The sequence below is a fragment of the Canis lupus genome, chromosome 14 (genome assembly GCF_011100685.1).
Source record: "Canis lupus familiaris isolate Mischka breed German Shepherd chromosome 14, alternate assembly UU_Cfam_GSD_1.0, whole genome shotgun sequence".
Classification (NCBI taxonomy): domain Eukaryota; kingdom Metazoa; phylum Chordata; class Mammalia; order Carnivora; family Canidae; genus Canis; species Canis lupus.
Window position 1 is genome coordinate 52,822,516 of NC_049235.1, and position 69,646 is coordinate 52,892,161.

A 69,646-nucleotide genomic window follows, 5' to 3' on the forward strand; every position below is an offset into this window, starting at 1 on the left:
TGGAGAAAATCATCAGCAGTTATTGTAATGATTCTAATAGTTTTAAGTTTTAACTTTACCAGATACAAACTTTATTCAAATTTGGGCCAATCTTGTACAACTCAGTGAGTTATTCAGGGCACTGTTTGGCTATTAGTGGAAATCATCACAGACAGACCCATAGATAAGTGGATGAAATCAGTGGAGAACACATTGTGCTGCGGGTTTATATTACAGCAATTAATCTAGCATCTGGGAGGAACACAGACTAAGGCCTTAACATCATTCCTCCATCAGAATCATTCCTCATTTAGCTCATTTGGGAGGCCTCGCCAAAGCTTGAAAATAAAGGATCGTAGATGAAAGTTGCCACATCCTGTTGAGAATGGGCAATTATCCTTTATTCGATTTCCAACTTTCCTTGTAAACATGCCAACAGATAAAATGTTGGTTTGAGAGTAGGGCTGTTAGAATTAACGTTTTCTCACCACATAAGTAAAGCATGTGTCCTTAGGCCTCATTTCCTGGAGATGGCTATGGGCCTACCAAGCAATATCTTTCAGTGCCTACTTCTCCATGACAGCAAGTAGCCATTATAAAAGGGAATAACATGTCAAGTCTGGACCACTAGCCTATTTTTGTGATCACACCATACTGATCACTTGAAGATAGTTTTAATGTTTTCCCTTGGAACATTGGGTTCCAAGCATGGGAAGATAGGGCTTTTGCTTTCTCAGGTTTTGTCTACAAGGGCCTGTGCTCATTACTGATTGTCCTACACAGGAATGCTGATGCATGGTTGCCACAGGTTGCAGCCATATGGGCTATGTAGTCAGCCATACAGAGATATTGGGGGAATAGGTTGGCACACGGGAATCCAGGGGTATTCTTTAGAATAGATTTTGAAAATTTTGAATCACAATCCTAAGTCTTGACTGCCAGTTACTAACTAGTTTTGTGTATCTTCAAGATTGCATTTATTTGTATTGTGATAAAAAACACATAAAATTTACCACCTTGACCATTTTTAAAATGACAACAGTTATTGCTGTTACCTAGAATCATGTTGTTTTAGGACAAATATCCAGAACTTTTTCATCTTGCAAATCTGAAACTCTATACCAGTTATACAATAGCTCCTCATTTCTCCATCTCTTCAGCCCCTACTAATAACCATTCTACTTCTTGTTTGTATAAATTTGACTATTTTTGATACTTCATTTAAGTGGAATCATCCAGTATTTGGCTTTTTTTTTGATTGGCTTATTAACGTGATGTCTTAAAAATTCACCATGTTGTAGTATGTGGCAAGATTCTTTCCTTTTTAAGGCTACATGATGAACAATGTTCCAGTGTATATATATACCACATTTTATTTATCCATTCATTTTGTTATCTGTAAAATGGGAAACAATCAATTATTTTTACCTCAGAATTATTTTTTATTATATTTTTTGTATATTTTTTATTGGAGTTCGATTTGCCAACATATAGCATAACATCCAGTGCTCATCCCATCAAGTGCCCCCCTCAGTGCCTGTCACCCAGTCACTCCAACCCCCCCCCCCCACCTCCCCTTCCACTAACCCTTGTTCGTTTCCCAGAGTTAGGAGTCTCTCCTGTCCTGTCACCCTCTCTGATATTTCCCACTCATTTCTCTCCTTTCCCCTTTATTCCCTTTCACTACTTTTTATTATTCCCCAAATGGTTGAGACCATATAATGTTTGTCCTTCTATTGACTTACTTCACTCAGCATAATACCCTCCAGTTCCATCCACATCGAAGCAAATGGTGTGTATTCATCGTTTCTAATGGCTGAGTAATATTCTATTGTGTATATAGACCACATCTTCTTTATCCATTCATCTTTCGATGGACACCGAAGCTCCTTCCACAGTTTGGCTGTTGTGGACATCGCTGCTGTAAACACTGGGGTGCAGGTGTCTCGGCGTTTCATTGCATCTGTATCTTTGGGGTAAATCCCCAGCAGTGTAATTGCTGGGTCGTAGGGTAGCTCTATTTTTAACTCTTTGAGGAATCTCCACAGTTTTCCAGTGTGGCTGTACCAGTTCACATTCCCACCAACAGTGCAAGAGGGCTCCCCTTTCTCCACCTCCTCTCCAACATTTGTGGATTCCTGCTGTGTTAATTTTCCCCATTCTCACTGGTGTGAGGTGGTATCTCATTGTGGTTTTGATTTGTATTTCCATGATGGCAAGTGATGCAGAGCATTTTCTCATGTGCTTGTTAGCCATGTCTATGTCTTCTTTGGTGAAATTTCTGTTCATGTCTTTTGCCCATTTCATGATTGGATTGTTTGCTTCTTTGCTGTTGAGTTTAATAAGTTCTTTATGGATCTTGGATACTACCCTTTATTTGATATGTCATTTGCAAATATCTTCTCCCATTCTGTAGGTTGTCTTTTAGTTTTGTTGACTGTTTCTTTTGCTGTGCGGAAGCTTTTTATCTTGATGAAGTCCCAATAGTTCATTTTTGCTTTTGTTTCCCTTGCTGTCATAGATGTATCTTGCAAGAAGTTGCTGTGGCCAAGTTCAAAAAAGGGTGTTGCCTGTACTCTCCTATAGGATTTTGGTGGATTCTTGTCCACATTTAGATCTTTCATCCATTTTGAGTTTATCTTTGTGTCGGTGTAAGAGAATGGTCTAGTTTCATTCTTCTGCACGTGGCTGTCCAGTTTTCCCAGCACCATATATTGAAGAGACTGTCCTTTTTCCAGTGGATAGTCTTTCCTGCTTTGTCGAGTATTAGTTGACCATAGAGTTGAGGGTCCATTTCTGGGTTCTCTGTTCTGTTCCATTGATCTATGTGTCTGTTTTTGTGCCAGTACCACACTGTCTTGATGACCACAGCTTTGTAGTACAACCTGAAATCTGGCATTGTGATGCCCCCACCTCTGGTTTTCTTTTTCAGTATTTCCTTGGCTATTCAGGGTCTTTTCTGATTCCACACAAATCTTAAGATTATGTGTTCCAACTCTCTGAAGAAAGTCCATGGTATTTTGATAGGGATTGCATTAAATGTGTAAATTGCCCTGGGTAGCATTGACATTTTCACAATATCAATTCTTCCAATCCATGAACATGGAATATTTTTCCATCTCTTTGTGTCTTCCTCAATTTCTTTCAGAAGTGTTCTGTAGTTTTTAGGGTATAGATCCTTTACCTCTTTGGTTAGATTTATTCCTAGGTATCTTATACTTTTGGGTGAAATTAATTTCTCTTTCTTCAGTCTCATTGTTAGTGTATAGAAATGCCACTGATTTTTGGGCATTGATTTTATATCCTGCCACACTGCTGAATTGCTGTATGAGTTCTAGCAATCTTGGGGTGAAGTCTTTTGGGTTTTCTATGTACAGTATCATGTCATCTGCAAAGAGGGAGAGTTTGATTTCTTCTTTGCCAATTTGAATGCCTTTTATTTCTTTTTGTTTGATTGCTGAGGCTGGACTTCTAGTATTATGTTCAATAGCAGTGGTGAGGGTGGACCTCCCCATAGTGTTCCTGATCTTAAGGGAAAGGCTCTCAGTGTTTCCCCATTGAGAATGATATTTGCTGTGGGCTGTGATGCTGAGGAATGTTCCCTCTGTCCCTACACTCTGAAGAGTTTTGATCAGGAATGGATGCTGTATTTTATCAAATGCTTTCTCTGCATCTATTGAGAGGATCATATGGTTCTTGTTTTTTTCTCTTGTCTATCACATTGATTGCTTTCTGAGTGTTGAGCCAGCCTTGCATCCTGGGGATAAATCCCACTTGGTAATGGTGAATAATCTTCTTAATGTATTGTTAGATCCTATTGGCTAGTATCTTGTTGAGAATTTTTGCATCTGTGTTCATCAGGGATATTGGTCTATAATTCTTTTCTGTTGGGGTCTTTGTCTGGTTTTGGAATAAAGGTGATGCTGGCCTCATAAAACGCCTTTGGAAGTATTCCATTCCTTTCTATCTTTCAGAACAGCTTTAGTAGAATAGGTATTGTTTTTTTTTAAACGTTTGATAGAATTCCCCTGGGAAGCCATCTGGTCCTGGACTTTTGTGCCTTGGGAGGTTTTTGATGACTGCTTCAATTTCCTCCCTGGTTATTTGTGGCTTTCCAGAAATGCATCCATTTCTTCTAGATTGTCTAATTTATTGACATATAGCTGCTCATAGTATGTTTTTAAAATTGTTTGTATTTCCTTGGTATTGGTTGTGATGTCTCCTTTTTCATTCTTGATTTTAATAATTTGAGTATTTTTTTCATTTTAATAAGGCTGGATAATGGTTTATCCATCTTATTAATTCTTTCAAAGAACCAACTCCTGGTTTTATTGATCTGTTCCACAGTTCTTCTGGTCTCTATTTCATTGAGTTCTACTCAAATCTTTATTAACTCTCTTCTTCTACTTGGTGTAGATTTTATTTGCTGTTTTTTCTCCAGTTCCTTTAGGTGCGAGGTTAGCTTGTGTATTGAGTTTTTTCTAATTTTTTCAGGGATGCTTGTATTGCTATTTATTTCCCTCTTAGGACTGTTTTTGCTGTATCCCAAAGATTTTGAGTGGTTTTATCTTCATTTTCATTAGTTTCTATGAATATTTTTCCCCTAAAGATTGTATTTATTTATTCATGAGACACACAGAGAGGCAGAGACACAGGTAGAGGGAGAAGCAAGCTCCCCACAGGAAGCCCGATGTGAGACTTGATCCCAGGAGCCCGGGATCACGCCATGAGCCAAAGGCAGACACTCAACCACTGAACCACCAGGCACCCCTCCATGAATCTTTTTAATTCTTCTCTAATTTCCTGGTTGACCCTTTCATCTTTTAGCAGGATGCTCTTTAACCTTTAACCTTTAAACTTTATTTTGAGTTTCTTCCAAATTTCTTCTTGTGATTGAGTTCTAGTTTCAAAGCATTATGGTCTGAAAATATGCAGGGGACAATCCCAGTCTTTTGGTATCAGTTCAGACCTGATTTGTGACCCAGGATGTGGTCTATTTTGGAGGAAATTCCATGTGCACTTGAGAAGAACGTGTATTCTGTTGTGTTTGGATGGAAAGTTCTGTGAAATCCATCTGGTCTAGTATATCATTTAAAGCTCTTGTTTCTCTGCAATGTTGTGCTTAGAAGATTTGTCATTTGTAGAAAGTGCCGTGTTTAAGTCTCCTACTTAAATGTCTTTACTTTGGTTATTAATTGATTGATATGCTTGGCAGCTCCCACGTTAGGGGCATAAATATTCATGATTGTTAGGTCTTCTTGTTGAATAGACCCTTTAAGTATGATATAGTATCCCTCTTCATCTCTTACTACAGTCTTTGGGACAAACTTTAGTCTATCTCATATGAGGATTGCTACCCCAGCTTTATTTTAAGGACCATTTGAATGGTAAATGGTTCTCCAACCTTTCATTTTCAGGCTGGACGTGTCCTTAGGTCTAAAATGAGTCTCTGGTAGACAGCAAATATATGGGTCTTGCTTTTTTATCCAGTCTGAAACCCTGCCTCTTTTGATGGGATAATTTAGCCCATTTAGGTTCAGAGTTACTATTGAAAAATAGGAATTTAGTGTCATCATAACACCTATTCAGTTCCTGTTTTTGTGGATTATTTCTTTGGGCTTCCTCTTTCTTTTACAGGGTCCCCCTTAATATTTCTTGAAGAACGGGTTTGGTGGTCACATATTTATCCAGCGTTGCTGGATAAAGTATTCTTGGCTGCATGTTCTTCTCATTTAGTGCCATGAATATATCCTGACAGCCCTTTCTGGCCTGACAGGGCTCTGTGAAAAGGTTTGATGTTAATCTAATATTTCTCCCCATATAAGTTAGGGATCTCTTGTCTCTCTTTGTTTTAAGGATTTTCTCTTTATCTTTGGAATTTGCAAGTTTTACTATTAAATATTGAGGTATTGAATGGTTTTTATTGATTTGGGGGGAGACCTCTCTGTCTCCTGGCTCTGAATGCCTGTTTCCCTCCCCAAGTTAGGGAAGTTGTCAGCTATGATTTGTTCAAATATGCTTTCTGGCCCTCTGGCCCTCTTGGCACTCTCTGAAATCCCAATTATATGTAGATTTTTCCTTTTGAGGCTGTCATTTATTTCTCTTAACCTTTCCTCATGATTTTTCAATGTTTTTCTCTTTTTTTCCTCAGCTTCCTTCCTTGCCATCATCTTGTCTTCTGTGTTGCTCACTCTTTCTTCTACCTCATTAACGCTCATCGTTAGGACCTCCGTTTGGATTGCATCTTATTTAATTGGTTTTTAATTTTGGCCTGATTAGATCTAAATTCTGCAGTCATGAAGTCTCTTGAATCCTTTATGCTTTTTTCCAGAGCCACTAGTAGCTTTATAATTGTGCTTCTGAACTGGCTTTCTGACATCAAATTATAATCCAAACTCTGTAACTCTGTGGCAGAGAGTGCTGTTTCTGAATCTTTCTTTTGTCGTGAGTTCTTCCTTCTAGTCATTTTGCTTAGTGCAGAGTGGCCTCTAGTTGTATATACTATAAATCCCTCTGACTTCCCCCTGGAGCTTTCAAATGCTGATTGGGTCAAGAACTTGCTCTTCCCCTATTCTTCCAGCTGGTCTTCTGGGGTAGGGTCCACTGTGCTGATTCTCAGGTGTGTGTACCTTGTGAAAAGCAAAAGCCTTTCTCTCTGTAGTGTTCCAGCTATTCTCTCTTTAAATCTCAAGTTGGATTTGTAGGTGTTCAGGATGGTTTGAAAGTTATCTAGGTAAGTTGGTGGGACCATGTGAGGTGAGGACCCATACCCCTCTGCCATCTTGCCCCACCTTCTACCTCAAAGAATTAGTATCATCTTTTAGTATAAATGCTGAAGCAGTGCATGCTTTTTACTCTTACTTTGAAAAATTATGTTATAGCACAAAGTATTGGTCAAAGGTTTATGAAATCTGCATTTGAAGTTTGGCTCTGCTTCCAGTTTTTGCAACACACCAATAGTCTGTATATGGCTCTTATATCACTTAGGAGGGGTAGGATCTTAGCTGAATCTCAGTCTCTTCATCTATAAAAATTATTGAGTCTAAACCAGGTGACTGAAATAACTGAACTTTAAAATCAATTTAAAAAACTCTGTCAATAAACAGACATCTTATGCCTTACTTTGGTATTTTTTTGGTATTTAAAAAAATGTTATGTGACTAAAAATAAGGTACTTTGTAGTTTTAAAATCTACTTTTCCAAAACTGTATGTTCCAACCACTCCCTTCTTTTCCTTGTCAAAGTTTAATAACAGACACTGTCCACTACATGCCCTCAAAATATCCTATAGAATTGTATTAAACTTTAAGGCATATTGGAGAATTCTATGACTTGTACTTTTGAACTTTAGGTAGTTTCCCACTGCATCAGTTCTTCTGGCATTTTCAGGATCTGTGCCAAAAGTGCGATTGGCCTGCCACTAAGGACTTCTCTTAACTATCAAAATGATGAGCTTATCATATATAGAGAGAGGTCTATATTTTGAAGAACTGTGGATACTAAATATGTAACATTAATAAACATTACATTCATTTTTGTTTAAATTGAAAAAAATAGAACAATGTTAGCAAGTTTGAAAATACCAAACTAAGAAATATGCTGCCTGGCTAAACGTCTGATGATTAAATGATTGAACAAAAGGAGACAAGAACTAGGAAGATACAGAAGTTTACTGATCCCTCTCCCTTCCCTGTTCCAGGGTGCCAGGTAGCTTCATCACCTTGTCATGAAGTTATTTAAGAGCAAGATTTATGGTAGAGATGGAGCAGGCCACGGTCATCAAAGGAGTGTGAAGTAAGAAACATATCAGAATAGATGGAGCTTTCTGATTACAGTTAGATTTTTATTAAGGTTGATTATCAACACTTCAGATTAAATTAAATTAGAAAAACTCTGATTTCTCAAAGACAATGTTAAGATCTAGCAATCTTAGAATAACTTCATTTCCAATTTTATGCCATTGGAATTTTATACTGACAAATTCTTCAATAAAAACCTAAACTCTTAACAATTTATAAAGGATGAAATGTGTTTTTTTTTGTGAATATCTAAATGTTTGGCCATCAAGAATCTTAAAAATAATGATGTATATAGTTTTTTACATATTTAAAATTAAGGCTGTGTATCCTATCAATAATAAATTATTTACATTCTTTGCTGTTATTATCTGGATATGCAACTATTAAAAACATAGACTCACTAGAGAGTATTTTGATGAAACAGAATGAAAATCACAACAAAAACTTTAATAAGATATTTTAGACAAGGCTTTTTATTGTATCTATATGTAATCTCTATCCTTAGTGAATATGATGCCTAATGCCGTTCAATTATAAGTGATGAGAATGCTAAATAAAAATTCCCATTCCATATGAGTTAAAATTATAGGTTCATATGACATAAATCTTTATTTTGAACAGAAAGGCATACCCAATTTTTATTAATGCAAAATTATTTTCTTCCTGTTACTTTAAAATAAATATTAAATAATAGGAGTTTGAGGGAGTATCAGATTATTTGTTGGTGCTGATAGTAAACATGTTGCAGTCTGGTTACAAGGACATTTTATAGATTCCTGTGGTTTCTGTCCATACATGAGAAGAAGACTGATCAGGTAGTTACAAAGAAACATAGATGAAGAAACAATTAATTTTAGCTGATAGTGAATATAGTAATTTAGGAAACCTTCATAAAAGACATAATGCTTGAGCTTGCTTTGAATTGTGACAGTGTTCACTGGGCAAAGGGGAGATGTCCATCACAGAGGATGCAGTATAAGTGCAAGGCACACAAGTGTGGAGCACTGTGGTTTGTGTGCACACAGAAATGAGGCAGGGAAGAGATCAAGAAGAAAACCAGATGATTGATGAATAATTAGAAGTGGAGGAAGGAGAAAATGCGATTAAAGATAATGCTAAGATTTTAAGTCATTCATTTGTCCTTAACAACATTTTTGATTGCTGTACACATGTGTACTACAGTGTTTTGATCAAAATCTTATAAAGGCATATACAAACAGGAAATCTCTTGTCATCAAACATTAGGAAAGAAAATATTTATAACACTGATAATAATCATGTTAAATAAAATCTCTTCCTGAAAGAAAAGCACAAATCAATTTTAAATATAAGGGGTAAGCAAACCTTGTGGCCTTTATGCATTGTTAGAGATGCTGTCTAAACTATGGCAATCAACAAATTCTGCTCTAATCCAGGAAATGTAAAATCAATCTTAAGCCTTTTAATGCTTTATTCAAGTGTGTGTGTGGAAAGTCGTAGAGGAGGGAAAGACAGGAGGGAAGGAGGGAGAAATGGGAGAGAGATTTTAGACATATTCTTTTAAGAAGGACACGTCAGGTAGATACAACATGCATAATCTGCACAGAGATGAGCTTCATTGTACGTGAAAATGCAGGAATTATTTAATTGGTTAAACTGTAAATAGAAGAAGTATATAAGCAATTGAATTTATTTAGAGGTTTTTTTTTTATAGAAGTAAGCATCCATGATAGATAGTTGAAGAGAAATAGAGCAGAGTCCATTATAACATTGCTGTTTCTTCAATAATAATATCAGATATAACAAGGGTTTCTTGCTCCCTCCCTATTTCTGGTAAGGGAGTATAAACTTCACCACCACTCCATATGTACACTAAAATGTCTTCAGCTATTTTTGCAAGTCCCCAGAGAGGATGAGTGTTCCTGAATAGATGCTCTCAATTACTATGTGTTTCTTTTTCTTTTGGTCCATGTTTCTTTTGGAGATGTCACCAAAAATTTATGAAGGTGTATTACTCTCTTCCTGCTTCTTGATTTGTTTCCTGTTACTCCTTGTTAATACACTTCTGTACCAAGATCTCACTGGTTTGAAGTTGTTCTTTTAAAGAGATTCCCCCCAACACACATCTGTGTGTTTTACCCTATCACAGAGGTCCCAAATATGTATCAGTTTTATTCTCTAAAACTCACATCATGCATGAAGAATTATTTCAGCATCAAGATGCTTGAACATCTTTTCCTTGTACATAAACAGGAGTTCAGGAAGGTTGGCCTGAAAGCTAGGACTCTACCTGAAACAAGGCTTGCTTTTTTTTTTTTTTAATTTTTTTTTTTTTTTTAATTTATGATAGTCACACAGAGAGAGAGAGAGAGAGAGGCAAAGACACAGACAGAGGGAGAAGCAGGCTCCATGCACCGGGAGCCCAACGTGGGATTCGATCCCGGGTCTCCAAGATCGCGCCCTGGGCCAAAGGCAGGCGCTAAACCGCTGCGCCACCCAGGGATCCCAAGGCTTGCTTTTTATGCTAAATCTTTTCTTGTCTTTGAATTAAGGTTTAGAATTTATAAGTAATTATTTGACATTAAACTTTTTAACAATCCTATATAGATAGGTAGGACAGATAATTATCATCACCATTTAATAGACCAGAAACCTGAAACTTGGAAAACTGTATTTACTCAGCAAGTAATTGCATAGCTGAAACTCAAATCCAAGTTGTCAGAGTCTAGATCTGGTCCACGATTCTCAACTGTCTCCACAGTGATGAAGATATGCTGTGTGTCAAATGCCATCCATTAATGTGTAACAACTGCAATCACAGAATGAAATTACATCCTTAGCTGAAAGTAGATTCCCCTTACTGCTTAGGGGTACCTTATCAAAACCACAATTTCTCTCCCAACAAAAATACACATTAGTGGGCAGCCCTGTGCAAATATACACATCACATTCTTTTTTTTAAAATTTTTATTTATTTATGATAGTCACACAGAGAGAGAGAGAGAGAGAGAGAGAGGCAGAGACACAGGCAGAGGGAGAAGCAGGTTCCATGCACCGGGAGCCCGACGTGGGATTCGATCCCGGGTCTCCAGGATCGCGCCCTGGGCCAAAGGCAGGCGCTAAACCGCTGTGCCACCCAGGGATCCTACACATCACATTCTTTTGCAACTAGATCCAAAGATTTTAGGGATGTCCTTAACCACAGAGCTATATTTATTTTATTTTATTTTTTAAAGATTTCATTTATTCATGAGAGAGAGAGAGAGGTAGAGACATAGGCAGGGGGAGAAGCAGGTTCCCTATGGGGAGCCTTATGCGGGTCTCAATCCCAGGACCCCAGGATCATGACCTGAGCCAAAGTCAGGTGCTCAACCACTGAGCCACCCATGTATGGGACAGAGCTATATTTAAAGGAATGTCTGCATGTTGCATACTGATCCTGTTCTCTAAGGCAGGTTTTATCAAAGAGGTTTTACTGTGTGTATTTCAGTGCTAGTGTATATATTTCTTTTGATATCAAAATCGTTTATCCAAGGCATATGTCCTTATTAAAAAATATTAAAAATGCATAAAAGTGAGTCTACATGGTGAAGGAGAAATTTAATTGAAAAACCCAAAGTTCTATTTTCTTGAAAGTTGTATTAACAAGTTATGGTTTCTTATCATGTTTACAGTAATGAATTGAACTGTTGAATAATATGTGTATATTTGAATTAAATTATATATATAATCTATATATATTATATATGTACATGTATATATACAAACATATATTTAGTTGCTTCTTCAGATTACTTAGAGCAAATTTGAGCAAACATTTCTTGCACAGACATTTAACAAAGTATTTTTAATAACTAAAAGATTTATGTCTGCACGACCTGTCTAGTCAATTGAATGATTGATCAATATCTGATTGATTTCAGTAACCTGTGTGAATCTTATGAAGGATGGTAGTAGAGGTAAAGGCTCAACCTCTGTGGTTTTCAACCTTGGTTGCCCTTTTGAATCACCTGAGGATGAACTCCAATTTTAGGAATTTTGACTTGACTGTGTAAAGTGTGGCCTGAACAATGGGATTTTTAAAAAGCTTCTCTAGTGGTTCTAGTTTACAATCACTGCCCTAATGCCTTTGTTTTCCCTTAAATGGGAGAACTCTTAAACAGCACAAGAAAGAGTATATTATTTATAATCTGTCAAGCTAGGACAAATTGAGATTATTTTTGAGGAGAGGAGCTGTATTTAACAAGAATATGGGTGACCAAAGTAATAAATTCAGCCCACTCTTTTATAAATCTTTTTTCCTTCTTATAAATTACATACAACAGATAAAATCTGAATTGATAAACATCAACTATATGCTGATTATGTAGTCTATGCAATTAACCTTTCTGCCTTGCCTGATGAGTTATAACCATGATTATATTTAATCAGAATTATGGAATGTAGTTTCTGAAAGTCTCACCTGAGCCTTTTGATGCATCTCCTTATTCTTAACATGTCACAAAATATCTTGTATGTGAGGTTACATTTTTGAATCATAGTTTAATAAACACAATCAAAAGTCTTTTTTAAAAAAAACCCTCAAGGCCTAATTCCTCACCAGAGTAAGTTTCAGCTTTTTGAACCATGTCTAGAGTGGTTTAGGGAGCTGGAATAAGAGGGGAGGAAGAGGAAGAGCTTTAGAGAGCCCAAGGAATGTGGATCTAGTTTAATTTCTTAACTCATATTTATAATGATGTCTTTCCTGGATATTTCTTCTTCCTGCACCCCCATTTCAGGAAATATAAAATTAGCAATTGAAGATATGTGCAGTTACCTGAGGAGTAAGAAGAGTAGATTTAGAAGGATGATCTCGGGGCTGATTTCTGCTAAATGATGTTGTGCCTCTCTCCACTCCTGCAGTTAGCCTATGCAATAACTAGCAGAATTGTACCTGGAAAGACTGGGAGCAAAGGGCTATCTCTGGAGAAGCTTTCAATTTTAAATGTAGATCATTAGATCAGAAATGGAGTGAAAGTGAATAAAATCCAAATACATTTTTATCATTTACATATGCCTCCAATTCTTTTTTCTTCCTGTCCCTATACTACACTGTAATGCTAGTTTGTTTGTTTATTTTTTTGATTATAGGCAACACACAATGTTACATTAGATTCAGGTGTACAACTTAGTGATTTGACAAGTTTATGCATTATACTATGTTCACCACAGGTAGGTTGCCATCTGTGCCATTATATCTCTACTACAGTGTCATTGGTTGTATTCTTTATGGTCTGCTTTCTATGTCCATGGTTTACCCATTCCATACCTGGAGGCCTGTGTCTCCCATTGCCCTCACCCATTTTGCTCAAGCCCCCTCGCTCTCTGGCAACCATCAGTTTGTACTCAGTATTTACACATCTGATTTTGCTCTTTTCTTTGTTTATGCATTTTTTTAGATTCCATTTATGCATGGAATCTTAACGGTATTTTGTTTTCCACAGTCTGCCTTATTTTACTTAGCATAATACTCTCTAGTTCTGTCCGTATTGTCACAAATGGCACAGTCTCATCCTTTTTTTATGGCTGTGTCATATTCCCTTAGAACTATAATGCTAGTTTAGCCATTAAATCTTTTTCTTAAAACCTGGAATTTCATTTTAAGAATGTTGGGCAATAGGGGCACCTGGATGGCTCACTCGGTTAAGCATCCAACACTCGATTTCAGCTCATGATTTCAGGATCATCAGATTAAGCCCAGCATCAGGTTCTATGCTCAGCAGGCAGTCCGTTTATCTCTCTCTGTTCCTCTTACAATCAAAAGAAAAGAAAAGAAAAGAAAAGAAAAGAAAAGAAAAGAAAAGAAAAGAAGAAAAGAAAAGAAAAGAAAGAAAAAAGAAAAGAAAAGAAAAGAAAAGAAAAGAAAGACGAAAGAAAGAAAAAGAAAAATGGACAACAGATACCCTCCCTCAAATGATGGTATAAATCCAGGTTTTTTAAAAAAAAAAAATCCAGGTTTACAAAACTGATGGAAATGATTAAAAGATAATTAACATATCAAAGACTATACAATCATCAGTGTAATAATTATGGAAATATGTCAGCATTCAACCCTAAATGTTAATAACTATGCTTAATAATAATGAGAACATTTATTGAACTTAAAGGGCTAAGCACATTTTTAATTTATGTGCATTACTTTATTTAAACCTCATTATAAACCTATATTCTGTAGGACTTGTTGTCACTCCCATTTAACAAATGTAGAGATTGAGGCATAGAGAGAGAGAGAGAATCTGCCCAAGGTCCAGGCCAGGCTATGAACTTGGACATTTTGTTTCTGGAGTCTACATTGATAATCCCTACACAATATAACCTATATACAAAATAGTTTGAACCAGTTGGAGAAAAAATGGAAGAATTTGTATTTCTGAGAAGATTGGTCCATTATAACAGCAAGTTAAGTGGTGGAACATCAAGTATCTCATTCATATTCCCCCCTTAAGAGAACATAAGGGACCTATGTTACCAGGAAAGACATGAAAAATGATCCTTACTTCCTTAGATAAGTAGGACTGAGAACTGGGACTGGGATGCTCCCCAACTTGCAGTTGATAAAGCAGGAAGACACAATAATTTAGGAATAACTGTTTTAGGATTGACAGCAGTAAACAGAGGAATATGAGCAGAGAAAAATAATTCTACATCAAACAAAAGTGATCAGTGAACTTATCCTTAATGTACAAATTTAAGCAAAATAAGAGAGAAAAAGAATAGAGATGGAGTTCCTCAGCACTGGCTCCCATAGCCTTGTGATCTTTCTCACTCCTGCAGGCAGAAGAATATGTAATCCATCAGCAGTTATTCCAGAAAAGGCATGAAACACCACCCAGGTAAATGAATTAAGGAAAATCCACTAGAACTATTTTTTAGTTCTTTTGTCTTTGTTTTTATTCTGATTAAAAATATTTCTATTGAAATATAACAAACATAGAAAATTATCAAAAGAACAAAACAATCAGTAAATTATATGAAGTGAAATTTTCATATAACCACTGCCTGGGTCAAGGAGTGTAGTGGTAGCACCACACATATGCTCCTTGGACTCTCTTTTGACTTCTAACACCATATATTGGTTTTGCACATTTTTGTGTTTTATATAAATGGAACAAGATGTATGTATCATTTTGTGACTTGATTCTTTTACTCAACCTTATGTTTGTGAAGTTCATCCCTGTTGGTGCTTGTAGCAGTAATTCATTCATTGTCATTGTTACATATTGTGGAAGATTCCTGTAATGGTAGCTCCCAGTTAATCATGATTTTCTGTTTACATGCCCTTCTGCGATGTGCTATTGGCTGCTTCTCCTATTAAAGGATGAAGACTGTTTTTTCACTGTCTGAAATCGCAGCTGGCTTTATGAATGTTTTGACGTAGATTGTGTTAGAAATGATATTATGCAAATTCTAGAAGCTTAGTCCTACGAGTGCTTGCAGCTTCCTCTCTTGCCTTCTTAGATCCTTTTGTTATCATGCTGTGAAGAAGCCTAGAGTAGCCTACTAAAGATGAAAGGCTCTACAGGATGAGAATAGGTTATCTCAGTGATAGCACCATGTTCCAGGGACCATCTTACACCTGCATACCTAGGTGAAATATCAGATGACTGTGACCACATGAGTGAATCCAGACACATGGGTAGAACAGAAACCCCCAGCAAACCTACTCATTTTCCAAAAAATAATAAATTATGGTTTTAAGCCATCTAGTTGTTTGTTATGTAGCAATAGAAAATGGAAATAGCACATGTGAAAATATTAGTTTGTTTATCCATTCTATTTTAGTGGACATTTGGATTGTTTCTAGGTTTTGGATATTACAAGTATTTCCACTATGATATGTTTTAGGAAACACATATATGCATTTCTGTTGAATAAATACCTAGAGATATACTTGCTAGGTCAGTATTCATAGACACTGACAAAGAGTTTTCCAAAGTGGCCGTATCAATTTATATTCCTATCAGCAATGTAGGAGAGTTCTAGTTGCTCCCTGTTATTATTCATTTTTGGCAATGTCTCTTCACTTTAGTCATTTTAGTCTGTGGGTTGTAGTACCTCACAGTAGATTTAATTTGAATTTCTCTGATGACTGAAGAATTGGATCTTTTTCATATGTTTATTGGCCCTTGGGATATCTTTTTTAAAATAAGGTATTTGGTTAAAGTCTGTTACCCATTTTACCATTGTCTGTCTTTTTCTTACTAGTTTTTAGAATTTCTTTATATATTCTAGGTATAAGCCTTTTGTCAGTTTCATGTGTTAAGAACATCATTTCCCACCTACCTTGTGGCTTGTCTTTTTATTCCTGTAGTGGTGTCCTTTGAGGGTTTGGATCACACTACCACTTAGGTCAGCTGAGGTGATACCTGAGAGTGAGAAGAATGTAAATGGAAAATGAAGAAGTGAGAACATTTGTGACAATATGATCCTAAGATCAACACTGTTATGGGGCTGTGGTTCATGCCACTGACCTTCCTCTTTTGGATTTTTCCTTAGGAAGAGAGGCCTGTGGACATGGGATAAGAGTTGGACTAAGGTAGCAATGAGATGTGCCTCACAGACCTCCAGCCACAGGGAGCGTGAGTAATGATGTTAAGTACGTTTTCTTGTTTATTGGCCATTATATATCTTCTTTTGTGTACTGTCTATTCAGTTCTTTTGCTCGTTTGAAAATTGAATGTCTTTTTAAAATGATATATACTAGTTCTTTATATATTCTGAATATGAATTCTTTGTTGGATCAATATACAGAAACTTTTTTTTACTAAGTTTGTGATTTGTTCTTAACAGTATTTTTTGTGTGTGTGGGGAAATGATTTTCATTTTAATGAAGTCCAATTTAACTTTTTTTCTTTTATGTTTAGTGCTTTTTGCATACTGCCCAATGATTTATCACCCATCCAAAGTTCTCGAAAAAATTCTCTTAAAGGCTTTAGATTTTAGCCTGTACATTAAACCTTATACATTAATCACTAATTTTTGTATATAAGTGTAAAGGTTCTCTCAGCTATGTAGTTGTTTCAGAATAATTTATTGAGAAGACCAATTCCCCAACCATTGAATAGTATTGGTCAAAAATTATTGATATTATATATGTATGTGATATTCTTTTGGACTCTCTTTTCTGTTGACCTATTTCTCTTGCATCAATACCAAACTGTTTTATTTACTGTATATTTATAGTAAATCTTAAATTGATGCTGTAAATCCTCCAACTTTGTTCTTCTTCAAAATTTTCTTGGATTCTCTGGATCCCTTATATAACCATATGATTTTTAGAATCAGTTTTTTAAGTTCCATAAAAAGTATACTATGAATTTAATTAGGATTTCATTAAATACTTGTTTTCTTTTAAGATATGTTTATTATGTACTTTACATTGAGCACTTCAGAAAAGAAAATAATTACAATGATTTCAAAATGCAATTCCTGGATTCAATAAATGTCCTTTATAATTATGGCCAATCAATATCTAGAGTTGTATGTAGACCCTAATCCAGCTAGCAAATAAATAAAATAACTATATTAATCTCCAGGATTAGAAACATGCATTATTTTTAAAGTCACTTTCCATTGTGTTTTTTTAAAAACATGATTTACATTTATTTTAAGTACATATACATTGATTATAAGAGTTAAAGTAGACTGTTAATGTTAACATCTTAAAACTATGATCATTGTTATCCTAATAGAGAATTCAGTTTAGTACAAAGAATTCAAGAAGAAAATTCAAGAAGAAAATTTAGCATCTTTCAAATGCTAAAAGTGAGTTCCAACTGTGGTTCTTTTCTGATGTGAGAAGCTGTAGGCACGCATCAGATGATCTACTGATTTACCTTCTGAAAGTATCTTTGGAAGCAGTTGAATTTGGCTTGATTGTAGGAGAATATCATGTTCAGTTTGCTGGGCTGACTTCTCTATTGGTTTCACAAACTGGAATGCCTTCACCAAGCAGAGTCTCTTCCATATTTTGGTCCACTGGGAGATCATTGGTGTTCAAATACTGGATGACCTCATTGGGATCAATTATGAAGAGATCTCTTAGAGCAACACCAGGTTCTTCTAACAGCACACCATAGTCTCAGGAAATCTGACAAGACTGTGATGTTCATATGGCCCAAACTGCTATTATTCATTGGTGTATTTAGCCAGGCAAGGTTGGTGGGAAGTGGGAATACATCGAAACTGCAACAGCTTCACAGTTAACATAATGAAATTCACTGGCTTTGTCACTAAAGCAACAATTTTTGTAGGACACACAAAGGTAAAGTCCAAAGGATAGAAGAAAAGCACCAATATTTCCCCCTAAAGTCATCAAGGCTTAGGTGTTTGAACTTTGTTTACAACTGTGTAACAAAGAATTGTATATTAGGTTTCTGATCAATATGGTGTGCTAAGCTAATGTAGAAAATCATACTCTTATCTAAAACACATGTTGATATATTTAACCATAAACTTTCAAAAATACACGTCAATTCTTGAAAGCATTAGGAAAGGCTCTAGGAACTAGTAATAAAGATTATAAAGCCATAGTTGCAAGTGAGGGAAGCAAAGCTGAATGGCTTTAGAACTGAACATGTGCTACAGCTGCTAAGGTTCCAAGACCTGGACTCAAATCAGAGCTAAAATCTAGGCTTGTGTGTGGTAGGGAGCTGGAACTGAGCTTCTTGCATAAAGCTGAGACCCATCAAGTGTTGATTAGTTCTTGAAATAGAGGCTAGAAAGACTATTTATAGACTGGGAAGTGCCTTAGTGATCTGGGTCATTACAAAAATAAATATATTAAATTCACGTATGTAAAAGAGACTTGACTTGGTCAAAAAACACTGTGCAGATATACTTTATTTATAACTAGACACAAAACATTATATCATGATCCAGAAAGGTAAATTTCTGGAAAGGACATACTAGAAAATACTAGTCAAATAAATGCTTATTGATTAACAAACAAAAAATATTTAACATGCAAAGCATTAATAGGGATGAAAAAGATTGCAACATAGAGATAAAAGGAATATTCCACCAAGAAGCAATAAAATTAAGTTTTATGTATGTATCAAAACCTCCCAATATTTAAAGCATATTTAAATATTAAATATTTAAAGGATGGAGATAGTCAAAAGGTACAAACTTCCAGTCATCAGATAAGTCTTAAGGATGTAGTATACAGTATGGTGACTATAATTTACAGTGCTGTATTCTATATTTGAAAGTTGCTATGATGGTATGTCTTAAAAGTTCTCATCAGAAAAAAATTTTTGTAAAAATAATATTTAAAGCAAAAATGGACAGAGTTATAAAGAGAATTCAATTAATCCATAGTTATGGCAGGAGATTTGCATATGCCTTTTTTTAGTAACCAATAAATCACACAGACAGAATGTTTTCACGGATGCAAGTTTGAACAATTCAGTTAACAAGTTTGATCTAATAGATATGAGATATGTGTGAGACCTGATGCTTATAGTTCCTGACCATAAAAATAGAGAACCCACATTCTTTTCAGCTTCTCAGACATTAGTTTTTCTATTGTGTTAAAGTGTTTCAAAAGTGATAGATTTCCAAAATAAAATGTTGTGTATACAAAGTACAGCATGCGACTATATATATTAATAAAGATCTGAAAATGAAAACTTAATATGCATATAAACATATGTAATAAAGTGCAGAAACCCAGATGAGGTGGATGGTAGTTGTCTCTGAATAAAGAGAGAGGAGAATGAGACCCGAGAGGTGTATGAGGGGGACTTAAAGTCTGGAATGATTAGCTTCTTAATAATAATTTTAGAATGATCTAAAGCAAAGATAGCAAGATGCTTTAGCACATTATTAATCCTGGATTGTGGTTACATGGGTATTCGTTATGTTATACTGTAATTTTCTGTATGTTTGGATACATCATAATATTTAAAGAGAATGATGAAAATCTTTTGGAAGATTTTTTTTTAAGATTTTATTTATTTATTCAGGAGATACATAGAGAGAGGTAGAGATGTAGGCAGAAGGAGAAGCAGGCTCTTTGCAGGGAGCCTGATGTGGGACTTGATCCCAGGATCAGGATCACTCCCTGAGCCACCCAGGCATCTGGGAGGATTTAATTGGTCTATAAGAACTTGCTTTTGGAATGGTATGTCCTAAGTCTTATCTTGATATATTTATATAAGCTTGATATTATGAAATCTGATAAAATGTAATATCAAGAAGATCTTTATATCAACAGCAGAGTTTAAGAAAATTTCATGGAATTTGTCTAAAAATTGACTGTATAGGTAGAACAGTTTAAGGTTATTTATCAAAATACCATAGTCTGCCTTCCTATCACTAAGACTAGAGATGATTGCTTTGAATGAGATGAAGTAAACCTCAATATCCTAGAGTTGTTCCAAGGATTAATGGCAGTAATATACACCAGGCATGTTATATAAATCAACAACAAAATTATGCTGTAAAGATGCAGTATCCAAGCAGAAGATACACATTAATTAAAATGTTAGGAAAAAAACATAATTCAAGCTGGCTTCAATATATTCTTGGGGACATGTGATACCAGTAGTCAACCAAGCAATACATAAAGAGTCCTATGGGTAAGCTACTGTGACCCCAATATTTCATAGCAGCCATGTTTTCATTCATGTGTGAAGGTAATCTAAAAATAAAAAATATGCAAGGAATCCTAAAATATATCACCCATGTGTTCTTTCTAAGAAACTTGCCTGAACAAGGAAACCTTCATCAAAAAAGAATAACTTTGTTTTGTTTAATGTTCTATATGTTGTGTTTATTTTACCCAACATTGATATTGCTATATTTGTTCTCTTTTTGTTTGTGTACTTCTGATTTTCCCTGGCCTACTCTTTTATATTCAAACTATGAATTACATTGTTTTATATCATCTTGTATACAGTGTATGGCTGGAACTTGTTTTACCTCTTTCAATTTAGGAGTCAATTTCTTCTAAAGAGTGGTTTTTATCTCTCTTACCCTCATTTCTATGAAAGATGTTTTGACTTAATTCACTTGAATCAGTGTTTATGTATGATTCTATTTTTGGTTTTCTTGCTGTATTGTTTCCTTTCTGTTGGTATATCATATCTGTTTCCTTTGTGCCCCCTCCCAACTCTTCCATCATATCTCAGTAACTTGAAAATACATACGGAAGCATATTTTTAGGTCTACAGTAATTATATCCATTAATTTAAATATTCTTATTTTACAGCTTGAGAAATGAAATGACCTCTATTGACCGTCCTCTTGTAAAAGATGAGGAATTAGCAAATGCCTATTTTTGTTTTCTTTTTTTCTTGCCATTTTTGTTAGCATATAATTAGTGTTTTTGTTTTCATCTTATATAGCTTTTATTCAAATAATGATAATTGCATTCTTGTTCATAGAAAGCTATATTACATCAGTAACTTGGGCTTGAAGAACAAGAAGATTTAAGAAGGGGACAGAATGATTTGAACAATTATAATAAATATATTAATTAATAAAATGTACCATACTTAATCCCCTTTAAACAGAAATCAACTAGTTTTAAGGGCTATGAAACATTTACAAAAATGACCATGTGTTCGGGCACAAAGAAAACCTTAATGGGGCTCCTGGGTGTCTCAGTCAGTTAAGTGTCCAACTCTTGGTTTCTACTTCAGTCATGACTTCAGGGTTGTAGGATCAAGCTTCTTGTGAGACTGCACACCCAGTGCATGGAGTCTGCTGGGGATTATGTACCTCTACCTCTCCCTCTGCTTCTCCCTCTGCTAGCTTGTGTGTGCTCTTTCTCTCTTAAATAAATAAATAAAAATAAATAAATAAATAAATAAATAAATAAATAAATAAATAAAATCTTTAAAAAACCGAAAATCTTAATAAATATTTTAGATTGGAAAGAGTGCAACCATGTCTTCTGATCACAGTGGAATAAAAATTAGAAGTCCATGATCAAAAAAGAAATAAACCATGAAAATTATTTTTAAGTATTTAGAAGAGTAAATAATATTTAGAAAAATATAAACTTTTCAAACATTTAGAAAATAAATATAAACATTTTAAAACTTCTCCAAAACAACTCCTAAATAGAAAAGCAAAATATGAATTAATGAGAATGAAAGCACTGTTTATCATAATATTTATAACTTTTGACATCTTCAGTATATAAAACAAGTATATAAAACATAAAACATATTGTTTTATGCTCAATGAATTAAGCATCCAATTTCAGAAGTTAAAAGAGACAAAATAAGTCTAAAGAAAGCAAGAAAGAACCAAAGGTACATACAGAAATCAATGAAATAAAACTAAGGAAAGTAGAGGAAAATATTAACTAAAAAGAAAGAAGAAAATATTAAGTGAAAATAGTTGCAGATTTTTTTATTAGGTAGAAAAGGTAAGATTGATAAAAATAATATTAATAAATTAGGCACAGATCTGGTCTAAAATATGAAAGATGAAAAATGAACAATTCACTAGGTTAATCAAGATTAGAATTTTTAAAAAAAAACTACAAATATACATATGTAGAAAATGAGTAAGGAAAAATAACTGTAGATAAAGAGGAAATAAGATTTATAAAATAAAATTTTCAATTGTATAATAATAACTTTGAAAATGTTAATGAAAACTATGCAAAGAAATAGAAAAATAAAAATACCCAGATTGGTTCAAGAAAAAACACAATTGACAAATATCAATAGGAATTAGAAACATTGTGTAAAACGGTACCTCAGGAATAATGAACTGAGATGATTTTATGGGTGATTTATTTTAAATATTCAGGTAAAAGATAACCTTGATAATAAGTCTTTTGCAATATTAGAGAATGAGGAAATCTTCTGACTTGTTTTTAAAAACCATCATAATATTGATACTTATATTTGACTATGATAATCCAAAAAAAGAAAACTATGCCCTATTCCAATTTTACTTGGGAATATCAATGTAAAAAAATCTTAAAGTAGTATGAAATAGAATGCAGTAGTATATTGGAATATACACCATTACCAAAATCCCCTCGTGCCTGAGTGCACTTGTGGCTTGATGTTAGATAGTCCATTACTACAATTACTCTAGTAACAGGTAAAAGCATGATAGTTGTCCCCAAAATGCAGTTGATAAGATTCAGTGTCTACTTCTAATAAATGCTTTTAGTAACATAAGAATAGAAGGAAGCTCCCTAAGTGGACTAAGGAGCATCAGAAACCAGCAGCAGACATATTTAACAGTGGACTCCAAGAGGGTAATTTTAAAATCAGGAAAAAGACTAGTTGGAATTTAGTTTACTACTAAGAAACACCCTAAGTCCTCTGGAAATAATTAGGTTTAGAGGAAACTCCGGTATGCATGTCTAGAGAAGGGGCAGAGGTTCTATAGGAGCTAGTATGAAGTGGACATTTCTGGGGTCAGTTTTCGAGAAGCACCTAGAAGAAAGTTTCCCTGAAACTCTTCCAAACACTAGCAAATCTCTGAAATCCAGAATGATGAAGTTTGCTACATCACTTAGATTTCCAACAGGTAACTTCAAATTCCTAAGCTCAAAGTAATCACTGCCTGAAATTCCACTACCTGGAGATCTTTTGAACAAATATTTATGCATATACCTAGGTGGCACAGGAGAAACTAACTCCTAATTACTGACATTGCGTTGATGAGTCTTTCAATAGGTTATCACATCAATGACACATTTAAGGGAAGGCGACAGTGGTAGCTTGTATTTATTGAATGCTTATCCATATGCCAGGCATTTTTCTGATATTAGGCACATCACTTCATTTAATCCTCACAATAACCATATTACATATTACATATGGAGAAACAGAGGTTTAGTGTTGAGATAGAACTTAGCCAAACTACATGGCTAGTAAGTAGTAGCGAGCAGCTGAGTGTCCAGTCTGCTGCTCTGAGTTACTACTGCACTGCCCTAGTCTTTAGAAGTACATGTTCTTAGTGCAAGGGTTTCTGACCTCCAACTAAATTGATTCAGAACTGATTTTAGACTGAAAGTCACTTATGTGCCAAGGCATCTTGAATCTTCTGTAATTGATAAAAACATGAAAATGTTTTCCTTGCCCTCAGGAAACTTATTCTGTAATAAAGGAGGTACACATGTGAATAACCAAATACACCCAAGGGCAAATGTAGGGTTTTTGACTATGGTTATGGGTGGGTCAAGGCTCCTCAGATAACATGTTAGGGATGTGGAGGCAGAGAACCTTCTTTGGAGTAGCCATGCTTTTGGAATTCTGCATTTTCCCTATAAGGGTACGAATCTCTGGTGATATTCTATGAAATATATGGTGAGTTCTTAACTTTCCATCTGTTTTGAGTTTGTATCATAAAAAGTCAAAGGAACTGTTCCCTCAACAGGTATTTTATTACTTCTATTGCCAAGGGAAGAAGGACTTTGGGAGAAACTTAGTAAATACGAAATAAAATGAGTAGCATGCAACTTCTGACCCTCTACTCTTTCAAAGAATGAAATGAGTTGATATCATCACAAAAAGAAAGACACCTTAATTTATTCTCTAATTTGGATAATCTACTGGGAGAAAACCTTCATAGTCATAGATAGGAAGGTGAGAGAAATCAGTCCTGCTAGAATTGCTCTTTCAATTGTCAGCATGTTTTAATGAAATGCCAGTCTTTTCATGCCAAATCCTGAAGGAAACCTCTGGGTACCGATTGATGAAATGATTTCACTCCCATTTGAGTCTCAAGTAAAATAAAGCCTCTCCCATTTTGCAGAGCACAGCACTCTAGAAGTTCAAAAGGTAAGACATACTTTCAGTATGTATAAATTGCGGAGTACATTTGAAAATAAAATTTTTAATTATGTTTGACATCTGAGGCCCAGTGCTGTCATCCTGTAGGAAAGTAACATCTGTTTTGACATCTCTAGTGGAAGAGACTTTAAATCAGTTTTCATATTACTTATCTACTAGCTAATCAGATTGGATGCGGCATTCTTCTAACCAATTCATTCACAAGGAAGAAAGAAAAGATATGCAGAGGAGTAAGGCTGGGCTTAAACTAATATGATGAATTTAAATGAAAAATCTAAACTCCTTTGAATATATTCTAAGTTTTAATTCAGTGCAAAATTTGAAAATGTTCATTTAATCCTATATGTGCAGTTTTTTTCTTATTCCTTATGCCTTTTACTTTGACTTAAAATCAATAGACCATTAAAGCATTTTTTTTTCCTCAAACCATTTGGTTTTATCTCAAGTTCAAGGTTTTAACTGGTTTGCTACTTTTAATAAGTACTTTAAAGATGGCTGAAGCAGATTTTTTTTTTTTATGTTTTGTGTTTTAAATTGCAGGTATTAGAAAGGCATCATGTTATATTGTTTCTTTGATGGTTGTATATATAGTCTTAATATCTGTTACCTCATCATATTTAAGATTTAAAAGCATGGTGAAGGAAAACAGCTCCCTCTAGGAATCATTACTTCCATATCTTCCATACTCATGGAACTTTCTTAAAGATATGCTTACATAATTTTATGTATCTCTTAAGAATAAAGTAAAAAGAGGTTTTTACTTGAATAACTCAGGATTTCCCTTATAATTATACCTGCATTATTGGGATAAAAATCATATTGCCTCCATGTTCTTTTTCTTTTCATATGGTAGGCACAGGCTTCATATTTCTACTTAAAAATTTACCTATAAATTATAAACTGATTGGTTGAGTTACAAAAGACACACACCAAATTATTCTAACTGGCCAACTCATTCAAGCAATTTTGTCACTATAGATGCAGCTTTAGTTAAGATGGAAGCTCGAAGAAGCTTACAGATGATTTTATTAGAAAATATGTGGGAGGGTAATCCTTTAAACAGATTAATACTAAAAGGGACTTGCATGTTCTTCAAAGACAAAGGCAGAATTTAAAGAAACTAAAAAATAATTGAAGTAATTTTCACAGTAAATGTGTATTTACTGGAAAATATATTTGAATGGGTGAAGATGTGCCATGTTTTAAGATCTAATTTGCCAAACAAGCAAAAAAAAAGATAAAAAATAATTACTAATCAACATTAAAATAAAGGAAAGGTTTAATATCTTTTCTTTGTCTTGAATATGTTTATTAGATACACTGGTGAAGACAGTACAGACCTCCTTTTTATTAAACATTAATCATGCTTAGATGAAGCTGCTAATTTTTTTTTTTTTTGAAGCTGCTAATTTTAATGCTAGTGTGAAGGTCAATAACAATGGTATTTTGACAAATCAGATAATTTCTAAAGGACAAAATAGGGACATGGTCAAGACTTTCTTTTTATTTATTTTTAGGTGTTATTTATTTATTCTAGAGAGAGAGGGAGACCATGAGTGGGGTGGGGGGTTGGGGGGAGGAACAGAGGGAGAGGGACAAGGAGACTCTGTGCGGAGAGCAGAGACTGAGGTGGGGCTGGATTTCATGACCCTGAGATCATGACCTGAGCAGAAATCGAGAGTTGGATGCTTAACTGACTGAGCCACCCAGGTGCCCCTAGACTTTCTTTTTAATTTATAATTATGATGATGTGTTTGAATGAATTGTAAACCTAAGTCCTTCCTTCTCTGTTATTACCACATCACAGAATTCCCTACTATATCTTCAAAGTACAGAAATTATTATTTATTCATCATAATTGCAAAAATTACTATAAATGTCTTAATTCTCACTAGACCTATATTGCATGCACATTCTCATAGGAAAATGTCCATCCAAAAATGATTTAGAATTCAAAACTACATTGAAATAATCTTATTTTTAAATTATTGGTTATTTTTTCTTGTTAAATATGAAATATTTGTTGATTTAAGGAATACAAAAACTAGCATTTTTCTATATACAAATCATCTCATTTTATCTTCATACAGTAAAAATAGTTTTAATTCTAGCTATTTCTGGGAGTACCACAGATAAACTTCAAATAAAAAAATCATTTTTGATAGGCACCACACAACTTTAATAGCCCTGGTCTGTAAGATATTTAATTTAATTTGCAGTCATTTTATCTGGGAAGACACACTTGGAAGTTACATTGGTGAAGGCTAGACATTTTGTGGGTCTTTTTAAAGTGGCTTTTTTTTTTTTTTTTTTTTTTATGACTAAGGTGAGTGTTGGATATACCTTCTTTGACTTTTTTTAGTACCACTACAGCAACAATAATATTAAATAACTTGGTTTTCTCCAGAAATTAGTCATGAATTGATCTTCTTTAACCAAATTTCCTAACTTACAAAAGCTATATAAACAATGGATACAGGGGTCAGGAGTGTAGTGGTAGTCTAGGTCATATACTCTATGGAGAGATCAAGGTTTCCAATTTTCTTTCTCTGATATTGTTTTGATATAATCAAAGATAGTTAATTTCTCAGTAACTTAAAAATACTTTTTTTTTACTTGGGGATTGAGGTTTTTTATTAGAAAGCATAAATGAGTGATTAATGAATTGTGACAATGGCAGATTTAGCTATTTGTTTCTTTTTACTCAACTGTAATCTGTTAGTGTAGTTGAGAACCTAATGGTCCTTCCATTTCAGAAAATTCTCTTCATCTTGGAGTCCAAGAGGGATGAAAGTGAGGACTAAGAGGAAAGAAACATCAAGTGTGAGATTTAGGGCATTTCAGGAAGGAGGGAAGTCTTTTTTACATTTCTTTTTTTCTCCCCTTGCCATTTGAGTTTTGGAGAACTCAAGTTTTGGAGAGACAAAGCTAAAGTGATGCCTAACAGAATGGACTTAGAAAAGGATATTTTAGGCCCGTTTTTGGTTTAAGCTTTGTGAGAAGAAAGCCAAAGGATGGCGGCCACAAGGTCTTGAGTAAGAAAAAAAAGCTTTCAGGTAGGGTAACTTGCAGACATTTGGGTGTAAAATCCTAATTGGCATTTTCACAACTGAGGACGTTGGAGAATTTGAGGATCTGGAGACTTTTAAAGCCTTTCACCTATTTTGCCTGTTTACCCCCTGCCTTCCGCTGGTTTCACACTGTGGCGTTGGTGAACAAATACTTTAAGGCAAAAAAGTACTGTCGGAATGTATAGTATCTAGTGTTCACAGAGCCTCAGAATTGCTTTTGAGGATTACCCTATCCTATTTCTCCTCAAGTGGTTGTGGTAGTAGACAGGAATCTAGTAATACTTGATTTAAATTAATTAAAATAGAAGCAAGCAACCTATTACTCTCATATATAGTACAATACAGTATGAATATTAAGTTTTGGGCACATTTTAGCCATTCATATGTCTCTTCATTTAAAAAGGTATTTCTAATTTGGATTCAACATGCAGTTTTATTTAGCAGGAAAATAGAAATTGTGCCTTCTCAAATTTTTGGCATTTTAATTATAAAAGAGAACCAGGCTAACATTAGTAGCTTAAAAAAAGGTCAACAGTATAATTATTCCTTCAGTGTTATTTCAAATTCTGAGTGAAGCAATTAATATTCTATTTTTTAAGACATTTCTCTTTAGGATACATATACTTTGAAACAAGTGACATTTGTAATTTTGCATTGGACATTTGCACTTTATCTATATAGGCTATATTTAAAATAAATAATACTCCAATATTTTAGAGTTTTCTAAGATTTTTTCCTTGTATGTATTGTTTGATGTATTCTTTTCTTTTTTAAAAAGTCATTTATTTATTTATTTAATTTATTTATTCATGAGAGACCAGAGAGAGAGAGAGAGGCAGAGACATAGGCAGAGGGAGAAGTAGGCTCCTTGCAGAGAGCCCAATGCAGGAGTTGATCCCAGGACCCCGGGATCACGACCTGAGCCAAAGGCAGTTGCTCAACCACTGAGCCACCCACGTATCCCAAGATGTATTCTTTTCTGATTCAGTGAAACTTTATTGTATTTGAATGTGATAAAATAGAATTTAGACTATTACACTCTGTCCAAATAATTGTTATAATCAGTAATTAGGGAATTAACTTGATCAGTAAATAGCAAAAGCAAGCTCAAACCTCCATTTTGACCATTGAATTATGTGTTTTTGTTACTGATTGGATTTGCCAGATAATTTTAAAAAAATTATAGGTATTTATTCCCTTTCTTTTCATTTTTTCCTTTTTTTAAAAACTTAAGTTTAATTAATATACAGTGTTGTATTAGCTTCAGGTTCACAGTATAATAATTCAGTGATTATTTTTTAAATTTAATTTATTCATTTATTTATTCATGAGAGACAGAGACAGAGAGAGAGGTAGAGACATAGGCAGAGGGAGAAGTAGGCACCCTGTGAGGAGCCCCATGCGAGACAGAATGGGGCAGACAGAATGGCAGATGGCAGATGCTCAACCACTGAGCCACCCAGGCAGATGCTCAACCACTGAGCCACCCAGGTGCCCTCAACAATTCTATTTATACTTTGTGCTCATCACAATAAGTGTACTCTTTTTTCAAGATACAGCATTACATTACTTTCAGGCATACAACATAGTGATTCAATAGTTCTACACATTATTTGGTGCAAATCTCAAAAGGTGTGATTTTAAAGCCTTTGACCTATTTTGCCCATTTGCTCACCTGCCTTCCGCTGGTAACCATCAGTTTGTTCTCTATATTTCAGTCTGTTTCTTTGTTTCTCTGTTTTCCTTTGTTTGTGTGATTTATTTCCTAAGTTCCACATATGAGTGAAATCATATGGTATTTGTCTTTCTCTGACTGACTTATTTCACTTAACATTATATTCTGACTCCATCCATGTTGTTGCAAATGGCAAGATTTCATTCCTTTTCATTGCATTGTAACTATGTATGTGTATACACACACACACACACCCCAAATCTTTATCCATTCATCTATTGATGGATACTTGGGTTGCTTCCATAATTTGGCTATTGTAAATCATGCTATAATAAACATAGGGGTGTTTATATCCTTTTGAGTTAGTGTTTTTGTATTCTTTGGGTAAAGAGCCAGTTGTACAATTACTGGATTGTAGGGAAGTTCTATTTTTAATTTTTTGAGGAACCTCCATACTGTTTTCCACAGTGACTGCACTAGTGTGTATTCCCATCAACAGTGCATGAGGGTTCTTTTATCTCCATATCCTCACCAACACTTAACTGTTTCTTGTGTTGTTGATTTTAGTGATCCTGAAAGGTGTGAGGTGATAGCTCATTATAGTTTTGATTTGCATTTTCTTGATGATGAGTAGTGTGGAGCATCTTTTTTGCGTGTCTGTTGACCATATTGTATGGCTTCCTTGGAGAAGTATCTGTTCATTTTTTCCACCCTTTTGAAATTGGATTATTTAGGGGGTTTTTGTTGTTGAGTTGTATACATTCTTTAATATATTTTGGATATTAACCCCTTATTGGATATATCATTTACAAATATCTTCTCCCATTCAGTAAGTTGTCTTTTAGTTTTGTTGATTATTTCCTTTACTGTTCAGAAGCTTTTTATTTTGATGTAGTTCCAAAAGTTTATTTTTTGCTTTTGTTTCCCTATCTAGAGACATATCCAGAAAAATGTTGCTGTAGCTGATATCAGAGAAGTTACCAACTGTGCTCTCTTCTAGGATTTTTGTGATTTCAGGTCTCACATTTAGATCTTTAAACCATTTTGAGTTTATTTTTGTGTGTGGTATAAGAAAGTGGTCCAGTTTCTTTCTTTAGCATGTTGCTGTCCAGTTTTCCCAGCACCATTTGTTGAACTGACAGATACAGAGTATCTTTCCATTTGTTTGTGTCATGTTCAATTTCTTTTATCACTGTTGTATAGTTTTCAGACTATAGATCTTCCACCTCCTTGGTTAAGTTTATTGATAGGCATTTTATTACCTTTGGCACAATTTTAAATGAAACTGTTTCTTAATTTCTTTTTTTGCTGCTTTATTATTGATACCTAGAAATGCAACAGATTTTTCTACATTGGTTTTATATCCTGCAAACTTACTAAATTAATTTATCAGTTCTAATAGTTTTTTGGTGAACTCTTCCTGGTTTTCTATATATAGTATCATGTCATGTGCAAATGGTGAAAGTTTCACTTTTTCCTTACTAATTTGGATGCCTTTTCTTTCTTTTTCTTGTCTGGTTGGTCTGGCTAGGACTTCAGTATTATGTTGAATAAAAGTGGTGAGAGTGGACATCCTTATCTTGTTCCTCTCTTAAAGGAAAAGCTATCGTTTTTTACCATTGGTATGATCTTATCTATGTGTTTTTCATAGATGGCCTTTATTATGTTGAGGTATGTTCCCTCTCAACCTATTTTGTTGAGGCTTTAAATTTGAATGTATGCTATACTTTATTAAATGCTTTTTCTGCATCTATTGAGATGATCACATGGTTTTTAATTCTTTTTCTTGTTGATGCGATATATGATGTTGATTGATTTGTGAGTATTGAACCACCTTTGCATCATCCCAAGATAACTCCCACTTAATCATGGTGAATGATTTTTTTTGAATTTATTATTGGATTTAGTTTGATAGTATTTTGTTGAGGATTTTTGCATCTATGTTCATCAGAGGTATTGGCCTATATATATATATATATATTTTTTTTTTAATGTCTATCTGATTTTGGTATCAGGGTAATTCTGGACTCATAGAATGAATTTGGAAATTTTCCTTCCTTTTCTATTTTTGGGTTAGTTTGAAAAGAATAAGTACTAACTCTTCTTTAAATATTTGGTAGAATTCACCTGTGAAGCCATCTGGTCCTGGACTTTAGTTTGTTGGGAGTTTTTTGATTACTTATTGAATTTCATTGGTGGTAATGAGTCTGTTCAAATTTTCTATTTCTTCCTGATCCAGCTTTGGAAGTTATAGATTTCTAGGAATTTATGTTTCTTCTAGGTTGTCCAATTAGTTGCATATAATTTTTCATGGTATTCTTTGAGTCCTTTGCATTTCTGTGGTGTTGGTTGTTCTTTGTCCTCTTCCTTTGTGATTTTGAATGCTCTCTTTCTCTCTCTCTTTTGACGGGTGGCTAAATGTTGATCGATTTTGTTCACCTATTCAAAGAATCATCTCCTAATTTCATTGATTTGTTGTATTGGTTTTTTTTATTGTTAATTTCTAGTTTGTTTATTTCTACTCTAATCTTTATTATTTTCTTCCTTCTACGCTTTTGGGTTTTGTTTGTTGTTTTGTTAGCTCCTTTAGGTGTAGGTGTAGGTTGTTTATCTGAGATTTTCTTGCTTTTTGAGGTCAGCCTATTTTGCTATAAAATTCCCTCTTACAATAGTTTTTGCTGCGTCTCAAAAATGGACCATTGTGTTTTTATTTTCATCTTTCTTCATGTAGTTTTTTATTTCTTCTTTGATTTCTTGGTTGCTGTATTCATTGTTTAGTTGCATGTTATTCAACTTCCAGGTATTTGCTCCTTCCAGATTTTTTCTTATGATTGATTTCTAGTTTCATAGCATTAAGGTCAGAAGAGATGCAAAATTCAGTCTTTTTGAATTTATTGAGAGTTGTTTTGAAGCATGACATGTAGTCTGTCCTGGAGAATGCTTCATATGCACTTGAAGAGAATGTTTGCTTCACTGTTTTAGGAAAGAATGTTGTGAATGTATCTGTTAGATCCATCCTACCCAATGTGTCGTTCAAAGCCACTCTTTCCTTATTGGTTTTCTGGTTGGGTAATCTATCCATTGATATAATTGGGGTGTTAAAGTCTCTTACTATTCTTCTATTACTATAGATTACTTCCTTTATATTCGTTATTAGGTACTTTATATATTTGGTGCTCCCATATTGGATGAATTAATATTTATTAATTATTATAACTTCTTGCTGGATTATTCCCTTTATTTTTATATTGTATCCTTCTTTGTCTCTTATACAGTCTTTTATTTAAAGTCTATTTTGTTCAATATAAGTATTGCCACCCTGGCTTTCTTTTCACTTCCACTTACATGATATGATAAATACTTTTCCATTCCTTTACTTTCAATCTGCATGTGTCTTAGGTCTGAAATGAATCTCTTGTAGATAGCATGTACATGGGCCTTGCTTTTTATTCCTTCATCCTATGTCTTTTGGTGGGAGTGTTTAGTCCCTTTTACATTTAAAGTAATTGTTGGTAGTTATGCACTTATTGCGATTTTTTAACTTGTTTTAAGGTTGTTTTAGTTCTTCTTTATTCCTTTCTTCTGTTGCTGTTTTCTCTCATAATTTTCTCCAGATATCCTAAGTGATAAGCTTGGATTCCTTTCTCTTTATTTTTTTGCATCTATTACTTTTTTTTTTTTTTTTAAGTAAGCTCGATATCCAACGTGGATCTTAAACTCATGACTCTGAGAACAAGAGTCACATGCACTGACTGAATCAGCCAGGCACCTCTATTACTGGTTTTTGATTTGTGGTTACCATTAGGTTTGTATATAACATCATCTTCACATAGCAGTTTATATTAAGTTGATGGTTGCTTAAGTTTAAACCCATTTTTTACCTCCTCCCACTGTGTTTTAGGTTTATAGTGTCATATTTTACATCCTTTTATTTTATGAACCCTTGATGAATTTTTATTTTTTTTATTTTTATTTTTATTTTTTTTCCTTGATGAATTTTTAGAAAGATTTTATTTATTTGAGAGAGAGAGAGAGAGAGAGAGAGAGATAGAGATAGAGAGAGAGAGAAGGAAAGAACAGGAGCAGGGCCAGAGGGAGAGGGAGAAGCAGACTCCCCACTGAACAGGGAGCCTGATGTGGGGTGCCATCCCAGGACCATAAGATCATGACTTGAACTGAAGGTAGATGCTTAACCACCTGAGCCATCCAGCCGCCACACTGATGAATTTTTAGAGTTATTTTAATATCACTGCTCTTGTGTTTCCTATTTTTCTTACATCTACTTATAGTCTTTCTGTTCCACTTAGAATCTCCTTTAACACTTCTTAAAGGCTGGTTTAGTGCTGATGGATTCTTTTAAACTTTGGGAAACTCTCCTATTTTGAATCATAGTCTTACTGGATAGAGTATTCTTGATTGCAGATTTTTTCTTTCTGCACTTTGAATATACCTTTTTTCCTGCAAATTTCTGCTAAAAGATCAGCTGATAGCCTTATGAGGTTTCTTGTATTTTAGCTGTTTTATTTTCTTTTAAAATTCTCTTTATCCCTGCTTTTTGCTATTTTAATTACTGCATGTCTTGGTGTGGATCTCCTTTGATTGATTTTATTGGGGTCTCTCTTGTGTCCTCTGGATCTGGATTTCCGTTTCCTTCCCCAGATTTAGGAAGTTTTCAGCTCTTATTTCTTCAAATGAATTTTCTGCTCCCCTTTCTCTCTTTTCTTTTTCTGGGATCCCTATAATATGAACATACTACACTTGATGTTGTCACTGAGTTCCCTTAATCTATTCTCATTTTTTATTGTTCTTTTTTCTTTCTTCTGTTCACTTATTTTCTGTTACTCTGTTCTAGATCCCTGGTCTGTTCTGCTTTTCCACAGTCTATGACTTATTTATTCCCTCTAGTGTATTTTTAATTTCATTCAGTGAATTCTTTAATCTCTAATTGATTCTTTTTCATATTTTTCTATCATGTTGTTGAGAGTCTCATGGAGAGACTCCAGTTTCTTTTCAAGTCCAGTGAGTATTTTTATGAGTATTAATTTAAATTCTCTATCAGGCATATTGCTTATCTCCATTTCATTTAACTTTTTTGCTATGATTTTGACTTATCCTTTCATTTGGGACATATTCCTCTGTGAACTTTTTGTCCAACTCTCTGTGCCTGTTTCTGTGTGTGAGGATGTTAACTATATCTCACTACCCTTGAGAGTAGTGGCCTTATGAAGAAGAGGTCCTGTAATGCTTTGTAATGCAGTGTTCTCTGGTCACCAGAACCTGGTGCCTCAGGGGTGTCTCCTATGTGCCTGTGCCCTACTGTTGTGGCTGAGCCGTGTTTGCTTTCAGCTCAGTCATCTACACTGGTTCTCTCTGCCTGTTGTAGGCAGGGTTTGGTCCCTGTGTTAGTGTATTAGTCTGGGACTGCTTTGGGCTTGAGTTTCGTCAGGTCAGTCATTTGTTAGAGCTGCAGTAACACTGAACTGCAGGGCATTCTCCAAGTGCTGCCCTCTGAGAAGCTTTCATTGGTGGGCTGAGGCCACAGTCTGTGTGTGTGGTTTTCTTTTCTCCCTGGGGCAGGAGTCACTTTGGAGTGGTTCCGGTCTCTATCAGGGGTATTTGCACTCTACCAGGCTTGTGGCACCACTTTGAGTGATCTCCTGCCAAGGGCATGTTGAAGGGGGCATTCTGCAGGAATACAGGAGGACCAGGTGAATGGTGATAGCAAGGTGCATGCCATTCTGTTGCTGGAGGGAACCTGCCACTGCCCTGGAAAATCCCTGATGTGGTAAGGCCTGGATGGAGGGAGTGGGTCTACAGAAGACTGGGGTTGAGGAGTGCTGTTAGCAAGCTAGGTGGAGAGTGGTCATACCTTGCTGGTTCTCACAGGTATCCATGTGTCGAGGCCAAGGGGTGGAGGAGGGAAATGGTGCCCGTCAGCATTTTTGGGGGGCAGGGGGAAAATTCTCCCAAAGATCCCTGCCCTTCCAGCACATGCTCTAAAATTAGTAAATAAATCACCTTCCGGTATCAGTATACCCCAAGCATTTTTCAAACTGCTGCTTCTATGCTGTATCTCAGCAGGGCTGTTTGTTGTACTTTCTCTTTAGGAATAGAGGCATGGTTTCCCATCACCTTTTGCTCTCCTAGAACCCAGCCACTGATTTTTAAAAGTCCTAGATGTTAAGCCAGACTGATTGTAAGAACTCACAAAGTTAGACCTCTCTGGTTTTCAAAGACAAATATTACAGGGATTCATCTTCCCAGTGAGTTTCCTGTGCCTGCGGTGCCTGGTGTGGGATTTGCTCCTATCCTCTCCACACCTGCTGTGGTGTCCCTGCCTCCTGTGGGCAGTTGCAGGTATGTACCTCTTTTGCATATAGCAGATCCCCACAGGATCTCCACCCTTCCTGCTCTCTTCAGTGTGGCCTCTTCTCTACATTTAGCTATGTAGAATATGTCTTGCTAGTCTTCAGGTCATTTTGTGGTTTATTTATTCTGATGTACATGTTATTCTAGGTGATACTGGGGAATGAGGTGGTCTTAGGATCCTCCTACTCTGCTATCTTTTCTGAAAGTCATGACAAGTATACTCTTAATTTCCGTCACCTCTTTCACTCATCCGCCCACCTTTTTCCCCTCTGGCAATCACTAGTTTGTTTTCCATATTTGCCAGATAATTTTTAAATCGCCATGTATCTTGTATCTTTTCACTTTCTTATTATATTTCATAAATGTCAAATTATAGCAAAAATATTCTCCTCTGTGTTAGTTGATTTATTTTCCCTTATATTTTCTTCCAATATTTTAAAAATTGAAATTTCACATAGATATCATTTTGTTTGTCTTTTTAAAAATAACTTACTTTTAAAACTTCTAATCACTCTTTCTATGGAAATGATGATAAAAAATTGTATATATATTCATGAGTCTGCCTTGATATAAATTGACAATTGAGTAAATTTTTTAAAAAAGGGAAGGAATAGAGAATCTTATGTGTCAAATTCTAAATAATTATGTAGATACTCCATCTGCAAGTAGGTGTAGCATGACCTCCCATGGCTTAAATATGAGCTGAGGATGATGACTTTTTTCCAAAGAAAAAAGAAGGAAAAAAGGAATAAAAAGGAAAAGAGTAGGGACACCTGGGTGGCTCAGCAGTTGAGTGGCTGCCTTTGGCTCAGGGCGTGATCCTGGAGTCCTGGGATAGAGTCCTACATCGGGTTTCCTGCGTGGAGCCTACTTCTCCCTCTGCCTATGTCTCTGTCTCTCTCTGTGTCTCTCATGAATAAATGAATAAAAAAAAATAAAGGAAAAGAGTAACTTTATAGAGGAGAAACCTGACAAACCAGTATCTCAGCCAGGGGTTAGGGTTAAAAATCCACCGTGTTAAGTCATGTTGATGATTTGTATTCTTGCTGTCATGTAGTGTGAATGGCATTTTACTTCTGTAGACTTCTATAAAACTCATAATCCAAATCTAATCATAAGAAAAAGATCAGAACAATTTCATTTGAGGGAAATTCTAGAAATTCCCTGGCCAGTACTCCTCAAAACTGTCAAGTTCATCAAAAACAAGAGAAGCCTGAGAAAATGTCACAGCTAAGAGCAACCTAGGGAGAGATGACAACAAAATATAATGTGGTATCCTGGAATATAAAAAGAACATTAGGTAAAAGTTAGGGAATATCAATTACAATATAGTTCTTAGTTAATTGAAAAAAATGCATTGGCTAGGCAATTCTTCCTAATGGTATACCAAAACTTATTCCTATTTATAAAAATATATAAAAATTTATTCCTATTATAGTACTTTCTAAGTCATTCAATTTAATTCAGTGTTATGCTAGAACAAAGAAACTGATACCATGCTCAGATAAAAGACAATCTGTAACAAATGCCAGTTCCTTTCTTCTTTTTTTTAAATTTCACATACTAAACAAAATCAATTAAAATACCATTTGGTATACTGGAACAAGAAAAGGACCAAACATCTGAAGACTGTAATGGAAGAAAGCTAATGTAGAACATTTGTAAGTCAAAGACAGAAATACATATATTTATAATAATATCAGACATCATACTTAGAATATAAGTTACTTGGGATTCTGTATGTAACATATGTCTTGGAAACAGTCTATATGAAGATATGTCAAAAAAGATTATGCCTGTATGTAATCATGCACAGTTTTGAAAATTGCATCTGCCATGATTGAAGACAGACCATTGGGTGATGCCTACCATATAGGAAAATGGTCAGCAAGTGTGTTATAATTCTAACATAACTGTAATCTCCAAGTTTATTAGAAGTTTGATTAAATTTATTCATGACCATTGGGATAAATGAAAATGTGTATATTTTCCATTTTGTATCACTTGTGGTATCGTCTTAAGAAGGATAGCACCTTCTGGAGGAACTGTATGACTGGAGCATAATTATTTTTATTCTTTGTAGACTGTAGTGCATACATTAGCAGGCATATTCTCTGGTGAATGGCAACATAATGTAGAAAAAGAGGGCTTTGGAGAACCATATGGAAGTTCTGTGTTCCCATAGCAACTTGAGCTTACATTGAAAGGATCTTGTGTATATGACTGTTCTCTCTCTGTTGTATAATGGACTTAGTACAGGAACTGTATCCTGTTTTTCTTTCCTTGTTGCCTACACAGTTATTAAGATGAAGCATTCTAATCTTATGTGATTTTAGAGTCAGATGAATGGACGCTAACGTAATGTAATCTCACCTCCACTAACTACCTAACACCGGTATGATAGTATCAAAATTACATTTCCTAATTCATAGACATGAGATCATAAATTTGTAATAGTTTGGTTCAGAGTAGATGCTAAATAAACATTTGCCTCCTTCCAACCTAGTTGAGGTCTAGATTCAATATGATCTCAAGCATTGTTTTTTTCCCATTATTTAAAAAATTATTTAAAAAGTTTTTCCACTATTTAAAATTATTTTAAAAATTTAAAAATTATTAAAAAAATTTTCTATTACCATTGTTAGAATCAAACCCCAGTTTTTTAAGATTTTATTTATTTGTATGATAGACAGTAAGAAAGAGAGCACAAGCAGGGGGAGCAGCAGGTAGAAGGAGAGGGAGAAGCAGTCATACAGCTGAGCAGTGAGCCCAATGTGGGGCTCAGTCCCAGGACCCTGAGATCATGACCTGGGCTGAAATCAAGATTTGGATGCTTAACTAACTGAGCCACGCAGGACACCCTGGCAGAAGATATTTTTAATGGTTGATAACAGCCTTGGATACAAAGGGAGACTGGATTAAAAATCTTTGTATGGCTTCTTTCAGGAAATGTAACTGAATTCAGTCAATCACTTTATTTTCCTAACTTTATAGAAGTTTCAGTTTCCTTTCTTTTTTGATTTTCCATTTATTATTCTCTGTAATAAATACAAGTGAGAAATATAAAATATAAGTAATAAAATTAAAATATGAAAGTTGTGTATAGAATGACTTCCATCAGTTAAATAAATAATTGTAAAGTGTGAAAGATAGACTTTGTAATGTTAGTATAATAGACTTATGTTTTTTAATATTAAGTTTTCTGTGCTACTTTAAGCCAAAACACTCAAATTTTTTGAAAAAGATTTTATTTGTTTATTCATGAGAGACACAGATAGAGAGGCAGAGACATAGGCAGAGGGCTTCTGTGGAGAGCCTGATGTGAGACTCGATCTCAAGACCCGGGATCATGGCCTAAACCAAAGGCAGATGCTCAACCAGTGAGCCACCCAGCTGTCCCAACACTTAAAATTTTTTGTTATTTATTTCTGAGAAAGAATTGACATTGGGAAGATCAGTTTTCTCTTTAATCAATAACTTTTTAAATTACTCCTCAGCCTATACCCTTAACATTATTCTATATGTCTTTACATGCTTCAGTCAGTCTGCCTGCCTTATTATAACTGGATAACATTGCTTCTAGGGTATCATAAAATTCTTCTGGAGTAGAACTCTTATATGAAATATGGAGGGCTCAGTAGAGAGGCATAGGGAGTGATGTCCTTGTTATTGGAGTCTAAAGGACTCACCTAGAGGCATTAAAAATGTATTTCCTTTCCAACACTCTGATATATTCTGATTTCCAAAGAGACAAATCTCTGGACTAAATTTTTTTTATCATCTGGCATTTTGCTAGTCCTACTCTATCCAGAGCTCATGTTCTTAACGTGGTCTAGAGACATAATTCATCAGGGAAAAAAAAAATCTTTATTTTTTTACTCTAACTAAAATTTAGTATTTAATTATGAATGAAAGTAATCAATCATGGTGATATTAACAGTAATTATGATTGTCACCATTATAAATCAGATATTTTCATATCACATTATAGTTAGTGTAAATATCTCAATATGTTTGTATTCTTTATTTACTACTTCAAAATGCAGTATTTATTAGATTCAGTATTAGGTCTTGTGATTTGATGGGTTACCAAGGAAGATGGATTAATTAAGCCACAGTTTGGGATAAGAAGGCTAGAAAATGAGCTCAAGAGGCATTTTCTATTTGATTTGTATTATCCCATTTCTTCAGTTAGATGAGTTCATGAGTGTTCATTTTATTGCTATGTTTTATAACCTTCTTATCATTCTCAGTGTTCTTTGGTATGTAAAAATATATATAGTTTCTAAATCTTCTTATGATATCTCTGTTAGATGCCAATATTGCCTAGTATACTCCCCTCTTTTCTGAAAAATATCTACCCACTTCCTTGCTCAGCTGGTAGAGCATCATGTGACCCTATCCTGTGGGATAGGTTGTTGAGCTAGAGGTGAACTCCTGACCTATGGACTAATCTATGATGTTGCTCAAAATCTTGAGTTTTAAGGATGTGGTTTGAAAAGAAAAGCTGGATAGAGCTGCCTCTTGATTGATCAAAATCTTGAATTAAGACACAGAAAATTTATGTTATAGATAGTTGAACCTAAAGGCATATACTTGTCATGAGACACAGTAAGAGGGACTCATGATTAGCAGGCAGGCAAATGAACCCCTAAAACTATTATGTGCGGAAGTTTATATGATCCTTCAAGTACGCTTATGGCTCAGGGTGCTTGGGTGGCTCAGTCAGTTAAGCATCTGCCTTTGGCTCAGGTCAGGATCCCAGGGTCCTGAAATCCAGCCCTGTGTCAGGCTCTGTGCTCAACAGGAAACCTGCTTCTCCCTCCCTCTCTCCATCTGCCCCTCCCCCTGTTTGTGCTTTCTCTTGCATGCTCATTCTCAAATAAGTAAATAAATCTTTAAAAAGTAAAAATTAAAAATAAAAAGAAAACTCATTAAGAGTATCATTTCTGTATTTTCATAGATAGGAGTCTTTTAGTCCAAAGAATTGAAAAGATCTCAACTGATCTTCCTTTGGAAATTTTCTCTAAGAATTTCCTTCAAAAAGAGGAAGAATGGCTTAAGAAGGACAGAAAGACAGGCAGATCTGAACCCGAGCCTATTCACCTCTACCTCACTGTCCCTCCTAACCTGTCTGTATTCCCCTACTTAACCTGTTTTCACTTAACTGCTCAAGTACTTCATAAGCCTTTGCCCCTGTTTCTTATCCTATGGTAGACTACAGATCCGAGGTGCGAGCCATGAGCATTCTTTTTTTTTTTTAAGATTTTTTTTATTTCAGAGAGAGAGAGAGAGAGAGAGAGAACGGGAGAGCATAAGCAGGGGGAGCGGTGGAGGGAGCTGAATAAGGAGCCCAATATGGGCTCAATCTGACTGAGCTATCCAGGTGCTCCTCTTAATGAATTTTTAATTAATTTGGAATTTTTCTTATAGAGTGACTCAACTTCTAATTGTTCAAAAACTGTTCATTACTATGGAAAGTAGTTAGAATGGTTAATTCTCAGCAACTAATTAATACTTGAGCTGAAGGGAAAATCTTTTTTTAATTATAGAAATAATATATAGAGAATGATTTCAGTCACTAGGCATATTAGGTGTGTTAAAATGCTAGTGACAATTCTTTATTCTTTTTCTCCTCAATCATTGGTCTGGGAAGCACTACTAGCAACCTAATGAATTATAATGTGTTTGGATGTGCATTTCTTTTGCAGTGATTTGTGGTTCCAAGTAACATTCAATGCCTCTGATCACACATACTCAAAAACCAAAACCAAAAATCAACAAATAAATCACAACAAAATTGTCCTTTTTGAGTTGTGAATTCCATTCAACCAGAATGAACTGTGAAGCAGAAATAGAACCATGTTCTAGCCTCTAAATGTATTTTTCTTTTCTTTTCTTTTATTCTTTCTATTATTTATTTATGAGAGAGAGAGAGAAAAAAAGAGTGTGTGCCCTTGCATGCAAAGAGAGGGACAGAGGGAGAGGGAGAGAGAAACTTTAGCAGACTTCTCACTGCATTTGGAGCCTAATTCAGTACTTGATCTCAAGATCCTAAGATCATGACCTGAGTTGAAACTGAGTGAGACTGAGCCAACCACCCAGAGTCCCCTTAAAATATATTACTTTATTGCACATACTGCTTCTTATTTATTGCCTTTGTTCTCTCAAGGTTTTTGTTTCTGTGTTTTTTGTTTGTTTGTTTTTTAGTCACTCATGGGGCAAGGGAACTAGAACTTGCAAAAAATTTTTAAATGTTTTTATGAATGTGTAAAGAGCTTATTGGCCCTGTATTCTCCAACCAATATTTTTAAGTCCCTTTTGATTTGTACACTTACATAACTATTCAGAGAAGTTATTATCTTACTCATAAAAAGTATTTCACCTTATTATGCTAGGAGAAATTATCATTTAATACTTAAGGAGGGGGACAGGAATTAAGATGGCAGAATAGTAGGGGAACTCTGAACTTGCCTTGTCCCTTGAACACAGCTAGATCAAATCCAACTATTTTGAACAATCAGGAATATGATCTGATGATTAAGAAAACAATCTGCACAGTTGGAAAGAGAGAACATGGCAGATGAAAGACTTATAGTTCTTTTACTTGTTTGCATTTTTGTTCTTTTTCCTTTTCTTTTGTCTTGGATGAGGCTTTTCCCCCCCTTTTTCTTCCCAGCTTATTTTAACAAACAAATTGAAGCACCTAGTTAAAGGTCCAAACACTCCCACTACAAAGCAAGGAGAAACTCTGCAGAGGATGGGCCAATGGGAAAGAGTAACCAAAACACAATAGCAGAGTATACACAGCATACATCAGAAAAACTTCCTAAAAATTTTGTTGTTGTTATCATTGTGTTTGTTGGTTTTTTTTTTCCCTTTTTCTTTCTTTTCTGTTTCAGACAGAATGATGAGATGGAGAATTCCCTGGAAAAGAAAGAAGAGGAGCTAGTTCTCACAGCCAGGGATTTAATCAATACAGTTATAAGTAAGATGTCTGAACTAGAATCTAAAACAACAATTATAAAGATACTAGTTGGGCTTGAAAAAATATAGAAAACATTAGAGAAGCCCTTACTATAGAGATGAAAGAACTAAAATATAGTCAGGCCAAAATAAAAAATGCTATAACCAAGATGAATTCCCAAGTGGAGGCCATGAAAATGATGATGAATGAACAGAAGAGTGAATCAGTAATATAGAAAATAAAATTATGGAAATAATAAAGATGAAAAGAAAAGGGAAAGAAAACTCTTCTATCATGAAGGTAGACTTAGGGAACTGAGTAATTCCATAAAATGAAATAATATCCATATTATAGGAGTCCCAGAGGATGAGAAGTGGGATAAAGGGGCAGAAAGTTTCTTTGAACAAATTATGCTGAGAATTTACCTAATCTAGGGAAGGAAACCAGCATTTAAGTCCAGGAGGCACAGAGAACCCCCCTCAAAATCAATAAAAAAAGATCAACACCTTGATATATTATTATGAAACATGTAAATTACAAACTAAAAGAGATAATCCTGAAAGCAGCTCGGGGCGAGGGGGGGGGCAGTGGGAAGGTCCTTAACCTACAAGGGTAGACACATAAGACTGGCAACAGACCTGTCCACAGAGACCTGGCAGGCCTGAAAGGACTGGCATGATATATTCTATGTGCTAAATGTGAATAATATGCAGCCAAGAATACTTTATCCAGCAAGGTGATCATGCAGAACAGAAGGAGAGATAAAAAGTTTCCAGAACAAACATAAACTAATGGAATTTGTGAACACTAAACCAACTCTGCAAGAAATATTAAAGGGGATACTTTGAGCAGAGAGAGAGAGGCCAAAAGTAACAAAGATCAGAAAGGAACAGAGATAATCTACAGGAACATCGATTGAACAGATAATACAATGCAACTTAACAGATATTACAATAGCGCTAAATTTGTATCTTTCAGTAATTACTCTGAATATAAATGGACTAAATGCTCTAATCAAAAAACATGGGATATAAAAATGGATTAAAAAATAAGACCTATCGATATACTGCTCACAAGAGACTCATTTTAGACCCAAAGACACCTCCAGATTGAAAATGATGAGGTAGAGAACCCTAAAATTTGTATGTCCATTCTTGTTAATGGACATCAAAAGAAACCTGGAGAGGCCATCCTTATATCAGACAAACTAGATTTTAAAACCAAAGACTGTAATAAAATATGAAGAAGGGCATTATAGCATAATAAAAGGGTCTACCCAACAAGATATAACAATCATAAATATTTATGCCACTAACTTGGAAGCAGCCAAATATATAAACCAATTAATAACAAAATTAAAGAAACATTGATAATAATACAATAAATAGAAAACTTTAGTACTTCATTGACAGTAGTGGACAGATCATCTAAGCAGATCAACAAACAAGGATCTTGAATGACATACTGGACCAGATGGACTTAACATACATTCACAACATCTAATCCTAAAGTAGCAGAAAACACATTCTTTTCAAGTGCACATGGAATATTCTCCAAAATAGATCACATACTGGGTCACAAATCAGATCTCAACTGGTACAAAAAATTGAGATCATACCATGCATATTTTCAGGCCATAATGCTATGAAACTTGAAGTCAACCACAAGAAGAAACTTGGAAAGACCACAAATACATGGAGGCTAAAGAACATCCTACTAAAGAATGAATGGGTTAACCAGGAAATTAAAGAAGAATTACAGAAAACACATGGAAGCAAATGAAAATGAAAACACAACAGTTCAAAACATTTGGGATGTAGCAAAGGAGTCCTAGGAGAGAAGTGTATACCAATTCAGGCCTTAAGAAGCAAGAAAAGTCTCAAATACACAATCTATTCTTACCACTAAAGGAGCTGGAAAAAGAAGAGCAAATAAAGCCTAAATCCAACAGGAGAAGAGAAATGATAAAGATTAGAGCAGAAATCAATGATATAGAAATTAAAAAAAAATAGAACAGATCAATGAAACTCTGATAAACTCCCGGCCAAACTTATCAAAAGGGAAAGAGAAAGGACCCAAATAAATAAAATCATGAATAAAAAGAATCACAACCAACACTGAAGAAAGAACAATTAAAAGAAAATATTATGAGCAATTATATGGCAACAAATTAGGCAATCTGAAAGAAATAGATAAATTCCTGGAAACATATAAACTACCAAAACTGAAACAGGAAGAAATCAAAAAGCTGAATAGACCCATAACCAGCAAAGAAATTGAATCAGTATGCAAAAATCTCCCAACAAACAAGAGCCCAGGGCTAGATGCCTTCCCAGGGGAATTCTACCAAAAATTTAAAGAAGAATTAATATCTATTCTTCTGCAACTGTTCCAAAAAATAGAAATGGAAGGAAAACTTCCAAACTTTTTCTATGATGCCAGCATTATATTGATCCCCAAACCAGATAAAGACCATACTAAAAAGGAGAATTGCAGACCAGTATCCCTGAAGAACATGGATGTAAACATTCTCACCAAGGTACCTAGCTAATAGAATTCAACAGTATATTAAAATGATTATTCCCAATGATCAAATGGGATTTATTCCTGGGCTACCAGAGTGGTTCAACATCTGAAAGTCAATTAGTATGATACACCACATTAATAAAAGAAAGTAAAAGAACCATATGATCCTCTCAATAAAAACATTTGACAAAATACAGCATTCTTTATTGATAAAAACCCTCCACCATGTAGGGAGAGAGGGAACTACTTCAACATCATAAAAGCCATATATGAAAGACCCACAGTGAATATCATTCCCAATGGGGAAAAATTGAGAGCTTTTTCCCTAAGGTCAGGAATAAGACAGGGATGTCCACTGTCACCACTGTTGTTCAACATAGTACTGGAAGTTCTAGCCTTAGCAATCAAAGAACAATAACAACAACAAAAATAAAAGGCATCCAAATCAGCAAAGAAGTCAAACTTTCACTCTTTGCAGGCAACATGATACTCTATGCAGAAAATCCAAAGGCTCCACCAAAAAATTTCTAGAACTGATACAGGAATTCAACCAAGTCACAGGAGATAAAATCAATGCACAGAAGTTGGTTTAATTTCTATACACTAACTGTGAAACAGAAGAAAGAGAAATCAAGGAATTGATCCCAATTATAATTGCACCAGAAACCATAATATATCTAGTAATAAACCTAACCAAAGTGGTCAAGAATCTGTACTCTAAAAACTATAGAACACTTCTGAAATAAATTGAGAAAGACACAAAGAAATGGAAAAACATTCCATGTTCATAGATTGGAAGAACAAACATTGTTAGAATATCTGTGCTACCCAGAGCAGTCTGTACATTCATTGTAATCCCTGTCAAAATACCATCAGCATTTCTCACAGAGCTGGAGCAAACAACCCTAAAATATGTATGGAACCAGAAAAGACCCCAAATAGCCAAAGTAATGTTGATAAAACCAAAGCTGGAAGCATCACAATTTCAAAATTAAGCTGTATTACAAAGCTGTAATCATCAAGACAGTATGGTATTGGCACAAAAATAAACACATAGATCAGTGGAACAGAAGAAAGAACCCAGAAATGGACCTTCAACTCTATGGTCAACTAATCTTTGACAAAGCAGGAAAGAATATTCAATGGAAAAAAAGATAGTCTCTTCAACAAATGGTGTTGGGAAAATTGGATAGCCACATCCAGAAAAATGAAACTGGCCTACTTTCTTATATCATACATAATAGTAAACTCAAAGTGGATGAAACACCTAAACATGGGACAGGAAGCCATCAAAATCCTCGAGGAGAGGAGAATAACCTTTTTGACCTCGGCTGCAGCAACTTCTTGCTAGACATGTCTTCAAAGGAAGGGAAACAAAAGCAGAAATGAACAATTTTATCTTGGGACTTCATCAAGATAAAAAGCTTTTGCACGGCAAAGGAAACTTAATCAACAAAACTAAAAGGCAACCTATAGAATGTGAGAAGGTATTCACAAATGACATATCAGAATAAGGGCTAGTATCCAAAAATCTATGAAGAATCTGCCAAACTCAATACCCCCAAACCAGAAATTTCGGTAAAGAAATGAGCAGGATATTTCATGAACAGATATTTCTCCAAAGAAGACATACAAATGGCTAAATTGCTGACAGACACATGAAAAAATGCTCAACATCGTTGTTGGGGAAATATAAATCAAAACCACAGTAAGAAACCACCTTACACCAGTCAAAATGGCTAAATAAACAACTCAGGAAATGATAGATGTTGGCAAGGGTGTGGAGAAACCCTCTAACACTGCTGGTTGGTATGCAAACTTGTGCAGCCACTTGGAAAACAGTATGGAGGTTCTACAAAAAGCTAAAGATACAACTACTCTATGACCCAGCAACTACACTACTAGTTATTTATCTAAAGGATCCAAAATCAGTGATTTGAAGGGGCATATGCACCCCAATGTTTATAGCAGCAATGTCCATGATACCCAAACTATTGAGTGAGTTCAGATGTCCATATATAGATAAATGGATAAAGATTTGGTACATATATACAATGGAATACTACTCAGCTATCAAAAAATGAAATCTTGCCATTTGCAATGACATGGATGGAACTAGAGAGTATTGTGCTAAGTGAAATAGAGAAAGACAAATACCATATGATTTCACTCGTGGAATTTCAGAAACAAAACAGATAAACATAGGGCAAGGGAAGGAATAATAAAATAAAATAAAAGAAGGGGGCAAACCATGAGACTCTTAACTATAGGACCAACTGAACATTGCTAGAGGGGAGGTAGGTGGGGGAATGAGGTAACCGGGTGATGGGTTAAAGGAGGGAACTTGATGATGTAATGAGCACGAGGTATTATATGCAACTGATGAATCACTAAATTCTACCCCTGAAAATAATAATACACTGTATGTTAACTAAATTAAAAAAATACTTAAGGAGGCAGTCATTGTTTTCAAGTGTCAAAAGCTCCAAGGGAAATATATGTGACAATACATGTGTCACCTCCTTGTTATAAAAGATCAGTGTCAGTTAGCTTCCTTGCAGATCTTTCCTGAAGTTAAGATACTGTAGTAGAAAATAAACCAGACAGGAATTTAATGCTTTTTTTCTGTCTCTGATTCTAGGCAGTGATTCTCAAAGTGATTATTATGGAGCTGTTTTGAAAGGAGTTGTATATATTTCACTGTGATATTGTTTGAGGTTTAACAAATATGACTCTTGAAGGTTCAAGGAAAGAAGTAGTAAAAAATATTACCTTTTAAATAGGTGTAACATATTAAGTATTTTATATTACACATAAATAACTCCTTGAAAACAACATATAAAGTCATTTTTTTATAGTTTTAAGTGCAGTACACTTTCAGTGTATAGGCATCTTCAGCTATGCATAGTTTAGTTTGATTTCCTATCAGCAATAATATTCTTTTGATACAGTAATTTAATGTTGCACCTGTGATCTTGGCTTCATTCATATAATGTAGTTTTGCTATAATAACCTCTGAATTTCATGGAGCTCAACTAAAAACACAGCTCCAAGTGGACAGGCCAGATGAATAAGGGGGCCAGATAGTTCTAATCTAAAAAAGTGTCATTGAAAAATTATCACACATGGGAATCACAGCAACAAGGAGCATTGTCTACATATCATGAGAAAGACTTCATTTTTATAGATTAGGGATAAAGGCATTCTGAAAAATGTCAAGGGAATGCTCAGCATTGATTGATTTTGCATCTTTAAGAAAAAGAAAACTGATAATGCTTGACCATCAGACAAGATTTCACAATTTGGCAATAATTCTCTAATTGAAATTAGCAAAAACAAACAAGCAAAATGTGAATAAACAGAAACTACTTTCATTATTTAAAACCTTGATGAAAATTGTGCTTGTGTGATGTTGCAGTTTGACTCTCGTGGTATATGCAGTCATTATACTTAAAAATTCCAGAATGCCTTTCCATACACAATATTTATATGAAAAATGGTAAAAATGGTTCATGTGTTATTTTGAAAAGCAATACAGTTTTTTTATGACTGTACTTAGGGGAGAACTGTGTTCCCTCAAAATTCATAAGTTAAAATCCTAAACCTCAGTATCTTAGAATGTGACTATTTGGAGAGAATACCTTTAAAGAGATAATTAAGTTAACATGAGACTGTAAGGGTATGTTCTTATCCATCCTGACTGGTGTCCTTGTAAAAGATTAGGACTCATCATGGGACACCAGGAATGTTTGTGCACAGAGAAAAGATTATGTGTGAATGTTGCAAGAAGTCAGCAATCTACCAAATGAGAAGAGAGGCCCTTAAAAGAAACCAAATATGCCAGCACCTTGATCTTGGGTTTCTAGTTTGGACACCTGTCAGAAATAAATTTCTGTTATTTAAGCCACCCAGTCTGTATGATATTTTGTTAAGGCAGCCTTTGTAATCAAATACACTCTGTCTTATGTAAGATAGTGAAAGAAGCCTAGTCAGCTAGTTACTTGAATTGTTACACAGAATTAAAAGAAAAGTGAATACAAACTCAGGTTCAAAGATCCTTTAGATCTATAAGAATAAATGAAATCTTTGTGTATGGTGAAAGAGAGTGGTCTAGTTTCATTCTTCTGCATGTGGATGTCCAATTTTCCCAGCACCATTTATTGAAGAGACTGTCTTTCTTCCAATGGGTAGTCTTTCCTCCTTTATCGAATATTAGTTGACCATAAAGTTCAGGGTCCACTTCTGGGTTCTCTCTTCTGTTCCATTGATGTATGTATCTGTTTTTGTGCCAGTACCACACTGTCTTGATGACCACAGCTTTGTAGTACAACCTGAAATCTGGCATTTTGATGCCCCCAGATATGGTTTTCTTTTTTAAAATTCCCCTGGCTATTCGGGGTCTTTTCTGATTCCACACAAATCTTAAAATAATTTGTTCTAACTCTCTGAAGAAAGTCCATGGTATTTTGATAGGGATTGCATTAAATGTGTATATTGCCCTGGGTAACATTGACATTTTCACAATATCAATTCTGCCAATCCCTGAGCATGGAATATTTTTCCATCTCTTTGTGTCTTCCTCAATTTCTTTCAGAAGTGTTCTATAGTTTTGAGGGTATAGATCCTTTACCTCTTTGGTTAGGGTTATTCCTAGGTATCTTATGCTTTTGGGTGCAATTGTAAATGGGATTGACTCCTTAATTTCTCTTTCTTCAGTCTCATTGTTAGTGTATAGAAATGCCACTGATTTCTGGGCATTGATTTTGTATCCTGCCACGCTACCAAATTGCTGTGTGAGTTCTAGTAATCTTGGGGTGGAGGCTTTGGGTTTTCTATGTAGAGTATCATGTCATCAGCAAAGAGGGAGAGTTTGACTTCTTCTTTGCCAATTTGAATGCCTTTAATGTCTTTTTGTTGTCTGATTGCCGAGGCTAGTACTTCCAGTACTATGTTGAATAGCCGTGGTGAGAGTGGACATCCTTGTCTTGTTTCTGATCTTAGGGGAAAGGCTCCCAGTGCTTCCCCATTGAGAATGATATTTGCTATGGGCTTTTCGTAGATAGCTTTTAAGATGTTGAGGAATGTTCCCTCTATCTCTACACTCTGAAGAGTTTTGATCAGGAATGGATGCTGTATTTTGTCAAATGCTTTCTCTGCATCTAATGAGAGGATCATATGGTTCTTGGTTTTTCTCTTACTGATATGATGAATCACATTGATTGTTTTACGAGTGTTGAACCAGCCTTGTGTCCCGGGAATAAATCCTACTTGGTCATGGTGAATAATTTTCTTAATGTACTATTGGATCCTATTGGCTAGTATCTTGTTGAGAATTTTTGCATCCATGTTCATCAGGGATATTGGTCTGTAAGATAAACTCAAAATGGATGAAAGGTCTAAATGTGAGACAAGATTCCATCAAAATCCTAGAGGAGAACACAGGCAACACCCTTTTTGAACTCAGCCACAGTAACTTCTTGCAAGATACATCCACGAAGGCAAAAGAAACAAAAGCAAAAATGAACTATTGGGACTTCATCAAGATAAGAAGCTTTTGCACAGCAAAGGATACAGTCAACAAAACTAAAAGACAACCTACAGAATGGGAGAAGATATTTGCAAATGACATTTCAGATAAAGGGCTAGCTTCCAAGATCTATAAAGAACTTATTAAACTCAACACCAAAGAAACAAACAATCCAATCATGAAATAGGCAAAAGACATGAAGAGAAATCTCACAGAGGAAGACATAGACATGGCCAACAAGCACATGAGAAAATGCTCTGCATCACTTGCCATCAGGGAAATACAAATCAAAACCACAATGAGATACCACCTCACACCAGGGAGAATGGGGAAAATTAACAAGGCAGGTAACCACAGATGTTGGAGAGGATGTGGAGAAAAGGGAACCCTCTTACACTGTTGGTGGGAATGTGAACTGGTGCAGCCACTCTGGAAAACTGTGTGGAGGTTCCTCAAAGAGTTAAAAATAGACCTGCCCTATGACCCAGCAATTGCACTGTTGGGGATTTACCCCAAAGATACAGATGCAATGAAACGCCGGGACACCTGTACCCCGATGTTTCTAGCAGCAATATCCACAATAGCCAAACTGTGGAAGGAGCCTCGGTGTCCATTGAAAGATGAATGGATAAAGAAGATGTGGTTTATGTATACAATGGAATATTCCTCAGCCATTAGAAATGACAAATACCCACCATTTGCTTCAACGTGGATGGAACTGGAGGGTATTATGCTGAGTGAAATAAGTCAATCGGAGAAGGACAAGCATTATATGTTCTCATTCATTTGGGGAATATAAATATTAGTGAAAGGGAATATAAGGGAAGGGAGAAGAAATGTGTGGGAAATATCAGAAAGGGAGACAGAACATAAAGACTCCTAACTCTGGGAAACGAACTAGGGGTGGTGAAAGGGGAGGTGGGCGGGGGGTGGGGGTGAATGGGTGACGGGGCACTGAGGGGGGCACTTGGAGGGATGAGCACTGGGTGTTATTCTGTATGTTGGCAAATTGAACACCAATAAAAATAAATTTATTATTAAAAAAACAAAAAAATATTTTTTAGCTTAAAAAAAAAGAATAAATGAAATTAATATGGTGTCTCAGCCATCATAGAAGTCGAAGCTTATGTTTCTTTAAGAGATATTTTGAGGTTAAATTATGCGTTTCATAATGCTAATGTTAATCCTCATTGTTTTAAAGATCTAAGAAGAGTAGCAAGTTTATTTGACAAGAAAATTTTTAGATACTGCACTGGAAATGATTACCACATATTATAGAGTTGTTTTGGAGGAATAAAACCTATTATAGAGTATTAAGTGATACCTTCTTTTAGACTCCAAATTAATAACCAGTTTCTTTGTTGTCCTCAGTTTGACATTGAAGGATTTATTTTAAAAGCACAAGAAGCCTCATTTTTTGTCATATCTTAATTTTAGATAGGAGTCTTCCATACAATTTATCAGTTATTTTTGGTACTAAAGACATTTAAATGACAGCAGACCTCCAGTTTAATGGAAATCCCTTTTATTTTCCTTGCTATAGTGATTTTTGGTGTTGCTTTGCTAATCTAGGTTATGCCTGCTATACCAGTCAATGCAGCAATTCAAATGGTTTAAATAGTAGACTCAGTAAACCTCTCTCCCCCAGCTTTTCCACCCAGTTTTTGATGTGTGACTGTCTCTGACTCTTTATAAAACATGATTATGGACATCTTATAATACATTTATCAAGAACTATAAGATATACAAAAATGTACTGTTCCTGTGTGAGTAAAAATGATCTTTGAAGAGCATACTCAGAAGTTACTCTAATAATTGTGAATTTTTAAAAAAGATTTTATTTATTTATTCATGAGAGAAAGAGAGAGAGAGAGAGAGAGAGAGAGAGAGGCAGAGACACAGGGAGAGGGAGAAGCAAGCTCCATGCAGGGAGCCCTATGCGGGACTCAATCCTGGGACTCCAGGATCATGCCCTGGGCCGAAGGCAGGCGCTAAACTGCTGAGCCACCCAGGGATCCCAATTGTGAATTTTTGATTAATATATTTCTGTATGGTAGCCACTTTTTAATTAGGGCTAATTAATGTGTGAAGTATTTTGCTTTGTTTTTTTCTCATCTATGTGTTTGATCAGATATAACCTTTAAGAAATGGTGGGCAAGGCATATTAAAGAAAATTTTAATCAGCATATTTTCAAAGTTGAGATAGTTCTGGTAAAGGATGAGTATTTGGAGGTTTCAACTATTGATTAATATTAAATTTTGGGGTTTTTATAAAAAATTGAAATAATACATATAGTAAAATTTGTAATTTTACAATTAAATTTGTAATACTTTTTGTCACTTTATACAAGGTAAAGTAACTGAAACATGTACATATAAACTAACAATAATAATTAATGAAATAAGGTTAAACTAGACTTATATAGGAGTGATCAAAGGATTGTCACTTTCAATTTCTTCTTCTTTGTGCCTGAAAAAGTGAAAAATAATTGCATTTCACACCAACCCCTAAGAAAATCCTTTGTTACTTTGAAAGCTGCCAAAATTGTCCTCAGAAATTCATGCAAAAGAACACAATTCCCTGTTACTTTTATGTCAGTTGTAAATAGATTATATATGAAATGCATATGTATTTTACTGATGATTAAGATGAATAACAGGATGCACACAGAATGCTTTATTTATCTTACAATATACCCTCAAAAGAAAACAAAAACCAAGGTATTGATATAACCTTTCCACCTCACATCTCATTGTCAGGCTCCAAATGTACAGGGGGTTAATATGTCCATTTCTTCCCTCTCAACCTTCCTATTTATAGGCTTAAAAAGATTGCCATGACTGATATAAGAAGAAAATGTCAAAAGGTTATAATACTGCAGAGAAAACATTTTTAATGAGTCTTCCAGAACCCTGAAATGCGAAAAATCAGAAATAAGGTTATTACAATGAAACCAGATAATGAAACCAGTATTCAAGACATGTTTTCTAGTATTTCTACCTATCTGTGTTGCATAATTAGTGGTAGGCAAGTTAGATTGTAAACTGTGAGAAAAACAACATATTTTCCAACTCTGGCTCCTTGCTCTGCTGCAGACAGCTGGGAATGTTTTCCAGAAATAGAAGGTGGCTGTAACAAACAATAAAATATAGGCAGTGAGAGCCACGATGATCTCTTTATCACATCTGTCATCACTGCACATACTGACGGATTTATCAGAATGCCATGTGAGTCTGAAGGCAATGTGTCACATCCGTGGGTATGCCTGATCCTGAAGGATTTATTGCTTTATTAGGAACCAAGGGAAGAACTTAAATAAAAAATTTAGGGATGTTTGGGTGGCTCAGAGGTTTAGTGTCGCCTTCAGCCCAGGGCATGATCCTGGAGTCCCTGGATCGAGTCCCACATCGGGCTCCCTGCATGGAGCCTGCTTCTCCCTCTGCCTGTGTCTCTGCCTCTCTCTCTCTCTGTCTCTCATGAATAAATAAAATCTTTAAAAAAAATTAAAATAATGAATTAGGAAATTATATTCCCTAATAACCTGGAATGAGATTTTGAATGCAATAATAAACATGAACTTCGATTACACACATTTACTTCTGCCTCTACCCATTGATCTTTGTAAAAAATGTTACTCCTTAGTTCTCTTAAATCAGGAGCACAAAGGGTTGGCTTTTGATACTTAATAGTTTGATGGCTTTGAAGGCTCCAAAACCCAAATGATAAAACTGAAGATTTTTTTTTTTAACTTTTTCTTCTTATCAAGTCACTCAGGAAAGTAAATCACTTGTCCAAATTGCTGAAGCCTGAAGTCTTACCTTCTCATATGGGTTAATTATATAGTCTTACATCTAGTACGAGTGTGTCAAAAAGGGTGCTGAAAAGGCCAGAAAGCCTGGGTCCCATTCAACTCTTTGGAACTGTGTGACTTTAGAGAATCTTTATTTTAGGATATTGTGAGACTAAGTATAATAAAGTATGTTTACCTTTTTAAAATCTTTTGTGAAGAGGAAAATGTTATTCATTCATTTATGATTGAACTAGTATCATTCATTAGACTAGAGTCACAGCATTGAGGCTCTAGATCTAATACTATATGTTCAGTAAGTTCTTCCAATTCTACTGGGATTTACCTGAATTTGTTTTTTTGGTATAAAACTGCATTGTTAAAGATCTGCCAATATCCTATTTTTTATTTCTAAAGAGTGAACCTCTATGATCTTTGGTTAGCCACTTAACCTCTCTGGAATATTAGTTTATAGGAACATAAAGGAATCAGAGTAGATTATTTTTTTTAAGATTTTATTTATTTATTCATGAGACACACACAGAGAGAGGCAGAGACATAGGCAGAGGGAGAAACAGGCTCCATTCAGGGAGCCTGACGTGGGACTCGATCCTGGGTCTCCAGGATCAAGCCCTGGGCTGAAGGAGGCACTAAACCGCTGAGCCACCCAGGCTGCCCAGAGTGATGATTATTAATATTCAATTCAATCTTACAGTGCTCTGCTACATTTCACACTGCTTGTTCTTGGTGTTGAAATCTAGGACGGCAGGCACAGAAAAGACCTTTGGACTCAGCATTTCCTGTTTGCACGTGGCTGAATGGAACTGAGATTGTCTCCATCCCTGGCTTCCCTGTCCAGTGTATCTTCATGTTACAGATTCTGTTACACAGAACTTTCTATTTTGGTCCTCAGGATTCTTACTTGTTTTTGCCTGAGGCTTTCAGAGTTATGAGTAAATATTTCATCTGTTAAACTAACACCTAAACTAACCCTTTCTTTATCTTTTTTTCCTGTTTTTGTGTAAGGGTTGTCACGAAACCAGCCACATACTAATGTCACAGAAGCACACCATCAACAATTCAAAAGTCCAAATCACAGAAATCTACCCTGAAGGTAAAAATTAGAAAGTTTCCAAATGCCATTCTGCATTTGAAAGGAGTGTGATTGTAGGACTGTGATTCCTGAACAATCACAGTCCTATTTCCTGTTAATACTATTGCTCATGCTTTTTATGATATCTTATAATTTTGAGAGATTAAGCCAATGCATGTTAAATGATGTGAAAGCAGCAACAGTAAAAGTACTTTAAGTAAATGTGCATAGAAAATCATAATTTATTTCAGGAAGGGCACAGAGGAATCAACAGAGGAATGACTCAATATTTTAAATTTTACTTTCTGCCTCTTTTGTGATTTAGAATCCTGGTGAATCAATTAATCTCTTTATTTTCAATCAGCTTGTATCTAGGGTCTAGAACCTATAGATCTAAAGTCGATAGATCTATAGACATCTGTATATTGACATATATATATATATATGTTGACATATATATATATATATATATGTTTTTTTTGAGGAGCAGGCTCATGAAGCTGTGCAGGTTGGCAAATCCACAAGGTCGGTGGGTTAGGCTAAGAGGCTAGAGAGTGGAAGAGTTGCAGTTTCGGTCAGAAGGCAGACTGTTGGCAGAATTCTTTCTTCTTTGGGGGAAGTCAGTTTTTTTTTTTTTTTTTTTTGGAAGGCCTTCAGTTGATGGGATGATGTCTACCCTCATTATGGAGGACAATCTGATTTAAATGTTAATCTTGTTTAAAAAATACCTTCAGAGGAACATCTAGAATAATGTTTGATCAACTACCTTGATACCATGGCCAAACTAAATTTACTACCCCTAAGTTGTGTACTTTATTGTTTTCTCCAGGATATTGCTTTTAGCCTCCCTTGGCTATCTTTAAGGCTAATCTACCACATAAGGAATAAGGACTTTCAAAGATCTATCTTCAGTTCTTATCTTTTATCATAGTTCCAACTGTCTCCTAAATACCTTCCCTCGGGTGCCCTTCAGACACTTTCATTCCAACATGTTTAAAACAGAAACTCATTATCTTTTCTCCCTTATCTGTTGCTCCCTTTTATTAATGACAAGATTATTCAGTCCAGAAATCTTGGAGTCATCTCTGAATTATCCCTTTCATCCTTTCCTCTAATGAAATTCCAACTCACTTTCTCAACAGTATTTATAAATGCCTTCAGGGTGTCAGATAATATCCTAGCAATATAAACAAATTAGTAATGAGGTAGACAATAAACAATAATCCCCCAAATTATTGTAAGCACAAGGTGCTAGGAGATTTTGTAACTGAGGGACCTCATGCAGTATGAGGGCTAACAGGCAAGGCTGGAGTAAGATGGTTACATAAGTAAGCTGCACAAAGGGGAGAAAGGAAAAGGAGTAAGGAAAGGAACAGTATTCTAGGCAGAAGAAACAGCATGTGCAAAGACCCTGATATAGGATACAGTGAAAAGGGTATGTTGCCTGAGTATTAACTTTGAGTCAGGATCTTTTATTCTCATAGTGACCCAATGATAAAAAGATGTTGTGATACAGATATTACATAAATATACCAATCCTTATTTTAACTGAGGAAACTGAAGCTCAGAAACATTAAGTAAGGAGTTTAGGTTTTTATAAGAGCAAGTGGAAGACGGATGAGGATTCCATTCTATTCTCTGCAAGAAGTTCAGATAAGAGAGTCCCCACCTCTAATCACCCATTATTGTCCCATCAGCAAGACAAAGAAATGCCATAAAACTTCTAAATCATTGATAGATCCTGGTAAAGCAGTGTACAATATTCTTATTTTGGTAGATCAAGAATATTTTTTCCAGTGTTTGGTTTGTATGATTTCAAATATTTTAGAATACGTTCACATTAAATAACATGACATTGATTAAATGATTCAGTTTCTTTTCTGCTCTTAATTAATCTCAGCAATAGTTCATTGCTTTCTTTAATAAAAGTAATAATAACCTATTTTAACTTACCAAAATATTTTGCTTTAATTTCATATAAATGAAGTGATTATGAATTTCAGATTGGCTAGATTGCAGAATAATTTACTACATCGTTTTTTTTTTTTTTTTTTTCCCTTGCAGGAAGAAGCAGCACTTCTAATTAGAATATAGTATCTCATCAAAATAGGATAAAATTTAAATGGACTCCATGAAAATCCCTTTTAATTTGCGATTATAAATTTCACCAAAAAAAGAAATAGAATTCTTAGAGAATCATTTGGAAATTAAGAAATTTGTCTAAGATTTCTAGTTTTAATATTCACTGTGGTAGTATTGGCACCAATTTAGAAATTTTCAAACAGAATATCAAACATGGAAGTTCACATAAAATGCATAAATATATGTAAAGAAATAAGAAATGTTGTGATTCTCTACCAGTGGCTATTTTCAATTTATTGCACTGCAGCTTCTGGCCCCACTACTTCATTGAGATTGTCTTTGTCTGGAGCCCTAGTGAATTCCAGGTTGTTGGATACAGTAGAAACATTCAGTACCATTAGATACAGCAGACCTCTCTTCATTCTTTTCTTGGTTGTGAGGACATCAGCCATTTATGGTTTTACTTTTGCTTTTTTTTTTTTTTTTAAAGATTTTATTTATTTATTTGAGAGGGAGAGCACAGAGGAATAGTAAAAGGGAGGAGCTGACTTTCTGCTGAGTAGAGAGCCCCCTGAAGGGCTTGATTCCAGGACCCTCAGATCATGACCCTAGCTGAACAGAGATGCTTAACTGACCGAGCCACCTAAAGCACCCCCCTTTTGCTTCTAGTTGTAACTCTTTCTCCATGCTCTTTGTTAGCACTTCTTAGTAGATGTCCAGATACTAGAAAGGAGGCATATTGATTCCTCTTGAAAAACATGTGCTTCATAGGTGATCATATTAATCACTATTACTTTAAATATCATCTATGTGCCAGACTTCCAAAGTATCTTTTTAATCCAGGTCTTTTTTCAGAGTTTCGAGATCATTTATTCAGTAACTTCTTTGATATTTCCATTTGGATATCTCTTAAACATCACAAGTCTAACATGTCTAAAACTGAACTGCTAAGGTCCCCTCACACCCAAACCTGCTCCTTTGTCTTCTCATTTCAATCACTGTCTATTCAAAAAACTGTCATCCTTTTTATTTTTTTTTAAGATTTTATTTATTTTTCATGAGAGACACACAGAGAGAGGCAGAGACATAGAGGGAGAAGCAGGCTTCTTGTAGGGAGCCTGATGTGGGACATAATCCCCAGAGTTGGCATGGTACCCTGAGTCTAGGGCAGATGCTCAACAACCACTGAGCCACCCAGGCGTCCAAAAAAAACCTGTCATCCTTGATTTAGCTCTTTCTCTTCTAGTGAATTCTTTTAATCTTATCTTCAAAATAAAATAAATATTTCACTTTATTTCATTGCTTCCACTCTCATAAAAGCCACCATCACCTTTTGCCTGCACTCCTTCAGTAGCCTTGTAGCTGATCTCTCTGCCTTATTGTTGTTTTTAGTCTATTCTCTATACAAAGATCATTTAGAAGTGTAGGTCATCATTTAATGGCCCTGCTCAAAATCCTTTTCACTGGGGGTACCTGGGTGGCTCAGTAGGTTAAGTGTCTGCCTTCAGCTCAGGTCATGATCTCAGGGTCCTGGGATCAAGCCCCATATGGGGCGGGGGGGGGGTCCCTGCTCAGCAGGGAGTCTGCTTCTCTCTCTCTCCCTCTGCCGCTCCCCCTGATTATGCTCTTTTTCTCACTCTGTGTCAAATTTTTAAAAAATCTTTTAAAAATGCTTTTCATTGTACTTAGAATAGAATCAGATGTTACCATGGCTTCCAAGGCCCTGTGCCATCTTACCCTGTCTACCTGTTCCTGTCATCTTGTGAATTACTCTTCCTTGCTCATTCTCCTCCAACATCGTTGACTAGCTTTCTTTTAACTCTTCAAATACACCAAGGTCATTTCTGTTTCTCAAACATGTAAGGTCTTTCCAGCTTTTGGATTTTGTTGTTGTAGCCCTGCCTAAAATGTTCTTTTTTCTTCTTGTTGCCGCCCTCCTCCTCCTCCTCTTCTTCTTCTTTCTTCTTTCTTCTTCTTCTTCTTCTTCTTCTTCTTCTTCTTCTTCTTCTTCTTCTTCTTCTTCTCCTTCTCCTTCTCCTTCTCCTTCTCCTTCTTCTCCTCCTCCTCCTTTATTGTATGTTTGTTTATCTTTTATATAATGGCTGATTTTTTTAATCCTTTAAGGACATCTCTCTAATGTTTCCTTCTCAGGGAGTTATTTCCAGACTGCCCTTTTTAAGTGCCTCCTCTAATCCAGAGTCATACTCTCATATTCTGTTTAGTTTCTTTCCATCATTTATCCCAATTTAAAATTATCCTATTTATTGCCTTTCCCTCTAGCTAGATTGTAATCTTTCTGTAAATCTAAAAGTAGTTTTAAATGGAAAGTTTTTTTTTAAAGGTGATTAAACAAAAAATGCTTTGAAATGAATTGATGATCTGACAAAGAAACTTAGGAATTTGCAGAGGTCAAAAATGAAGTGAGAGCAGGAATTCCTAGATTCATCATGATTGCTGCATTGGTGGAATGGTGTCTTCTCTTTTTTCTGGTAAAGTATTTTTGTGTCGGGATGAGATGTGGACAGTTTGTCTGCTCTGGGCCTCTTGTGTATCTTGCTGAGTCAGCTAGGCCAAAACTTCAAAAATTGCAAGGCCTTTATTGAATCATTTCTTTAGTTTTTCTCATAAAGATAATCTTGAAAACTAAGGGGGTTTGTCTTACACCAGGTATCCCTCTGGACAAAGAAGTCTTGCTTACTTTTTGCTGTAAAAATAGTGGATTCTCTAAGCTCAGGCTTCATCTCCTGTAGCACATCCTCATGTGTTTACAGATTCCCTCCAGCCCTGTAATCAAGCCCTCCTGCTATAATCAAGTTCTTTTCTGTGACCCAGAAGTCTTGTGTCTTCTTTCAGCTTTCATGGAACTATGGAAGGCTGGCATAGATACTTTGGCAGGCATTCTTTTGGTTCTAGCCCTTCTCAACACTGTCATTTTTTTTTTTTTTTTTAAGCAGCATAAAAGCCCAACAAAAGAGTGTCGATTTTCAATTCTTTCTTCTCCACTGAAACTCTGGTTAAATATGTATTGACCTTGTTATTTATATTCTTCAGTTTTTTTTTTTTTTAACTTCTCTTGTATTCCTTCCATCTCTGGTTGTCTGTTTCCCATTATCTCATTTATTAATTCTCTTTTCAGTTGTTTTTCTTATGCTTCCTTAAATTGTCTGTTGAATGTTTAATATCAAGTTATGTTTTTTTTTTAGAAATTCTATTTGTTCTTTTTCCAAATCTGCCAGATATTGAGAAAAATGTTCCTTACTCATGTTTTCAAATTCATCGTATACTTTAGGTACTTTTAAACATATTTTAAAATTTATTTCTGATAATTCAATAATTATCCAAATAATTCTAAAATACCAATCAGAATAATTCTGAAAATACAGTATCTGATAAAAAATCTGAATTCGTTGAGATTTTATAGTGTGTTTTTTTCTGCTGTTTCTTCCTTATGGTGCCTTATTTCTTCATGCATTATGTAATTTTGGAATGTAAGTATATATTTAATTAGGTCTGATTTAGTGACCTAGCTTGAGATCATTCCTGTAGAAAAGGATTTGAATTTGCTGTAGCCAGGTGTCCTGGAGCACCTTCAGTCTGAGGCTCTTCAAATTATCTACTATTAAGGATGAAACTGTTGCCAAAATTATCAAGGGTGACTTCTTGCTTCCTCAGTGCCCCATAATTAAAACCCCAAGAGGAGAATGAAAAGTTTTCCTGTTGCTTTTGCCTATAGGTGTGTATTTCATTGAGATTATAGCTTTGAGTGCCTTTACCTTTCCCAAATCATCATCTCATGTTCACTTATAGATTGTTATACTATGATCTTCTTTCTTTCTTCTATTATACATGTAGGCCTTTTCTCTCTTCTCTAGTTTTACAGGCCTAGCTTAGAAGTTTGACATTCTGTTCCTATTCTTTTGTCATTGTTACCCTTAAATTTTAATATGCATACTTAATAATATCTTAGGCTTTCTATCCTCATTTAGAATACCACAAGCACATTTGATCAATATAACTGTAAATCTTCTTCCTATCTTGCATGTATTTTTATTTAGCATTTCAAGTGCTACCTTTTTTCCTAAAATAAACTTTTAATTGAAGTATAATATACATAAAGAAAAATAGACGTAAGGTTCCAACTCATTAAAATTTACAAAGATTTTCCAAAGCTGTCTAAACACAGCTGAGTAATCACTACTCACATCAGAAATAGAATATTTCTGAAGTAGTAGAATATTTATAGCATCCCGGAGACCTTTGTGTACTCTTTCAAGAGAAAGCGCATTTTTGACCACTAATTTGCTAAGTTTTGGTTTTGAACTTTATTTAAGTAGAATAAATATATAGTTAATATTCTTTTGTGTTTGGCATCTTTACTCAGTATCATTAGTGAGGTTTATCCATATTTTTGTATGTGGCAGTGGATTGTTTATTGCTATAAAGTATTCTAATTTATAAATATATATTTTATTTATCTATTTTAATATTGAGGGTTATTTGGGTTATTTCTAGTTTTTAGGTGGTACTAACACCAGCTATTCTGATACTGATGCTATGAAAGTGCTATGAAAATTTTTACATGTCTTTGGTTGCATTTTGTGTGCATTTTTCTGTTGGAGTAGAATTACTATAACATAGAAAAGCATATGTTCAATTTACCAGACATTGCCAAGCACTTTTTCAAAAGTGATTATTCCAATTTACACTCTTACATAAAATGTTTGAGAATATCAGTTGTACTATATCCTTGCCAATATTTGGTATTGCCAGTTTTTTTCATTTTAGCCAGGGTGGGTATATAGTTGTATGTCATTGTGCTCCTAATTTGCGTGTCCCTGAGGAATAATAACATTGAACATTTTTCACATACTTAGTAACCATTGTTTATCCTTTTTTTTTGAACTCTCTTTTAAAGTGCTTTGCTGGGCAGCCTGGGTGGCTCAGCGGTTTAGCGCTGCCCTCAGTCCAGGGCCTGATCCTGGAGACCCGGGATTGTGATCGATCGAGTTCCATGTCAGGCTCCCTGCATGAAGCCTGCTTTTCCCTCTGCCTGTGTCTCTGCCTCTCTCTCTGTGTGTGTATCTCATGAATAAATTTAAAAAAAGTAATAAAGTGCTTTGCCTCTTTTTAACATTGTGTATTAAAATTATTGATTTGGGGATCCCTGGGTGGCGCAGCGGTTTGGCGCCTGCCTTTGGCCCAGGGCGCGATCCTGGAGACTCGGGATCGAATCCCACGTCGGGCTCCCGGTGCATGGAGCCTGCTTCTCCCTCTGCCTGTGTCTCTGCCTCTCTGTCTCTCTCTCTCTCTCTGTGACTATCATAAATAAATAAAATTAAAAAAAATAAATAAATAAAATTATTGATTTGTTAAAATTCTATATATACTCTGGATAGAATTCTACTTTCAGATAAATATGCTGCAAATATGTACTTCTAGTTAGTTCATCACCTTTTCATTCTCTTAATGGTTATCTTTTTTATAATAAGTTCTTGATTTAATGTAGTATAATTTATCATTTTATCCTATTTACAAAATCTTTGCCTATATCAACATTTTTATCTTTTAGAGGCTGCATTGTCTTACCTTACACATTCAGGTTTACAATCTACCTGTAAGTGATTCTTTTCTGCATAGTGTCCAACATGGATCAATTTACTTTTTAAGTATGGATAGCCAAATAATTTAGCTCCATTTTTTTTGAAAGGTCATCCTTTTCTTCATGCTGCATGCGGTACCATCTTTTTCATAAATCAAGTGCCTTCATAACTGTAGGCCTATCTCTGAAATGTCTTTTCTATTCTGTTGATCTTTTTGCCTATCTTGTACCAATACCATAGTGTCTTAATTACTATAGCTTTAAAGGAAGGACAAGTTTGTTTTCTATATTATTGAGATTGGTTATTCTTTCACTCATGTGTGTTTCACCTAAATTTTGAATTATCTTTCCAATTAAAATAAAAGTCATGCTAGGATTTTGATTGGAATCAAATATTAAATTTATAGATCAGTTTGGAAAAACTTGAGATCTTTACAAAATTGAGTTATAAATTTATGAACATGACATATCCCTCAATTTAGTTAAGCATCATTTTCTCTCAGTAATGTTTTACATATTTCTTTATGTCACTTTTACCTTTTGTGCTATTGCCACCTGGATTTTTGTCTTTCCCCAATTAACCATTTTTAACTAATCTTTTTTTTTAATTTTTATTTATTTATGATAGTTACAGAGAGAAAGAGAGGCAGAGACACAGGCAGAGGGAGAAGCAGGCTCCATGCACCGGGAGCCCGATGTGGGATTTGATCCTGGGTCTCCAGGATCGCGCCCTGGGCCAAAGGCAGGCGCCAAACCGCTCCGCCACCCAGGGATCCCCCAATTAACCATTTTTATATGTTTTACGTAATTATTTGGATCTACTAATCTACTTATTAATTTTTTGCACACCATTGATTTTTGTATTCTACTCTTTCCATCTGAGCTTAATTTCTTTCCTATCGTCTGTGTCTTTTAGTATTTATTTCAGAATGTGTTCATAGTTCTAAAGTCTGTGAGTGTTCTATTATGTAGTTCTGTTGAAAGCAGTCTTTTTTCCTGCAGATATGATCTTCTAACAATATCCCCTTGTACTTGATATTTTATATTCTTCAAATTCCATCAAATTCTCTTTATATTTTGTTTTCATCAGTCCTGCTGAGTATGTGGTAGTTTTCTTCAGTTTGAGAATATATTCTTTTTACAAAATTTTCATTTTGGAGAAGTTTTTATGTGGTATTCCTTTAAATAATAGTTCTCTTTAATTCTCTGTTTTTGCATTTCAGAATTCCTATTGGACTTCAGTTGTTTCCTCTGAATATATCCTTCATGACATTTAACCTGTTTTTCATGTTTTCTGTCTCTTTAAATCATTTTGTGGCAATCTGGATAATTTTCTCAAAAATAACTTCCACTTGCCTTAGTTTCTCTTTAGCTGCCTATTCTAATCACTAACCAACCATTTTATACATTCTCTAAGGTTTTGTTTGTTTGCTTGCTTGCTTGCTTGCTTTTTGAGAGGGGAGTGGGGAGGGTCAGTGGTTGGGGAGAGGCTGAGGGAGAAGAGAATCTCAAGCAGCCTCCATGCCCAGCACCAGCTTGACATGGAGCTCAATCTACCACTCGACTTTGTGATCATGACCTGAGCTGAAATCAAGAGTCAGACACTTGACTGACTGAGCCACCCAGTCACCCTGTTTTATTTAATTTAAATAACTACAATTTTTGGACCTTCTATTTGACTCTTTTTCTTTTCTTTTCTTTTTTTTAAGATTTATTTATTTATTTATTCATGATAGAGAGAGAGAGAGAGAGAGAGAGAGGCAGAGACACAGGCAGAGGGAGAAGCAGGCTTCATGCAGGGAGCCTGACGCGGGACTCGATCCCGGGACTCCAGGATCAGGCCCTGGGCCAAAGGCAGGCGCCAAACTGCCAAGCCACCCACCCTATTTGACTCTTTCAAGCCAGTCTGCTATTTTCTCCACACTATTTTCTTCATAGTTTATTTCTTTTGTTCATCTTTCCAAAATTTATATGTACTAATTAAAATTAATCGGGCAGCCCAGGTGGCTCAGCGATTTAGCGCCGCCTTCAGCCCAGGGCGTGATCCTGGAGACCCCGGATAGAGTCCCTTGTCGGGCTCCCTGCATGGAGCCTGCTTCTCCCTCTGCCTGTGTCTCTGCCTCTCTCTCTCTCTCTTTCTCTCATGAATAAATAAAATTTTTTAAAAAAGTGAAATAAAATAAATAAAATTAATCTTCCAGGTATACGGTTTTATTTTATTTAGATCTTGAGATTGGAATTTTCCTATTTGTATTATTTCCATCTCTTCCTCTTGCTAGTATTCATATAAATTTTCCCTGTGACTTTGAGCTTATCTTTAGCAGTGGTTGATTTTATTAGAGGACTTTTTGTATCCTGCACTTAGAAGCATCAGTGGTGTTTCATTCAATTGTCTCTGCTTCTGGAAATTAAAAAAAAATAAATTACTTCTTTAGCTTTCAATAGAGACGAGCCTAAAAACTTTGACCTTATTTGTGTATAGCTTATAGTTTTAGTTTCTTGGGGAACTCGTTTTCACCCATGTTGGGAACAGACAGCAAGTTTTGGTGATGCCTGAAGAACCAGAGGACAGAATTTCTCTAGTTCTTGTTTATGAGTAGGGTTACTCTTCATGGATCTTGGCTTTATATTTAGGCTTAAAGTTCATTTCTCCACTTTGTGTTTTCCTGAGACCTCTGATGTGTTCATGTGCAAGCTTTAAATTCTCAGCCCCTGCCATTAAGATCTATAAAATTTTGATCCTAATGAATTATTTGACTTTTGCTTCAAATTACTGCAAAATTACTTGAATACTTCTTGTTTCTAGAACATTGAGTTTTCCATTCCTTTCCTTCTTTCCCTCCCACCTTCCCTCCCACCTTCTTTCCTTGACCATATATCAAAAATATTTTGAATATATTTTATCTAACATTTTTATATGCTTGGAGCATGGCAGGACAAGCATATTGATCTGATAGATGTCTCATCCAAGACTCAACATATATAGAAAACTAAGTGTTATAGTAAATAACATCCCAACCCTATAATTTATATAATAATTAATTGTATATTTTTCTTTTAAAATTATATCATTATTTCTTATTTTTAAGATTTTATTTATTTATTCATGAGAGACGCAGAGAGAGAGGCAGAGACACAGGCAGAGGGAGAAGCAGGCTCCATGCAGGGAGCCTGATGTGGGACTCAATCCCAGGACTCTGGGATCACGCCTTGAGCTGAAAGCAGATGCTCAACTGCTGAGCCACCCCAGTGTCCCAAATTATATCATTATTTCATTAACTACTTTTTATAATTATAAAGTTAGGAAGAGTCACTTAATGTTAGATGACAATGTGTTAGTATCTGTTTTACATTAATAATGTTCACTATCCCAGACCTTATTGTCTGGTTTGGGAGAAATACAGAAATAAATATTCATATACATAAATGACAACTACAGAATGTTTTGAGGGGCTGATTTTATATTGGAGAGATTTTCAGGAAAGTCCTCTTTCAGAAAGTGATCTTTAAGTTGATGAGAAGGAACTCGCCAGCTTAAAAGTTAAGAAAGAACATCTCAGAAAGACCACTGTATGTAAAGGTAGGAGAAAACTTGATACCTTTAAGGAACTGAAATAAGACCACCATCATTGGAGTGTACTAGGAAGGGAGAGACTTCCCAGTGGTGAAAGTAGGAAAAATTGAGAGTTAGGTCATTTAAGATCTGGCTGACCTTGTAAGGAATCAGTTTTGTTCTGAATGCAATGGAAAACATGAAAGGATTTTACATAAATGGTGGTGTAATCTTATAAATAATCACTTTGATTGCGGTTTGTAATAGAGTTGAAGGGGGTAAAAAAGGAAGAAAAAGTTAGCAACTTGTTTCAGGAATCTAGGCAAAATATAGTAGTGACTTTGACTAGAATGGCAAAGATAGAAGTGGAAAGGAGAGAATGGCATAATATTATATAGTATAGAAATTCTACAAGTGATAAGAATGACATCTAAGTGTGCATCTCTTTGAGGCTTGATTGAGGGGTCCATTTTAGCATATGTATTCAGGGGCTTTTAATCTGGACTTCAAAGGGCTCTCAAACTTTTGAAATTTAAATTTTGAGTCTATGGGCCTATGTGAAGTTATCTAGGGGGATGGTCCAAACCACTTATTTTCAAAAGATCTATGTCTCTAGATATAAAAAACTCCTGATTTAGGGGAGTTGATTATAGATATTTTTCCTCTAAAGTAGTCTTTTGATTAGGACTTTCTGATAAGACAATTAAAAATTGACAAGATCCCCTTGGCAGCAACCTAGAAAGAATATGTTTTATGTAGGCACGATATTAAAAGTATTTAATAACCAATATTTCACTGACATATGTCAATCAGAATAGATAGCACAATCAAATGAATGTTGGCCATAATCAACAGCTATTTCACTATTGGTGTACCCCAGCCAGATTCTATACCGTAAGTTAAAGAACAGATTTAGTTGTAATCAACCAAGAAGAGTATAGCATTAAAATCCATTTATAAAAATTGAGGGATGACGTCTATAAACAGGATAAACCCATCACTCTTTATAGTAGTAGGTCATGGTTCCATATTGAATAGCTTATCTTCTAAAACAATTTTGAGTTATAAAACATGAAAATAGTTTAAAAATACTACAGATACTAATGAGGTATACCACTATATTCTAACAAAGTTATGCCTTTTTTGGCTGATTTATCCAACAGATAAATCTTATGGACACAAATAACTGAAATAATTTAAAAATAATGAAAAATGATTTTTAAAACTGATTGAAAATAGTTGTTTCCAAGCTTTGTTCCAAGGATATATGAAGTAAAAGGCAATTATAACACATGAAGAAAAAGTATTATCCTGGATATAATTTTTCTTTATCAGTTATAAAACCTTCTAGTATCTTGAGGGGAGGGGGTGTTGAAGTCTTAAGTAATGAAAGTAGTACAAGTAGTTATATTTTATAACCCAGGAAGATTGAAAAAATACATAACAGAGAAACTGAAATCAGACACATGTTTTAAGACATTTTAGACTAATAGAAGGAAAGACTAGTATGGAGACTATCCATTTTTCATGAATTCATGAAAAGCCTAAATAATAAGCTATTCTTGAAGATATACAGTTTTGTTTTTCTTAAGTACACACAGTTATTTAAACCAGTTGTTCTCAGACCATTTTAAGCAGAGCTCCTATGGGTCTTCATTTAAAGAATTAATGAGACTGACTTGCAATTAAAAACATCCATTTATGTAAACATTTGTTAAAAATCTATTAATAATTATTCTTAGATTATTTAGAAATCCAATGTCATCTCCTGTAATTTTGTCTATACTGTTAATTTGATTAACAATTGCTTTTTCATAGTACATACCCCAGGTTTAATTATTGCAAATCTTAAATTAGTATTGTCCAGATTAATGAGGTTTGACTATTCTTAAAAATGAATTCCTTTTAAATGAAAATAATCTCCATCTACAAAAGCTAATGAAACATTAATCTGTAGGCAAACATGTTTTTGACATAATACTTGGGTTTTTAAAAATATTTTAGAGAGAGAGAATGAGTATGAGCATGGTGAGGGACAGAGGGAAAGAGAGAGAGGTAGAGAAGCAAACTCTATCCTGAGCATGGGGAGCCTGATATGGGGCTCAATCTCATGACCCTGAGATCATGACCTGAGGGGAAAGAGTCAGACACCCAACTGACTGAGTCACCCAGGCACTCCTTGGCATAATACTTGTTATAAATTGTCTTGGCTTGGGGTAGGCTTGAGAGTTAAATATGCCAGCCATGTGAACTTAAGCGTACCTTTCCTTCCAACTATATTTATATCCATTCATTTATTCAGTGAATATTAATGATGTCCCTTGGGCAACAGGCAGTATTTTGAATGCAGAAGATAAAGGAATGGACAAAACAGACTCTCTACTATCATGGAATTTCCATTCTGAACGTCTAATGGGAAAAAACAGGTAACAAGATAAATAAGTGAAAATATTATGTTAGATGGTGAAAAGGGCTAAGGAGATACTTAATGAAGGGGAAGAGCTAGTGTGTTTAGCAGATTAAATATAGGTAGGGTCATCAGGAAAGGACTCACTAACAGGGCATTTGAGTACAAATTTAAAGACGATGAGAGAATGAGATATGCTAATTCTTAGGGGAGAACAGCAAATGCCAAGATCTTGAGACAGCAGCTAACTAGAAATGTTAGAGTCATAACGATGGGTAAGGTGAATGAGAAGAAGAGCAATAAGAAATGGGATCTAGAAGAAACTGTGCCAGATGTCATGGGGCTTTGTAGACCTTTATGACTGTGGTTCTTGCTCTGATGAATAGAGAACCATTTGAGGGTTCAGAGCAGTCTATTG

The 69,646-nt window shown here is 35.1% G+C and overlaps 1 pseudogene; it reads right to left on the reverse strand.

Moving 5' to 3' along the window:
* Positions 1 to 17,620: 17,620 nt before the first annotated feature.
* Positions 17,621 to 59,467, reverse strand: LOC100687040 (annotated as a pseudogene).
* Between the last annotated feature and the right edge of the window lie 10,179 nt (positions 59,468 to 69,646).